Source organism: Magnolia sinica, chromosome 13, assembly GCF_029962835.1.
Source record: "Magnolia sinica isolate HGM2019 chromosome 13, MsV1, whole genome shotgun sequence".
In the NCBI taxonomy this organism is placed as follows: Eukaryota; Viridiplantae; Streptophyta; class Magnoliopsida; order Magnoliales; family Magnoliaceae; genus Magnolia; species Magnolia sinica.
The window spans coordinates 10,119,132-10,181,952 of record NC_080585.1 but is presented as its reverse complement, the minus strand read 5'-3'; the positions used below and the strand labels follow the sequence as shown (position 1 = coordinate 10,181,952).

Below are 62,821 nucleotides of genomic sequence, written 5' to 3'. Positions count from 1 at the left end.
GATGGTTAGTTTTCTATTGCTTTGATTCATGGTTGTTGAACTCTCTTTAAATTAAGTTTAATTATAAGGAATATTCATAGTTTTTAATGGTTTCTTGTAACTTAAATTACAATAGATCTGCGATAGCTTTGAGTATGTTCTTTTTATTATAGGGATTATGAACGTGGGAGCTCTGTTGTTCACCATCGTCTCATGGGCATGGTTGGATGATGGAATCCTTCCTAATATTCATAACTCTCTCAGATTGGTTGTGGATTGGTTAAATTCTGTTATTTGCTTTGTCTCATGGGCATGGTTTTGTGATAGAATTAATTCTAATTCTCATACCTCTCATCTCTTGAAAACTAGATCAAAGGAAGTTCAGATTTAATTTTTAAGGTTATATCAAGCATATATCTCCCTGATTTCTACAAGTGGATCCTTGGCACCCTAGTTTCCCACCTTTGAATTTTATAGTTTTAGTTTAATCATTCACCATTATTCTTTCATATTCAACTGATTTAGATTACATCTTTGCTTAGTTGTAGTTCAAGTTACTTTCATATTACGTACAAGGTTCAGTCCCTATGGATTTGACCTCGGTCTTACTGAGATTATTACTACATCGTGACCCTATACTTGGGGTGTGAACAACAATATCAAGTTGGAACAGATAGATGTGAAGACTACCTTCCTGCATGAAAAATTGAAAGAGCAGGTTTATATGAGACAATCAGAAGATTTCGAAATACAAGGGGCAGATAACAAGGTTTGCGGGTTGAAGATGTCGTTATACGGCTGTGATTATTTTATGTAGTAGAACTCTCACGGGAAAAAATCACGGCACAAAGCAACAAACAATCTACTATAAAATGATATTATATGAGATAATGCCCTTACCAAAACTCTATCTTTTCTTTATAACCTTTAGTAATATCTTAGCAATCTCTTCGAATACGCTAACCCCATATTGTATATTTTTTTATGATTTTGACCTTTGATTTTCATAGTTAGAATTCAAGCCATTGAAATTTTTCTTTCCATTTTTATAAATTCATCTGCAGCTAGTGATGGTCCAATCATTCTTGAGTTTCTTGAGATGGCACGTATATCATAGAATAGAATAAAGGGCATTAGCAGTGCTGCGCATTGAACCATGGGAGTGGATTAGGTGTTATCGGGTAACACCTTGGTGGGTGTTATCCTTAATGGGGGGCCTGCTTTGATGATGTGTTGTATATCCATGCCGTCCATCCGTTTCGCCATATAATTTTAGGATGGGTCCCAAAAATTATGTTGATCTAAATCTTAAGTGGACCATAACATAGGAAATAGGTGATTGAGTGCCTCGCCATTAAAAACTCCAAATAGCTCATTATAAGGTTTTAATAATGTTTATTTGCTATCGAACCTGATGATAATGTTAAGAAGATCTGGATGAAGGGAAAAGAAATATAAAGATCAGCTTGATCCAAAACTTTTGTGGTCCACAAAAAGTTTTTAATGGTCATTCATCACTGTTGCTAGTGGTATGGTCCACTTGAGATTTGGATCTTCCTAAGGTTTGAGATGGAGAAACAAATTAATGGACGGCGTGGATATACAACAAATACATCAAGGTAGGCCCACACCTTTAGGTTTACACCGACTAAGGTATTACTTGGGTGACAGCTAATCCGCTCCTATGAAACCATTCAGAACGTGGGAACCCGGCGGCAGAAATAAAAATCATAAGATAATAGATGATTTCATCTAGGATTTTTGTAGGTTTTCTTGGACCGAAATGTCCATGTCAAATCAAGGTCTTTTCTAGCAAGTTCTCCGTATTTACTGCCAAATTACGTGGGGATTTTTTTATAATTTGTCATTTATGTATATTTAATTATTTTAAAATAAGATTTATTTTTTTAAATCTTTCTTTATGGAATCTTTCTTTATGGAAGAACACAATACTGGGATAAGATTTTATTTTATTTTTTATGGAAGAACACAATACTGCGTGTAGCCTACACCAACTTTGGACATTTTGAGCATTGAGTTTTTGTCATAAAAGGGATGGTTTAGATTGAAACCATTTCTTTTATTTCTTTTAACGTGGGTGGCCTGCATCAACTTCTCCTTTTTTTGCGTGTAGCCCGGACGAAGAGGAGCTTGTGCAGCGTTTTAGGGCCCATCATGTTGTATATGTAAAAACCACATCCATCAAGTGAGAACACTTATTTGAATTGACAAAAGCTTGGTTAAGAACCCGTAGCCCACATTAATGGGACAATGTAAAATTTCTCTCAAAACTGTTGAGTTTACAAAGCATGACCCACCTGAATTTTTTCTCCATCTAATTTTTTTTCTTCTATGATGATCTAAGCTTTATTAACAAGTTGGATGAAAGATACACCCCATGGCAGCCACACACAAACCTATGGTTGGCATCCCATGCCCTCTGTTCCATGTGGCCTCCATTATTTAAATTGTGAACCTAGCAGACTCTTTACTTTGGACCCATCGTCAAGTAAAGACCCCAAGAAAGTGAATTTTATATTTAAAACATGGTGGGCCCTCACATACTAGGGTATTTTAGGATGAGCTGCAAGAGTGAGTCCAACATGTAGGGCGTTGGATGGTCAACCCGCATATGCATGTGTACAATCATAGGACCCACAGTAAATAAAAAATAAAAAAATAAACGCAGGATTGTCATTTCATGTAAGGAATCTTTACATTTTTCATCAGATCAAGCCTGTATGCTATCATTATGTTTTTCATCCGCGATGCGTTGCAAATGTCTCTCTCTCCCTCTTTCTTAATTCCTAGGCGTTGGTCATCTTTTTGTAGTGGCTCTATCTTCCTTGATCCACATGTGAAGCATGTGCCATACCTTAGTACATAGTACACGTACAGATCCATAATTTACTTTATGCGATTGTGTGCATATATGCAAGAGAAATGCTCTAATAGCAGGGCTTATTTGGATAAACTATTACGAACAATATTGTAACATAAAGACATTATTATATTTATCATTTTTTATGTTTTTTTTTTAATATGTAATTTAACACATAATTTGATAGTCAAATGCAAATGTAATAGGAAACCAATAAAAGAATTTATAATCATTACAAATTTACAATATATTACTATAGAAATCTTCTTTCCAAATGCAAGAATCAATGTATTTTTCTTATTGATTTAACATCCAATAACTAAAAGTATTATCATTTCATTTTTATCACACCTATCCAAATAACAAATTCTTAATCAAATTACTGGTTAATTAAGAGGCAAGATGTATGTTTTGTAATTTATAATCATTGTAGTTTTACAAATCATTACATTCATAATTTTCTATTCAACCACATCTTCCATGGTGGTTTCTCTACTTCAGGTGATCGAGACATCTGTGTTTGGCCCCTCAGCCCCTCAGGTACATTCTCTATCAAAACGGCTTGGAACCTTTGCAGGAGTGCCTCCCACCGCCAGCCATGGGCCAACCACATCTGGGGTGGGAAGATTCCTAGGAAAATCGAATTGTTTGCCTGGAAGCTTATTCAAGGTGCTGTTCCAGTCGACGTTAACGTACAGGCCAAAGGAATCCAGATGGCCTCAAAATGTTCTTGCTGCCCCGCCTCTCCGCTGTTCAGCCCGGCGCCTGAATCCTTAGACCATCTATTCCTCCATGGCTTTCTTGTGGAAAAAATCTGGGAGCATTTTAGTCGCCAAGCTGGTATTCCCCACTTGTATGCTAGATGCGCTCAATGGTGGTCAGCTCCAGCCCAAGTGCCTAGCAGCAAGGCTTTCCGTAGGATGGCCCCTCTGGTTATTGTTTGGAAAATCTGGAAAGTTAGAAATGCGTGCCGCTTCGAGGGTACCCAAATCTCTATCTCAGCCACCATCCGCCGCATATCCTGGTGGCTTTTAGTGTCCTCTCCTGCTCGGGAGCTTCGTTCGAACCTCAAAGTTCAGTTTCGGGTAGTGCGGTGGATCTCCCCTCCCGCGAGTTGGTACAAACTGAACACCGACGGGTCGGCACTGGGTAATCCTGGCCCTTCCGGGGGTGGGGGGATTTGTAGAAATGAGAGTGGGGAGTTGATCTTCGCTTTCTCCAGGGGCTATGGGGTTGGCCCAAACAATGCAACGGAGCTCAGGGCCGTTTCTGATGGCCTCTCCCTTTGCGCCTCTTCTGGGCTGAAAGCTGTGGAGGTGGAAACGGATTCAAGATTAGTAGTGGATATGATTAATGGAGTTTCCCTCTCATCTTGGAAGTGGAAGCCGTGGTTGAACCGGATTGCTAATTCGAGTCGGTCTTCCTCCTGTGTCTTTAGAGCCATTTTCAGAGAAGGAAATGCGTCGGCGGATAGCCTGGCTCGTCTGGGCAGCTCTAGCCAAGTCAACGTTTACTACTCGGCCACCAAAGACCTCCCTCGGATTACTCGAGGCCTAACCTTCTTGGATAAAGTGGGGCTGGGGTCCCTGAGAGAGTGTAGATAGTTCCTTTTTATACAGCTTTGTGGTTTTTTTTTTGTCCCTGGGCCCCTGCTGGGATTTTTCATCCAGTAGGCTGCCTTGGTGCTGTCCCTTGTTCTTGTTTTTTTTTTTTTATGGAATGAAAATTCTTTTTTGAATATATATATATATAAAATGCTCTTATAGTAGATATCTTCTATATCCAAATACAAAATTTAATGTATTTTTCTTGTTGATTTGACATTCAATAGTGTAAAAATATTATCATTGCACTTTTATCATATCTATCCAAATAAAAAATTCACAATCAAATTACATGTTGATAAAGAGGCAAGAGATAGGTATTGTGGATCTGGCTCCATGGCTCAGTGGTAAACAGACTTTGTTTCCACAATGAGACCAGGGATCGAGTACCCATGTGGTGTGGGTGGGTGGGTGAGTGTATTAATTGGGTGCACCTGCAGGAGAGAGAGAGAGAGAGAGAGAGAGAGAGAGAGAGAGAGAGAGAGAGAGAGAGAGAGAGAGATGTAATGGTCCTACTTGCATGGGATAATTTTCACTCATCAAGTGATCAATTTTTGCTGTCTATTAAGTGCATAACATATTTTATGAGCTACCATGCAAAACTTATGCCAAATCAAATGATCCAATCATTCCTTCAATCAGTAATCCTATATATCCATCCTTCAATCAGTCTTTTTTAGCTGCCATGGTTCTAAATAATTATAAGCAATCTATGATAGTCCCTAACAAAATAGATGGATCCAATTGTTGACTGGACCTAGTTTTTTGTAAATGATCTTGACTGTCAGTACCAAACAATATTGTTCAAACGGATATGATTGTTAATCAATGTGATATTTATAAGGTATATATTCTGCTAGCTATACGAACAGTAGATCATTTCTTTATATGTAATGTTGAGAAGGTCTGAAGTCCAACGAGTGAAACAAAATTTTACCAATCAGAAATTTACTTTCAACCTTTCATGTGTGTACTACATCTAACCTGTTGAATATTGAGTAGGGTCAGTCCAATCATTGAGATTACTATGTGTAAAAATCAGCCACAACCACTCAAGTAGTTTACCACACTTGTATTTTGTTATTTATCAATGAATAGAAAATGTTTTGTATGGTGTGGTCCACACAATGAGTGGATGTGACTGATGCGAAGGATTCAAACCTCTAGAACAAAGGTCACTTTCTTTTTCTTATTCTTTTTTAAAGGTAAAAAGGTCACTCACTATCTTTTCTTTTTTTTAATCTATATATGAATTAGATGTTAAAAGGCATAAAAGACAATCATCAGTGTGTTGCTTGGACATGACTTCTGTATTATTTCCTTACAAGAAGTCAGACCATGTTTCGACAGAAACGCATTGGATTTTTAGGACCTGGTTTGGCACGCCGAAGAGAAAAGGTCTCGCAAGCTTACTAGAAAAATCAATCAAACCAACCTTGATGTTGATCAAGAAAACGAGTCATGAAAGCTCACCCCTCGTTTTCCACTAATGTCAGCATAAAGCCAACAAGGACGTATTTGGATGTCCAGCTAAAATGAATTGGAAACCTGAAAATAGCAAATGGTGGAGAAAATGACCGTGGGGGTCCATCTTAATTCATGATGATCATAATTGAGATTCCACATTTATGACCCTGATTTGGATCGTGTGTGATTTTTGTATTTGCCACGATCAAACTGTCCCGAGGCCTAGACATATGAGGTATCACAATAGAATCCGCATCTTTGACCTGGAGTACTATGACCGTGATCATGTGAAAAGTGGGCCACCCTCATGGGTCTCTTATGAGAGCCCTGTAAATTGACCAACACCAACTCATAAGGTCACACAGGCCTGGATTGAACAACTAACATTAAAACCTTCTTTGGCTCCACTGTGAGATTTATTTGCCATCTAACCTCTTCATAAGGTTACACAGACCTAGATGAAGGGAAAACACAAACATCAGCTTCCATATGGTGTGGCCCACTTGAGCCTTAGATTTACCTTATTTTTGGTCTCATGCCATAAAATTTATTTAAAAAATGAATGGACAGTGTGGATCTAATACATACATTATGATGGGCCCATGGAAGTTCTTTTTGATTTTCTTCTCTCTCCATCGAGCAACGGAATTTCTTGATGTGTGAAACTAATATGGCCCCAATCATGTATTTCCTAGATCCACATCGTTCATCCATTTTTTAAAATCATTATAGGATATGAGCCTAAAAACAAGGCAGATTTTAAAGGTCAAGTGAACCACGGGAAACATGAGGAATTGATGTTACTATTGATAACTTAATAGGATCACAGAAGCCTCTAATCAAGTTGATATTTGTTTTTCTACTTTTATTGGGCAATATTATAAATAGGTAAGATAGTAAATAAACCTCACAGTTAACCTAAAAAGGTTTCAACAACAATTTGTTCAACCCCTTGCTTTTTATGGTACTTTCCACTTGAGCTTTGAATATACTTTATTTTAAAACTTGGTCTAAAATTATTTGGAAAAATTAATGGACACTGCAGAACTAATACAAAAGTCATGGTGGGGCATGGATAATTTTCACACGTTGAAAGTTGTGTTGTGTAGGTAGCTGTTCATTAGGCCACATCGGCCTGAAAAGTCAAAATTTTGAATAAGGCAGACAGCAGCTCAAAGCAGTTCAAAATCCAGACTAAGACCTACCCTGGCCCGTCCGGTGACAGCCCTATGTGCACTAAGTAATCTTTTGAGGAGAGAAATTTTGTGTATTTTGTGAGCAGGAGTGATCAGAAATGGCATGTACCAATGAGAAGTGCCGGCACTGGAATTCCTGTGCCTTCAAAACAGACAATACTTGCTTGATAAGAAGATATTTAGGAGGCGTTTGGCACAGGGTATTAGATGGGATTGGGTGGGATAGAATTGCATTTGGTCCATACAATTCCATCCAGCATTTGGAGAGGATGGGGAAAGGTTGGGATTAGGCGGGATCGAATTGCATTTAGTCCCATGGAATTGCATTTGGTCCCTTGCAAGATTTACGTGGATTTTGAAATCCACTACAAATGTGGTGGGCCTCACATTGATGCATGCGTTTATCCATGCCGTCCATCCATATACACTATTCACACGTGACATTCTGGTTATATATGTGTACAAGTGAACAACATCCATTGTGAATTTGGTCCGTTGATTTCAATTCCATGGCCCACCAAACATGATTTTGCTTAATCATGTTTTCCTTTCCGTAACAAAATTATGACCCCAAACATGGGACTACGGCATTTGCATACATGCAATCATTGTGCAATAATGATATTAATCATATCCAATGCAACTCAACACCATTCAATTCCACGGACCAAGCACTAGGGCTGAAAGTCGGGCAGGTTGGGTTGGGTTGGTGCTCAACCCTAATCCAACCCAAGGTTCCTATCCTATACTTCAACCCTAACCCAACCCAACCCAACCTCGGGTTGGGAATTCTCAACCCAAGCCCAACCCAAGCGGGCTCGGCTGGGTTGATTGGGTTGGTTAGGTATACGTGTTAATATTTTCATTATTACATTAGTTTATTATATTTCAATATATGATTTATTTTTTGTATCTGTGATTTTATTAATTATATATGTGATTATTTGTCATAAAGAACTTCATTTTTTTTCTTTTAAAAAAAAAGTTAAAATATAGGACAACTACTCCTTTAAAAGTCATGTAGCATAGCAAGCAATCTATTTGGGAGAGAGAAATCTGGCATATCTTGTTAGCTTGAGTCATTGGAAATGACGTGGACAAATGAGACCCGTCATCACTAGTGTGCCTTTTGACACAAACGATCCATGCTCAATTATAATTTATAAGTAACTTATATATTGATCGTGTTCGGGTTGAGTCGGGCAACTCGAAACCTCAACCCAAGCCCAACCCAAGTTTTATCAAGTTGATGTTTGTATATCCCAAGCTTGAGATCGGACCGATATATCTTGCCCGAGCCCAACCCAATGTCGGGTCGGTCACAGGTTGGCCGGGTTGAACCCGCCCAACTTTCAGCCCTACCAAACACGCCCTTAGAAAATTGGAAATAGCTTGAGAGGAGGACTGACCGTCTATTTGCGGCCCAAGTATTGGGTGATTAGGACCGTCCCACTGAGGAGAATCTTGAAAACCAGTCCATGTATGTTGGATAACATCACATCAACGGTCTGGATCACTGATCCATGGACCTCACTTGTAAAAACTAAAAGCGAAAGTATACTTTCCATTTCCGTATAAATTACTGCATGCAAACGGTTCTCGACGAAACGTGACTTTTGCTGATATACACTAATAATGGAAGACAACAAAATAGGCAAACCCGCCTCCAGCAATACATGCTTACATTTAGGGCGTTCAATGGGCCGGCCTGGGGTAGTCTCGGCCCGGACATGGAACTGTTTCTCGCCGGGCCATCGGGCCGGCTTTACTCAAAAATCTAATTTTCAGGCGCGAGCCCCGGCCTATTGACACTTAATAGAGAACAGAAAAAAAGAGTTCGTGCACGTCGGGCACCATTTATTTATTGTAGTAATCTTTTAAACCATTGATTGGAGAATGTGGGAACTGATCTGATCCGTCTACTCGTAGGATCGTTTCATGTTTAATACAAAATTTAAAAAGATAAGAGCAAAATGACCGTTCATCGGTCCAAATAAAACGTCTACCATTAAAAGTTTAAAAGCACCCCATTACTACAACTTTGAGCGTTGGCCCATAAATCAAATTCTTTATCAAACGATCAGTCCAGATGATGGACACGTCTTCCAATCTTACGAGTTGCATGGTTGCAACAATTTCCTAAATGGCTAGTCGACGTGCACCGGATCTAGCCTAGAAGTACAATGAAACGGCCAAAAAGGAAAACGTATAAGACGCCAATAAAAATCTTGAATATCCAGGCTTCTCTTTTCAAATTTGCGTCTTTGAATGCAATCATGCTTCACCTACAAACCTGTTTCTCAGTGGGGTCCACATGAAAATCCCCTTGATAAAGACGTTGTGGACTCGACGTCTGTCATCGTGCCACGTCAGCAACGGCCTGGTTCACGGCAGCCTTGAACGACTCTTCATTCCATGCGCTACTCTACGAAGTGCAAACAACCAAACACGTATTAACATCAGAAGCTGTGATCTGAATAGCTAACCGTTTGTTTTGAGGAATGCAATGTGCACTCCCTCAAGTGCACTTTGGCCTCATTCATGGAAATGGGGAACGTATGTGAGATATGGAGCCGTGCAGATGCTGTGGATCTAAAATCATGCTGATATGATCATCAGGTGGGCCACACGTGTAACTCTTTTATTTTTTAGCATTCAAATTGATGGCTACCAATTGGATGATGATGGTTACAATTGTTTGGTATGTGAGATTTTCTAACAGTGATACATCCATAACCAGACAACCATGCAGAGGGAGCAGGGGCGACTCTAAGGGTTAGGCAGGTGAGGCAATCGCATAAGGCCCCCTAATTATGAAGGCCCTATATTATAGCAAAATTAAAATTTCTTAATTATGAAAGTCTTATATTATAGTAAAATTAAAATTAAGAAAAAAAAACCTAAAATTTTAGAAATAAAATTTATTGAAAAGCCTACAAAATAGGAATATCTAAAAATTAGTTTACAAATTTAAAATTGAAAATTAAAAAAATAAAAAAAATTCCTATAAACTAGCACTATTAATAATAACAGTTTAACTCTATCGTCTCTTTTCAAAATAATAGGATCATTTCTAATAAATTCTTCTCCTAGAACCTAGGACTACAACTACCTACTTTATTGCTAATTAAGTTCTTAAAAAATTAAATTCTGACATCATTTTTGCAACTAAAAAAGGTAAGGAAGCAAATTTATAATTTAATTTTGAATTTATTAATTTTTTTATTTTTTAAACTAAAAAGCCTCATTTTTATGACTTGCCTAAGGCCCCCAAAAATGTTGAGCTGCCTTGAGAGGATAGAGAGAGAGAGAGAGAATGAAAGAGAGATGTAGACTAAATGCATATAACGACGGTTCGTTTGTGTATTATTTATGGAAATCACAAAACTGAATAACTAAATATTAAACATGTACCTGTTGGATTGTTTAGATGTAGATGGATGAACCTGGCTTTTTGTAGATATATGAACTTAGCTTTTTGTACTTTGCCTTCTGTGCCTCACACCCGTTCTGAAAGCCTTTTCAACGGTACTTCCATGTTTTGAGTAATAAGGCATACATTTATAGAAGAGAGCGCTAGACTACGTTAACACTTTTTTTTTTTTTTTCAACAAGAGCCTTTACACTAGATAAAGCCTACATGAAGTATTGTGGATACGTAACACAGTCCAAGCACACCACCCTATTATGCTCAATCTAAATAGCTAACATTTAGATTATCCAAACCATTGATAACATGGGGCCCACCTAATAGAAGTCCTAGGAGAGAGAGAGAGAGAGAGAGATGGAATCTATATGCATCAGGATCCCAATTCACCGATCTCTCAGTTCAGGAGATAGATGAATAGATATAGATAGAGAGAGGTAGATGCTCATAAGCAACTGGTTTGCAACACTAAGCTTATGCTAGCAATAAGTTCCAACCTGTCATTTGTGTGCAAGAGAGAGAGAAAGAGACCCAAGTGATAACAAAATCTTCCCAACAGAGAGAAAGATAATGACCACAAAATCTTCCAAACAGACATAGAGAATGACCACAAAATATTCGAACCTTATCCGTGAGAGAGTTTGCTCAGCCCACATGCACCTCAACAGCCAGCTACGCATACCATCCTGTTGTGTGTCTGGAACTTCCGAGTCATGAACCAGCTGGATCCCACCATGCATATGAGCAGGCCGAGTAATCAAACCAATCACAGGTGGGCCACATGCATGCACGAAACCAATGCATCACCATCATCATAGCTTTATCCTGGTTAATTATTTTAGACAGGTTCTCAGATGTACTTAGCAAAAAGCTCTTTGTTTAACCTAAAGGGTGTATATATCAGGATGGCCCAGCTCGTCTAAGGTGACAATTTCAGTTTCAGGTACTAGTCCGAAGAGCCATTCTTGACAAACTAATTTTTTTCCAGATGGACTTTTGGCTCCACCATTGTCACCACCGGATGAACTATTGATGTATCACGTCTTGGTATGCCAGTGACTGTACAAATGGGGCCCACACGTCATCGATCCAGATCATTGATCAGGCTCCATCTTCCATAGTGTGTGTGTGTGTGTGTGTGTGTGTGTGTGTGTGTATAACAGAATACGAGTGGATGAATGAATAAGGGTCTGTGCACAGAGTGAAAAGATCTGCCATTTCTTCAAATCCCTATCCTGATTCAAAATTGTGGGTTACCTGCACCAAACATTTGACGCATATCTAGTCTTTTTTTGTGACCATCCCACCAATCTCACGGTGGTGATGAGCATTGGTCCCATCACCTTCTCAAACACAGAACCTTCTTAGGAAGCCCTAGGCTTTCCTACAAGGTGTTGGGCCCTGCTGATAACCACTGGCTGATCATGGTGAATAACATAAAAGGGCCAATTTACAAAGAATGTAATATTTCAGTAGATCAGTCCTCCATGAGAAATGCCAGTAAGACGGTCTGAGTGCACACCTGTGGCTGTTGGAGTTGCAAACCCAAAACCCATTTTCCAAGTGACTGTTCATCTCCTAATGCAAAGCAACACTTCCCAAGGAGATGCATTCGGAAGATGAAATGCCGTGTGGTTTCTAGAAATGTTTAATGTTGGAAGCTCCTAATAAGGGCATTTTTGTCTTTTCACATTTCATTCAAAAGCCTATAAAAGAGCATCTTCTGTATCCATCCGGCTGTAGCAAGTGAATAGCAAGAAACACAGCAGCAAGTAAAAGCAATTTGTGCAGCAGCAGAAAATAAAAAAATCAGTTTGAAAAAAATTCTGGTTTCTTTTCTCTCTTTCTTCCTTGTACACAATCAGATTTTCTGATTTGTGCGAAAGCTTTGTAAAGCCAAGAAAAATCTGTTATCTTCAAGCAAAGAAAAACTCTGGCTTATTAAGCCAACAAACTGGTATCAAAGCCAAGTTCTTTTTTTTAGAAGAAGTTTCCAGCAGTTTGTTTTTTCAGCCAAGAAAAAATCTGTTCAAGAGAAAATCAGATTTCAGCAGTTTTTTATTTTTTCAGCCAAAAAAAAAAAAAAAAAACCAAATTTCTATTTCATTCCTCTCCCTTCATTATCAAAAAAATCAGCCCTTCTTTTTTTTAATTTTTTTTTTAAAAAAGAGAGAGATTGTCTGGGTCTTCTTGAAGCTTAGTAAAGCCAATTTTTCTAACCCATTAAGCTTGTTCATGTAAAGATGGTCAGCACAATCCTGCCGCAGGTTTCTAAGTTGTCAAAAGACAACTATGAAAATTGATGCATCCAAATGAAGGCGTTGTTCGGGTCACAAGAACTATGGGAGATCGTCACTGATGGGTATGTAGAACCCACTATAGAAGAAGAAGCTGCCTTCACCAATGAAGAAAAGACCGCTCACAAAAATCAAAGGAAGAGAGACAACAAGGTTTTATTCCTCCTGTATCAAGGGTTGGATGAATCAACATTTGAAAAGATTGTCGAAGCGACATCGAGCAAGTAAGCTTGGGATACCCTTAGCACAATCTTCAAAGGTGTTGATCGAGTGAAATGGGTTCGCCTTCAAACACTAAGAGCAGAGTTCAAAACGGCGCACATGAAGGAAGGTGAAAGTATCTCTGACTACTTATCACGTCTAATTATTATTATTAACAATTTAAAAAGAAATGGTGAAAAAGTTAAAGGCATACGTGTCATAGAAAAGGCATTGCGATCTCTCACAACCAAGTTTGAACACGTGGTTGTGGTGATCAAAGAATCTAAGGACTTAGAAAACTGTCCATTAAATAGTTGCCGAGATCGTTGCAAGTGCATGAGCAACGAATGCAAAAGAATGTAGGAACGATGCTTGAACATGTCTTAGAGTCTAAGTTGACTCTAAATGAAGAAAGAGGTGGCCATACACATCGTGGGAGCCGTGTCACTAACAATCGTGCAAGAGGAAGAGGGCGTAGATATAATCCAAGCAATCCACAAAATCAACAAAAATTTATCAATTTCTGTGGTAGAGGAAATGGTAGAGGCCGATTTGCACGTAGTCGTGGAAATATGAGAAGTATTTAATGCCGGAATTGCAACAAATTCATCCATTATGCCTTAAATTGTTGGAGCAAGCCGGTGGATCACGATGAACGATCTGACTATGCTGAAGCATCGAGTCATGCATGACCAGGAAGACTCCTCGGTGCTCCTTGCACAAGAGAAAGGCTGTGATCGACCAGATGTATAGTATCTCGACACAGGTGCAAGTTATCACATGTGTGGGAACAAAAGCCTATTTGAGGAACTCACAGGAGAAGTTCGTGGTGATGTGACATTCGGTGACTCGTTAAAGACGCTGGTGAAAGGTAAAGGCAGAATCAAAATCTTTTAGAAGAATGGTGTTTCAAACTACATCTCCAATGTGTACTACATGCCCAACATGAAAAGTAATATACTGAGTCTCGGACAACTCCTTGAAAAATGGTATGTCATGCACATGGAGAACTTTTCTCTTTCCATAAGAGATACATGGACGTTTGATTTCGAAAGTCCAGATGGCGAAGAATCATATGTTTCCTCTCCATATAAACACAATGCTTGAAAAATATTTTTATGGAAAAGCAAAGAATGATTCTTGGATGTGGCATCTTCGCTTTGGCCATCTAAATTTCAGTGGCCTGAAACTTATGTCCTCATCAAGCATGGTGCATAGCTTGTCTGCTATTGAAGCTCCAGAACATGTGTGTGAGGCGTGCACACTTGGAAAACAACAAAGGAATTCTTTTTCGAGTGGAGTATCCCGAAAAGCAAGAGAACCACTACAATTGGTTCACATTGACATCTGTGGACCACTAGAGCCAATCTCTCTTGGAGGTAATAAATATTTTATTACCTTCATTGAAGATTTCAGTAGAAAATTATGGGTGTATGTAATCAAAGAGAAGTCTGCTACTTTTACTATTTTTAAAAATTTTAAGGCCCTTATTGAAAAAGAAAGTGGTCTTAAAATCAAAACCCTTAGATCTGACAGAGGTGGAGAGTGCGCCTCAAATGTTTTTCGAGAATATTGTAGAGAACATGACATTAATTAAGTAACAGCACACTGCAACTTACATATTACAACAGAATGAAATTGTGGAACAGAAGAACCGCACCATCCTCGACATAACAAGGACCATGCTGAAGAAGAAACATCTGTCAAAGGATTTCTGAGCAGAGGCAGTTGCATGTACCGCCTATCTGCTCAATAGATGTCCGACTAAGAGTGTCAGTTTCATGACACCATAGGAAGCATAGAGTGGAGACAAGTCAAGCGTGGCGCACCTTAAGATCTTTGAGTGTGTCGCCTATGCTCAAGTTCCAGAAGCGAGAAGGAAAAAGCTTGATGATCGTGGCGAGAAGTGCATCTTCATCGGATACAGTGAATAATCGAAGGCGTATAAGCTTTATAACCCACTAACTAATAAGGTAGTGATAAGTAGAGATGTAGTGTTCTGTAAAAAAGAAGCATGGAAGTGGAACCAGGAAGATTCGGCCAAAGAAAATCAAGTCAAGGCTGAAGAATATGAAGAAGAGAGGCATGTGAATCAGGAGCAGACACTCACATCACCCCCTTTGGATCGCAGAAGTCCAGGAGTACGTTCCATCTCTCCTGGAAGTACTTCATCAAATCAGAATTTAGCTAGCACATCTTCATCCAATTCTCCTTCAACCTTGGCTCCCATCAAAATGAGAAACCTCAACGAGATATATGTAGAAACTGAGGAAGTGAATTTGCTTTGCCTGTATACGGACCATGAGCCTCTCACATTCGAGGATGCTGTAGATGAAAAATTTTAGAAAAAGACTATGGAAGAAGAGATTCATGCTATCGAGAAGAATCATACATGGGTCTAATCTCACTCCCTAAAGGTCAGAGGACCATTGGTCTCAAATGGGTGTATAAAATCAAGCAGAATGCCGATGGTAAGATCTAACGATATAAGGCAAGACTCATAGCAAAGGGCTACAAACAGAAATAAAGAGTAGACTATGAAGAAGTTTTCGCCCCAGTTGCTCGCCTTGATACTGTGAGGATAATTATCTCCCTTGCAGCTCATCACAGTTGGATGATCTACCAACTGGATATGAAATCCGCATTCTTAAATGGAGTACTCGAAGAAGAAGTTTATGTTAACCAACTTAAATGCTTTGTAATACAAGGGGAGGAACACAAGGGGTATTGGCTAAAGAAAGCCCTGTATGGGTTGAAGCAAGCTCCTCGTGCTTGGAATGCACAGATCGACGACTATCTTTAATAGAATGATTTCGTCAAATGTCCGTATGAGCATACCGTTTACATAAAGAAGAATGTTCATGGCAATATGCTTATACCTTGTTTATATGTTGATGATCTGTTGTTTATAGGAAACAGCCAGGCGATGTTTGAAGAATTCAAGTAGGCTATGTCCAATAAGTTCGAGATGACTGACGGTGGATTGATGTCCTTCTTCTTGAGCATCGAAGTGAAACAACAAGTTGGCGGCATCTATATATCACAGAAGAAGTATGCAAAAGAACTTCTTAAGAAGTTTCGGATGACCGACTGTAACACCATGAATACACCTGTTACAACAGGTCTGAAGCTCACAAAAGATGGCGAAGGAAGAAACGTTGACTCAACTTTATTTAAGAGCCTAATCAGAAGCCTGAGGTACCTCACAATCACTAAGCCAGATATATTCTATAGTGTGGGGTTTCTAAGCTAGTATATGGAAGCGCCAAAAGAGTCACACTAGCTAGCTGCGAAAAGAATTCTAAGTTATATCAAAGTGACTATGGAATTCGGTCTCTTTTATCTATACGATGATGAAGTAATTCTGTATGGATACTTTGATAGTGATTAGGATGGTGACCAAGATGAAAGAAAGAGTACCACAGGCTATGCTTTCTATTTTGGATCGACAACATCCACATGGAACTCAAAGAAGCAGAGTAGGGTAGCGTTGTCCACATGTGAAGCCGAGTATGTAACAGCTTCATCCACTGTATGTGACGCAATATGGCTAAGGAATATACTAAAGGAGCTAAAGCATCCGCAAGAAGAATGCATTGTCATATACGTGGACAACAAGTTGATAATTGAGCTTGTCAAAAATCTGGTGCAGCATGGGAGGAGCAAACACATTGATACAAGGTATCATTTCCTAAGAGATCAAGTGAAGCAGAAATCAGTGAAGCTAGTATTGTCATACCACTGAACAATTGACAGACATCTTCATCAAAGCATTACCGACCGACACATTCAAGAAACTTAGATTAATGCTTGGAATGAAACCTGTTTTGATTTTAAGGGGAGTGTTGGAGTTCCAAACCTAAGACCAATTTTCCAGGTGACTGTTCATCTTCCAATGCAAAACAACACTTCCCATGGAGAGGCTTTTGGAAGATGAAATGCTTTGTGTAATTTCTAAAAAATGTTTAATGTTGGAAGCTCCTAGTAGGGGCATTTTTTTCTTTTCATATTTTATTCAAAAGCCTATAAAAGGGCATCTTGTGTATCCCATTGTAGCAAGCAAGTGAATAGCAAGAAACACAGCAGCAAGTAAAAAGTAATTTGTGCAGTAGCAGAGAAAAAAAAAAATCAGTTTGAAAAAATTCTGGTTTCTTTTCTCTCTCTCTCCCTTCCTTGTACACAATCAGATTTTCTGAGTTGTGCTAAGGCTCTGTAAAGCCAAGAAAAATCTGTTATCTTGAAGCAAAGAAAAACTCTGGCTTATACAGCCAACAGTGGCCAGATCACCATCATGGCAGGTGTGAAACAATCAACGCCACTCATCAGGTGGGTCACACTGTCCATGTCAACCAAAAAGAAGAGGCCAATTGGTCAATTCTTCTAATTAACCATTTCATTCAAACATGTCTGGTCCATGGCCCCCCTTACGAGAGTGTACATTAATTTTTTGCCATAGAATCTTCATGGCAGGTCCACCTGATGAGCGGCTTGGTTCTCATACAAATGTTCCCCGTTGGCACCTGATTTGAGGTACAATGGCCCCATTGACAGTGCTCTTCCTCATTATAAGATTGTCATCTATAGATTACTAAACAGTGAAAAACAAATCCTTCTATACCAGCATTCTACAAATATATTTACCAAATAAAGCTCATTACTTAATTTCAATATATACCTTGATTTTCAATCGGAAGATAACACGATTCCACCGGTTCGTATGGTGCAACTGGATGTGTGCTTCCAATGATACTATACTTATATCCTTCATTTGTTTCAGACATTCAAGTATGCGGCGCACCAAAACCCCCATATCACAGTCTTCTTCCCTGACTCTCACTCGCAACTCGATTTGTCGCTCTTCAGCGGATAATGGTTCGGAGGATGCTCCAACAGCTTGTATTACTACTCGCTCTATCTGGGTGTCAGAGTCTTCACGGTCTTCTCTTGCCAGAGAAACTTGGGTCTCTAACATTCGGTTTTTGTCTTTCAGCTCCACAAGTTGAACTTTCAAAGCACTTAAATATTCCCTAGTATTGGAGAGCACAGATATCCTATCTTTCTATTAAAACCACAGATCAGAGTTAGTATTTGTAATTTCTGATTGAAACAGCAGTTTTCACTAAGAGGATATTTGGATGAATGATGGAAAGAAAGTTCTAGAGCTGCCGGATATCAATATGGGCAGAGAAGCATCCTACATGCCTCACTTTTCAGAAACACCCAAATGCAGCCATGGCATATCCAAATCTCCATACATAGTTCGAAGGAAGTGCATCATGCCATGGAAATGCATGCCTTTTTTTGTTTTTGTTTTTTCCCCTTATTCAATTCAAGAGCATACCTTCCATACACGAGGAAGCAGCAATATCAGCTCCTGAAAACCTTCATTAATCTTCTCTCTCCGCCTGCGTTCGGTTATAATATGGTGCAGCTGAGAGCGTTTTTGTTGGATTTCTTGCATCCATGGCTCCCGGCTTGTTGAATAGATGCTTCGTAAGATGGCGAACACAAGCTTGATTCTGTACTGGCCATGGGAATTAGGCCTAGTTCCAGCCATAAGGTCAAGTGCTGGATCGTAAGGCTTGAAAGCACCTGTTCCATCGCTTATCTGATGTTGGAAAGTTTGAGTTTGTTGTGACCCATAAGAGGATGAGAATAACGAATGAGAGGAGAGGACTGAAAGCATGGCCCTTATCATTGCCTCGTCATCGCTTGCTGGAGTTGGCAATCGAATACTGTGGGATTGGGCGTGAGATTGCATGGCTAGTTGATGAGGTGGAATCACAAGGGGTGTTGGTTCGGTTACTTGGTAGGACGATACCTCGTTGAAAGTATCCGGCATGTAAGGTTTGCTCAGCATGTCAAGAAAAGAAGACGGATAATCTGCATTGATAAGGGAGTGCGGCATCGATAGTGAAGGTTGGCTCTGATCTAGTGGGCCGGACTCACTAGATAGATACTGTTGAATGAAATCCCCAGTAAACAAATTTCTTATCTGATCCATTTGCATATTCGTCTGGACAAAGAAATCCCAATCCCAAATTAAATGAGCTTAAGATATCCTGAAAATTTATTTCATTTCTATTTCATAAAACATCCACTAAAAATTAGAGAGTTAGTTTCATATACATTATTCAGCACGGATGAGCCTAGCTCAATTTCTCCACTTTTGCACCCCATGAACATGGCAAACTGGCATAACAAAAAGAACAATTTTCCATTGCTATTCAAAACATCTCAAAGCTTGAATTCACAGACAGAGATTTGCATCAGCACCAACCTTAATCCTTGCTTCCTGTAATATTCAAACAATACCAAGATAATAATATTCTCTTCACCATATAACATAGTGCACTTGAATTCACCGTCTTTTCATCATTCACTGACCAACTCTTACCTGATAGAACCGCCGTTGATTTTCAGTTGAAGCCCATGTCAAAAGATCCGATTCGTGTAGCTGTAGACAAGGCATTCCTTGCTTGAAAGCAAATCCAGGGACACGGCTGCAATATTCAAAACCTAAATTAAGGCTGTGGTTGGATGCACACATGTCAAGAACATTCAGCATTCAGTTTAATCAATCATTGGTATTCATAATGATGAAGTGGCGCAGGCAGTTCATTTTGTTTTGCTAAAGCTAAACACTTGGCCTGTTTGTTTAGCTGATTTCCTCGGTAATGTAACAGAAATAATGTGTCATTTTTATGATTTTATTGTTGCCAAATCAAACGCATGAATGATCAGCCAAATGCAAATGTATTCTAGGGCAAGTATTTTGTAATCATTGCACTTTTTTATATAATTACTATTAAAATTTTAAATCCACATGGTGATATCAGAATATTTTGGTGATGATTTGAGATTAAAGTAATGTAAAAATGTTATCATTATAATTTTACTATAGATGAACCGAACGTGACAATAACAGTCAAATACAAATGTTGTCAGAAAACAAGTAGAATAATTTATAATCATTACTCATTTTCTTTAAATTACTCTGGTGGTTGATGAAGCAAACAAGTTCTAATTGCAATCCTGACTAAGTAATTACAATTTGATTATTTTACAATACAAGTTGTTGGTGCATCCAAACACACCTAAAAAAAACCCTAATGAACAACATTCATCTTACTCTTTATTTAAAGGATATGAATCAAGTTACCCATTTTGGATTTTGTAAAGATATTGCCGATAAGCGCTGAAGAGACTCTGTGGGAGGCTACCGGAAGAGGAGCTCGGCTGGTCGTTGTTGACACTATACCATCCATCTATGGATACCAAAACGCTGATTGAATTGGGAAAAAATGTGAAAAGAAAAAAACAAAGTACCAAACGAGATTTTAATATCATATGAAAAAAAAAGAAGCAGTTCTTACTTGTTTGCGGAAGGAATGTAGGACCATATGCAAATATAGGTGCAACCAAGGGCTTGACCAATGGTTCGGAGGAAGCTGGCTCGAGCTTCTCCTTGTAGTAGGAAGATAGAATCCATGATAAAGGTAGAGCTGTTGCATGAGAAGCTCAGAGGTGTTGTTCTGGTTTTTGTAGGTGTATTAGGGTTTTAGTTGCTGTCTAATCATGTGTATATATGTTTTTCGCCGCATGTGGAGAGAAAAAGAGAGAGATTTGAAAAGTAGGGACTCGCGCGGGGGCGGGCCAGCCCATTTGAAATGTAGTTTGTCAAAGTCGTCAGCGTCGAAGAATGTGAACGTTAGAAGTGCTTGTCCCCTTCGTTCCACCTGGTGAGAAAAATTTTGATACTCTGACAAAGCCTGATATTTGATACTCAGGCAAACATGAATTGTAAACCTATAAAGAAAATACCTCTATTTAAACTGACCAAGTTCTTTATTTTTCTTCAGATGGATGATAATAGTAAACTACACTACTTTAGCGTATTCATTAACCATTTAAAGGGCATCTAAAATACCCAACGGTCTAAATTTAGGAAACAAGTGCATAGGTTGTCAACATTAGGATAGTTAAACTAAGGTACGGTGTTCCCGATATTTTTGGGGGTTTAGTTTGCGTTAATATATGATACGTGTACAGTATCTAAATGCCTGCATGTCAACTACCATACTCTTCCAGAGCATCAATAACTCCCGCCCGCCTCTCGGGCGCGAATTAGGCGCGTTCGGGGTAATGGCTCGCGAATACGGATCCCCTGTTTGCGTCAGGCAGCAAAAGGACTGTGTGACTCTATAATTGCATCGGTGATTGAGATGTACTAATTACTATTCAGCAAACGACGAAATAAGCAGGAAAGTCGTGCTTTTGGGAAACAGAGGATCCGGACTCATAGCTAGCTGGATGAGGCCCCTGACAGTGGGACCCAACGTTATGCACTTATTGTGTATAACCGTCCATACGATATTTCCGCTCATTCTATATTACGAGCCAAAAAAAAAAAAAAAAAAGAATATACAAATATCAAGTGAACCACACCGCAGGAAGCAGCGGAAACAATGCCGCCCACGGGGGCGGCCCTAAGGGGTAGGCAGGTGAGGCAATCGCTTAAGCCCCCTAATTATGAAGGCCCTATATTATAGGATCAGGCTTTTAATACTCTGTCAGCGTTTGGTAATCTATACACATGCTATGAGAAAATGCAACCTTTGAATATTTTTAAATTAAATTAAACAGATATAAAAGTGGGTCCCAGTTTAGATGGTTCATGAAAAATAAAAACAAAAACACACAATGGCTGGATCTCCTAACTGGTTGATTCTTGTACACTAAATAAATTATTTGAATTCAACATACAAATTCCCACTAATTGGAAGATAGAATAATTAAATCAATGGATTTTTTGTAATTTAGCCTATCTAGAATGGATCGCCTAATTTGGACGGTTTGGATGGAGTCAAAATATGCTATATTAACAATCTAGGATTGACTGTTTATTAACTATAACACTGCTAGAGTACTATACAATTCGAAATTCATTATTCTCACAATAGATGCGGATTGCGTGCAGACCACTTTAGGGATTCCTGCAGCCCTGAGCTCTGTGGGGTCCACATTATTATTATTATATGTGTTATATCTATTCCGTTGATCCGTTTCTTCATCCCATTTTAGAATATTAGAAAAAACATGAAGCAGAACCAAAGCTTAAGTGGACCACAACACAGAAAAAAAGTGGATATTGAATGCTCACCAATTGAAAACTTTTCTGCAGGCAGCAGAAATTTTGGATAAGCTGATATTTATATTTTCCTTTCATCCATCTAGGATTCACCTTATGAACGGTTTAGCAATTTTATCTATCAAAACTGATTTATTGGGTAAACTTGAATACAAAAGTTTAATTAGTAATTTTGCATCTAAAAAGGCAAGAAGCAAATTTATAGTTTAATTTTGAATTTTATTTTATTTTTTTATTTTTTTAAACTAAAATGCCTCATTTTTATGACTTGCCTACCGTCCCCAAAAATGTTGAGCCACCCCTGGCCGCCCACCATTAAAAACTTCCTAGGGCTCACCATAATGTTTATTTGCCATCCAACTTGTTGATAAGATCACACAAACCTAGATACGGACCTAGATGAAGATAAAACACAAATATTAGCTTTGATCCAAAACTTTTGTGGCCCATAAAATGTTTTTAATGGTAGATGTGGTCCACTTGAAATTTGGATCTGCGTCAATTTTCAACTCATGCACTGAAATAATCTAGAATATAAGATGGACAGAGTAGATACAATACATACATTAATGTGGCCCACTATATGGGGCTTCATCCACAAAGCGGTTAAATGACATCACCTAACCAACGCCCCTGCCTCTCTCGGAGGAAGGAGTTTTTTATTTTTTTACGGTTGTCGCGACTCTAGAAACAACGAGTGTCTCCAGCCACTAGGACAGACATATTTCAATGATGTGAACTGCTCATATTATTTTTATTATTATAAATAAGCTATTATTCTATAATTACATATTTATGATGATCCTAATGCAAGCTAAAAATTTCTTTTCATTGTTCAATATTCATCTGCAGATAGTGATGGTCACAATCATCGTAAGTTTCTTGGATGGTGTGTAGGGGTGTACATGAACTGAGCTAGCTCGGTTAGCTCGTTCGACTCGACTCGACTCGGTTCGAAGCTGAGTTCAAGCGGAGTCAAGCTGATTTTTTGAGCTCGAAAATGAGTTCGAGCAGGCCCCAGCTCGACTCGACTCGGATTGAACCAGTTCGGTGACTCGGTTACTTTGTCATTGATATTGCTCACCAACTGTTTGATAAAATGACTCAACAAAATGTGGCCGGTGGCAAGGAAGGAAGGTTTAACTTACCTTGCGAAGCCAGTTCTATAGTTCCATACTTCTACCCATTGTATCTTCTTATTCTGCTGATATGGAGAGAGGGAAGAGATGAAGCTCGATGTGCACAGAAGTACAAAGAAGACTGAAAAGAATACTGCAAGATTGTTCCATGGAGGATATTGCCTTACATCTACTAGAAATGAACAGCGGGCGTCCGCCTGTTATAAAACCACTCATCATTTTCAAAAGGAATGTCTACATGAATCGTATAGATTAGATGTAAGCAACACAGACTTCCTTCCAAGAGATGTTTTGTAGCTGTAGGAAGAAACATGCAGTTCTTGTTTTATTCTAGCATGTACCTTTGATTGTTGATGCGATCTATATTCATCTCTTTTTTGATAATTTCATGAAGCATTCAAAAATCATTACCTCTGTTTCTAAAACAGTGGGGTTTTGATGTTGCAGTTCAGGTGTTTGTGGAAATGCCTCAATGGCGAACTCGGCTTGATCTTGGCTCGAACTCAGCCCGAGCTGGCCCGAGCTGCTGACCAAACTGAGCCGAGCTGGCCAATCAGGCTCGAGAACCGTGCATAGCCGAGTTCAAGCTAAGGTCAGCCACTGTTCGAGTTCGACTCAATGTACACCCCTAATGGTGTGTATATCAATCATAGGATTTAAAAAAAAAATATATGGAAATGGATTGGCTACTCCCCCTGCCAATAGCCCGCTGGCTGGTGATCGGTGCTCTATAGGCCCCGCTATGATGTATGTGTTTCATTCATGTTGTTCATCCATTTTTACGGATAATTTTATGTCTTGATCCCAAAAATGAGAGGGATATAAATCTCAAGTGGACCACACCACAGGAAAACAATAGTGATTGGATATCCACCATTAAAATCCTCCTAAGGCCTACTGTATTGTTTATTTGACATCCAATCTATTGATTAGGTCATAAAGACATAGATGAAGGGAAAAGACAAAGATAAGACTGATCCAAAACTTTTATGGCCCCCTAAAAGTTTTCAATGGTTGACATTCATTCAACACTGTTCTGTAATGTGGCCCAATTGAGATTGGGATATATCTTATTTTTGGTCTTGTACACTAAAATGATCTAGAAAAATAGATGGACAGCATGGATGAAACAGATACATCATGATGGAGCCCACAGAGCACTGATCTGATGGGCTGGTGGTGTGGGAGTAGCCAACCCGTTTCCAAAAAAATATAGGACTGATACCGCTTGTGGAACCACTCAGAATGGGAAGCGCATTGGCTGGTGTACCTCTCACCAGCTTTATAGCCAGTGTGTCAGCAAGTTCTATGGGTCTCATCATGTGGTATGTCTTACATCCAAGCTGTACATCCATTAGGTGAGCTCGTCTCAAGGACCGCACTGCAGAAAACAGTGGGAGATTGAACGTCCGCCATTGAAACCTTTTTTAGGGTCACAGACGTTTTGGATCAATATGAAATTGTTTTTCCTCTTCTTTCATGTCTTTGTGACCTTATGAAAACATTGGATGGAACGTAAACGTTATGGTGGGCCCTACGAATTTTTCAACGGCAAAAATCATTATCTGCACTGCTATTTGTGGTGTGGTCCAGATGATCTTTGGATATGATTCATTTTTTGAATAATGCTCTAAAATGATCTCTAAAAATAGATGAACGATGTAGATATAATAAATACATCACTGTAGGGCCACGTAACTTTGATCTCCTTTGAACCGTTCGTACAACTGCGGAGCGCCGGTGGTCGTCTTCGCACGACACTACAGCAGCTATATAGCTGGTGTGTGGTACACCAGCCAATCCGCTTCCGTGGGACCCTACAGGCATCGGATCTTGAGTCGTGAGGCAAAACGTACACTTTTTAGTTTTCGATGATTGGGTACTGAAAAAAAAAAAACTGTTTGATTGGGTCACCCTAACCATCTGACTAATGTATCTTTTCTAGCCAGGGACGTGGATTGGGCACAGGGATGGCTCTGAGGGGCTACCTTAATGCGTGGGCTTTATTCACACCGTCCATCCATTTTGAACAATTTGGATGGCAAATAAACATCACCGTGGGGTTAGAAAGGTTTCAACGGTGGGCATCATTATCACCACTGCTTCCTATGGTATGGTCCATTTGAGCATTAGATCTGTCGTATTGTTGGGATTGTGCCATAAAATGATGGGGCAAAATGGATGAACGGTTTAGATAAAAACCAATCATCTCAATAGGCCCCTCAGAGCCCTGCTTGTGCTGAGCTCCTGACAAGGAGGGAAGTACCCAATCTGCATCCTCCGTTAAGTGGACAAGGTTGAATGGTGGTAGAAATAACAACAATAAACTATAGACGGTTTGAGCTAAGAATTTATGTAAGTTCTTCCAGACTAATTAAATGTCCAAGTCAAATCAAGGTCTCTTCTAGCAAATTTCCGTCCATTCTTCCAAACCACAAAGATTTTTAATAATTTATCGTTTAAGTACAATTTTTAAAATAAGATTTATTTTTTATTTTTTTATTTTTCTTTAAAGAAGAACACAATACTTTTATACTCTGAATCACTAATCTAAAATTATTATAAATTAGTGCAGAAATAGTATAATTTGTATTAACCTCAAAGATGTTTCTTTCTTGAGCGAGCATTAATTTGACAAGAAGTGCTTTATTTTCTTCTCTCTCTTTTTTGTATTGGACATATTGCACTAGACTTCTGTTTGTGTCATGCATTCGGATGGACCTCGTTACCCATTGTGATGGAATCTATTTTTATTTGTTGTCACAACGTTTAAAGTTATCAGAAGAGAAATGATTGAACTGGTATAGCCACCAAAAATATATCTCCACCAGAAAAATAAATGGATGAAATCTTGGACACTAGAATTGTTGCTAGATTAATCTTCAAGCACCATTTGAAGTGCAAATGGTTTACATTTCAAAAGATTTTGAAAGTGTTACTAGTGTAAAGCTATATGTCATTTCACCACCATTTATCTTTCATTGCCACATGCTATAGTTGCAACTTTTTTTTTAATTTTATTTTTTTGCTTAAATAAATGTTCATCATATCTTTTAAACTCAAACTCCTTCTAAAGTATATTAAATTTGGGAAAATTCTTGTTAGATTGTTTTAGCCTAAATTAAGGTATTTAATTAGGGGGATGTCTAATCTCCTCTATATATTAAATTGATATTAGAGAAATAATACAAATGATGGATTTCCACAATATAGTCTTTATGATTTAATAATTTGTAATCTCAATATCTCCAATAGATATAAGGCCAATAGCTTTGGACATTTTGTCCATTATGTTTTTAGCACACAATGGAGGGTTGAGATTAAAGCTGCTTCAACGTGGATTTTGTTGTACCCTATTTTTTGCTATTCTTAAAATAACCAATGAAGAAAGGACATGTGTTGCTGCATGGGAAATATATAATGTGTAAAATATCTTTAGATATATTTGAAGTGTTTTTCCTGAAAGTACAGCTGATGTTGAGTTGGATGATACATGTCATTCGACGACAAGGCGCTGCCAAGAAGTCCAAGAGGTGGAAAGCGGTCTAGCGAAAAAGAACAGTTAAAGGGGCATGAAGAGACAAAATGATTTAAAAGACCAAATGTGGCAATGATTCAACTACCATAACTGTCAAAATAAAGAGGAGAAACGCTTAAAGAGAAGCTACAACAGAGATCTATAAATAACAATAAATTCGACAAAAGAAATCCTCGCATACCAATCCAATAAACAAATCAAATTATCTTTCATTATCATATTTTAGCTTTATTTTAAAAGTAGCATTAATCCTTATTCATAATCTAATAGTCATAATCCAATCTATGCTTTTGCGCTGGATTGTTCCCAATATCAATAAATATCACTTCATTGTTTAGAAAGGCATTTTAATATTGCTCCATTTAATTGACCGTAATTATTTCCTTTTTGTTTGATTGTTTATATATATAAGTCATTTCTTATGGAAGGTAAGGTGTAAACCATCTTCGGAGGAAAAATTCTATTATCCGACAATTACATAATCATCTTACAATCATATTGAAAGTATTTGAAGAGGCGACTGATCTTCTCAAGTCTTAGTCATATATGCTCACGTTTGACATATCTGTCTATCCTCGTGCTTGGGGTCAAGTTGCTCGGTTTAAATTGAACTGCATAATCAGTTCTGCCAACACCCACACAGGTCATACATAACCGAACCAAATCGGAAGCCAACAAATTTGAGTGTATTTGAGTGCATTCGAAATCCAAAAGTAGTTTAGCAACATAAATTCAAAATTAATTGAAATACATAATTTTTCTATGCTTTGAAATCTCTTATTTTCATCCTAATTCAAAATTAAAAGTAGGAGACTTTTAGTGTGACAGATGTGTTAATGTATTATACATGTGACATGCTAATGATAACCTCAAACAGACAAATTATTTGCTAGTTTGAATAGTCAAAACATGGTCATATAGATTTACAATTAAAAAATATTGGATGCGAGCCAAAATTTAATTTTTATTGGTGCAAATTCATCCACGGATAGGTTCATGCAAAAGCTTTTCGCATGAAATTCCAGTGCAAGGATGTTAGGTGGGCCCCATCGTGATGTTTGCGAGAAATCTACCACATCCATCCATTTGGAAGCTCCTTTTAAGACATTAGACTAAAAATTGGGTGGATCCAAAACTCAAGTGGATCAAACGAGAGGGAAAATTGGAGAAAGAAATTCCTACCATGGAAACCTTGCTGGGTTCCACCTTGATGTTTATATGTCATCCAAACCGTTTATAAGATCATTCCCACTAGGATGAAGTGAAAACACAAAAAATTAAGCCTGATACAAAACTTTTATTACAATAATAATTTTTCAACTGTGCTCACTAAATCAACAATGTCTCCTCTCGTGTGGCCAATTTTAGTTATGAATCCACCTCATTTTTGGACGAATATCCTAAAATCAGTTAACAAAACCGATGGACGTGGTGGATTTCTCACAAACATAGCATTGGGCCCCACTCAACATCCTTCAGCAGGAAATTCCTATGAAAGGCTTTCAACAGGAAATCTGACTAATATACCCTTTCTGATCAAGGGACGCGGATCGGGTACTACCCCCGCCTGTCCCAAGCTTGGCACCGGCAGGGTTGTAAGGGGCCCACCATGATATATGGGTTTTATCCACGCCATACATCTATTTTTTTTCATGTCATTTTAGATTATGATCCAAAAAATAGGGCACATGCAAGGATCAAGTGGGCCACACAGTAGGATTAAATGCTTAATGTTGAAAACTTTTAGGGCCACATAAGGTTTCGATCAAGCTGATATGTGTTTTCTCTTCATCCAGGTTCATGTGAACTTATGAACAAGTAGGATGGCAAATAAACATCACCATAAGCCCTAAAAAGGTTTGGACAGTGGGCATCATTATCACCACTGCTTCCTGTGGTGTGGTCTACTTGAGCCTTGGATCTGCCATATTTATGGGTTTATACCCTAAAATGATATGGTAAAATGGATGGACGGTGTGGATAAAAACAATACATCACAGTGGGCCCCTCATAGCCCCGCCTATGCTGAGCTTGGGACAGGCGGGGGTGGTACCTAACAGGCGTCCTTTATCAAGTACATATAGTGAAAGGTGGCAGAAATAAAAACAATAAACTATACATATGGTTTAATCTAAGAATTTATGTAGGTTTTTCTGGACTAACAGTCTCTTCTACCAAATTCCCGGGCTATACTGCCAAACCACAAAGATTTTTAATAATTTATCATTTAAGTATAATTTTTAAAATAAGATTTTTCTGTTTTTATTTTTTCTTGGGAGAAGAACACAGTATACTTTTATATTATAGATCACTAATCTAAAAATATTATTATAAAATACTTATGAAGTGGATTGATTGTGTTACCTTGGAAGATTATTTTCCCCGCCGCCAGCATTTTGGCTGGACATGTTTTATTTTCTTTTTGTTTTTTGTGTGGATGTGTTATGTAGGTGTATGGATAAGACTTTGTTATCTGTTGTTATTATAATGTTACTTATTTTTGTTTGCTATCAGAATATTTAGAGCCACTAAAAGAGTAATGGTTAAACTCCCAACCACCTAAGATGTGTATCCACTAGGAGATAAAATGAGTGAAATTTCAACCACAAGAATTGTTGCTAAATCAATCTTCAACCATTTAAAGTGCAATTAGTTCACATCTTAAAAGTTGTCAAAAGTGTCTATTAGTCTGAAGCTATTTGTTGTTTCATCGTCATTCGCCATTTTGTTGCCCCATGCTACCGTTGCAGCTTTCTTTTTCTTTAAATAAGTGTTCATCGAACATTTAGAACTCAAGCTCCTCTTTTTAAAGTACTTTGAATTTGAAGGGGATGTTGGAGTATTTTTACTTAAATTGAGGTATCTAATTAGACTAAGAAGTATTTCTATATCTGCTTAGATGTGTATCTATTAGGATCTCTTCAAATTTCTTATAGATCCTCTCTCTCTCTCTCTCTCTCTCTCTCTCTCTCTCTCTCTCTCTCTCTCTCTCTATATATATATATATATATATATATATATATATATATATAGATATTCAATTGTTATTAGAAAAATAATACAAGTTGCAAATTTTCATAATATAGTCTTTGTTGTTTAACAACTTGTAATGTAATTACTTTCAATAGATATAAGGCTAATGACTTTGGACGTATCGCCCATTAAGTTTTTATTGATGGTTTTAGATTGAACCCGTTTCCTTTGTGTCATTTGGTAGCATGGATTTGAGTGTACTAAAGTGGATTCAAAATCCAAAAGTTATTAGGTAACATAAATTCAGATATATGAAATACACAATTTTATTGTGTTTTGAAATCTCTCCCATTTGTTGTAATTCTAAAATAAAGGCAATAAAGTAGGATGTATGACAAATGCGTCAATGGGTTACTAATCCATTACACGTGGCACACTAATGATATCAAAAAACAAATAAATTATATCTACTGATCTAAATAGTCCAAACATTAGCCATATAAATCTACAATTAAAAAAAACGTTGTTAAGTCACTCATTTGTAATCATATGCCTGTGGCTTGCCGAGGTCGGAAATCTCTTAATTTTTTTCAAACTATACATTTGAATTGCCTTATTACAATCATTCTTTCAAATATCACATAGGTAAACTAATTAAAAATATTAAAATTGGTTTAGCAATTAACTTCAAATTCTTATAAATATAGTATAGAATTTCAATGCATTACTATTTTTGCATTCCAATGCACTCCGATTATAAGTTGCCGGACATAATTGAGAAATTGAAATCATCAATTTGTGTTTTGGAATCCAATGCATTCAAATACAAGCTCCCAAACTAGCCAACTTTTATGGTGGGTAACCCGCATGACTTCCCTTCCTTTGTGTGTAGCCCAAACAAAGAGAAGACCATGTGAAGTTGTAGAATTCACAATATTGTATATGTAAAATCCATCCCTCAAATGAGAACAATTATTGAAATTGTAAAAAATAAAAAATAATAAGCTTGATTAATAACCCACTTGAGCTACAGATGCGGACAATGTAAAATTTCTTCCAAAAGCATTGAGCTTTTTTTTGTCTTTTTTTTTGGATTATAATGTAGGACATTTCTTTGGGCGTTTTTTTTTTTTTTCAAAAGATCCTTTCCATTAAAGAAACTGACTATACAGAAAGGGAGGGGCGCTCAGGCTGACAAAAAATGTCCTGAGACCCAGGAAGCTAGCGCATACACAATTCGGGGGGGCCTAACCCAAGGGGGCCCGCCTATCGTATGAAAGGAGACCAAACAAAACAAGGAAAGGAGAACTAAGAGATCCGCACCGAACCGAGACCGGCCTTATCTAGGTCTAGCTCCCCACGGGTGAGGACGGGAAGATCAGAAGTGGAGGCAAATAATCTGGATTGTTGATTGGAGCTGGCCCAACGAGCCAGGCTGTCGGCTACTTTGTTAGCCTCTCTTGGGAGGTGATTGAAGAAAAGGACTCCTGAGGACAGAAACAAGGTGAATCTCTTCTTCCAATAGAAAGCGGCCCAAGGGGGGTCATCTGTACTGGTAAACAACTCGACAACAGCTCGCGAGTCACACTTCACCTCAATGGAGGTGAATCCTTTCTCCTTGTAAAACATGAGGCTAGCAATGACGACTTTAACTTCAGCGAGAAAGCTGGATCCATGGCCGTACGCTTTGGAGAAAGCGAACTTGAACTCCCCTCTAGCAACGCGACAGACTCCTCCCCCCCGGATGGGCTAGGATTGCCTCTAGAAGAGTCGTCCACATTCAGCTTCACACTCCCCTGCCGAGGTCTTGACCATTTGACAAACGACACCAAATGCGAAGTGGGGCTGAGCAAGAGGAGGTGGAGATCCTGCAGGATGTCCTTGTCAACCTGATTTTTACTGGGGGGAAGAGTAAAAGCCTTTAACAGGCGGATAACCCAAGAACGGACTTGGCGAATGGCTAACAGGGCGCTTGGCTTGACTTCTTGAAAGCGACCTGCATTTCTGGACATCCAGATTTCCCAGAGAATCAGAGCAGGGATCAAGCCTCTTAGGATGCCCAAGGGGGAAGAGTCGTTGGCCAAGGCCCACCATTGGGACACTCTAGCCCCGGTGGATTGGTTGGGGAGGAGAGCGACAGAGAGGACGGAGGAAAAGTGCTCCAAGCGGCTATAGCAGAATCACCATCCACAAAGAGATGGTCTTGGGATTCCTCATTGGGGCCAGACAGAGGGCAGCAGTCGTAAGAGAAGGCCATGTGAACTCCCTTCTTCTTCACATTTAAATCGAATGGGGAGGCTTTGTTTAGGATTTTCCAAACAAAAATCCCAATTTTTGGAGGAAGGAGGGGATGTCAAACCCATTTGGTCCAGGAGTGAGACTGACTCTAGCCGTGGACGAGCTCCACACTGATTTGATGCAGAACTTCCTTGACTTCTCCTTGGACCAAACAGCCCTGTCAACGTCCAGGTCGGTTGATAAGCCTTCCTCAATAATGTGGAGGCGGACCGAGTCAGGAAGATTAGTTGGCAAAGGAGCAAAAGGCCCTCTAGCCCAATAACTTCGTTGATCTTTAAGAAGCGGTCGCGATGAGGGATCCTTCCCGGAATCCACAACTTGAGGGGGCCAGCCCCGTCCAGTCATCCTCCCAAAAGTTGTTGTTTCCATCCCCCAGAATTAGGCGGGAGTTAGCCACAAGGAGGTCCAGGAGCTTGGCCACCTTTTTCCAAGTTGGGGAGTCAGACTGATGCTGATTGGAGGCTGTTCGGTCGGCGTTTACCTAGTACTTAGCTCACATGAATTTTCCCCAAAGACTAGTCTCGTGACCATAGAAAATGTTTCAAGCCTTCTTCATTATTTGGGCCGTCGAAACCTTCTTCAAGGCCCTTATACCCAGCCCACCCTCTGAGGTTGGGGAAGCTATTTTCCTCCAGCTCACCCAGTGGAGGTTTTTCTTTCCATCCAACCACCCCCAGAAGAAGTTAGCAAACGCTGACTCAAGGGCCGAAAGGGTTCTATTTGGGACATCAACCGCTGCAAGAGTGTGCATAGGGGTACTGGAGAGGACGTGCTTGATAAGGGTAACTCTGGCAGCCTGGTTGAGGAAACAGGCCTTCCAACCGGTGATGCGGGACTCAATTTTCTCCACCAGGGGCTGGAACGTAGCAGCCCTGACTTTCCCTTTGGATAACGGCACTCCGAGGTAGGAAAAGATTGATGGCACTCGAGCGATTCCTGTCAGCCTTTCTATTCTCCAAATTCTGCTCGTTGACATTCTAGAGGAAGCCACAAAACTACTTTTGGCAAGGTTGATCTTTAGGCCGGACATACTATTGAAATTTTAGAGGAAAGCCATCAAATTGCTGAGAGAGGCGCTGCTGCCATTTATGAAGACCGTTGTATCATCCGCAAACAAAAGACGAGAAATTGTCAGATTCCCTCTTCTAGTCTTGTAGGGCTGGCATAAGTTTTCTGTAAACAGATTATGTAAGCCCCGGCTTTTCTGTTCCAAAAGCATTGAGCTTATGATGGGTGACCCACGTCAGTTTTTTCTCCATCTAAAATTTTCTCCTTTGATGATTTAGGGTTTGATGAAAAATACCATGGTGGCCCACACACAAACCTATGGTTAGCGTCCCATTCCCTTCGTTCCATGTGCTCCGCCTTATTTGAATTTTCGATCTAGCTTTTTTTTTTTTTTAATTTCAGATCTTAAATAACTCAAGAGACCAAGTGGATTTTATATTTAAAACATGGTGGGCCACATACATACTTAGGTATTTTATGATGTGTTGCAACGACGCGGATTGCATCTAGCACCGCCATGATGTGTAGGACCCACGATGTTCATATCCTTCAATTGGTCTTACTTTTTGTAGCCATCCATTTACCGAGCCACTGGTGGAATGATTGTTGGTTCCCAACAAAAGTGGTTCTTCATAATTAAAAGCAATCTATGATAGTCCCCAGCAAATAGATGGATCTAAAAGTTGATTGGACCTGTTTTTGTGAAAACAATCTTGACCTTCGGTACTAAACACTGTTGATCAAACGGTTATGATTGTTAATAAGTGTGATATTTCTAAGGTAGCCCGTGAAATATGCGTTAGACCTAATGGACAGTCTAGATCAATGGAATGGATTGTATGAGCGTCCAATACAACTGGGATCGCTATAACTTATAATGCTCAAACACTACAGAATTTCTCTATATATAAATATTAGGAAGGTCTGAAATCTAGACCAAAATTTTCGTACCATGTAAAAAATAACTTCCATCTACACTACGCCAAAACAGCGAAAAAAGGACGGTTGAAAACCGTCTCAAAAGATAATAAAGGACGGTCTTGGACCGTCGCATGGGCCGTCCTATTTTGGGGTGTCATATTACTTAAAGGACGGTCATGAACCGTCATTTATTTGGACATTTAAAGGACGGTTATGGACCGTCTATAAAGAAGGACGGTCATGGACTGTCAATAGATATAGTCTCTAATGAACCTTAAAAGGATGATCATGGACCGTCTTTAAAAAAGACTTATAAGCAGTCCCTGATGAACCTTAAAAGGATGGTCCATGACTGTCCTTAAAAAGGACTGTTATGAGCAATCTCTAATGAACCTTAAAAGGATGGTTATGGACCGTCCTTAAAAAAGACTGTTATGAGCAGTCTCTGATGAACCTTAGAAGGACGGTTATGGACCGTCTCAGACGGCCTAAAGCCATCAGAAAATTTTTTACATTAAAAATAAATAAAAAAGAAAAAAATCAACAACAATTTTCTTTTTGTGTCTTTCATCTAATAAAAAAATATTCAACCAACAAAACATTATAATTCAGAATCATGAAGAATTGCAGAAACTTCATTCTTTTTTTTTTTTTCCAAAAAAGTGGGCACACTTTTTTAAAATAAAACTGATCATTAAAATAAAACTAATGCAAGAAAATAATAGAAAAAAGTATTTCAATTCAAGTTAATAGAAACAACAACAAAAATTAAAGCTTTGTTAAAAGGGGCATGTGTTAAAGGGATACATCCTTGATTCCCATGCATGAAAGTCCAATGATGATGAGAACAAGAATCGCAGCACAAGGGCCCATAAATACGGCAATGTTATCCTGCAAAGGAATAGGATAATATTAGATGTTAATGCGCTTGATCAGATTGCATATAAAGTTCCGATTAGAGTTACAGTTTAGTAAAGGTTTGCAGTGACATGCATGGATGATAAGTAAGCTTAAAAGAACTCAAAAACTAAGCCCTATAGCAGGAAGTTCTTTGAAAGGAAAGTCATGGCTTGGCATGACTGTAGATGCCTTTTGGAGTGATTCAAGTCAGGTAAAGAAGTTTGAAGAATCCACTATATATAGCAGGAAGTTCTAATGAAAAGCTCCCCTCCTATAAAAATCAAAATAAAAGGTACAACCATCACAATAACAGTCTCAGGACAAGTTAATCCGCATCCATACATGAATGTCACGATGGTGCGGATTGCGTTGTGTAACTTAGCCCCGACAGGGGTTCGATGGGGCCCACCATGATATACATGTAGGAAAACCCAAATCAGGATTTTTCCTACAGGTACTGAAATTCTAAGAAACACCCAACTTATTCAATGAGATTATAATATCCACAACTAGAAATAACATAAAAAAATTTTAAAAAATCAATATATATATATATATATATAGAGAGAGAGAGAGAGAGAGAGAGCTTTTCATTGGAACTTCCAGATACAGGGGCAAGGTGGGCCCCATCGTGATGTTTGTGGGAATCTATCCTGCTAATCCATTTATCCAGATCATGTTAGTACACGGACATAAAAATGATACAAATCCAAAACTCAAGTGGGCCACACAACAGGAAAAAGCTGGTAAGTAAATGCTTACACTTGAAACCTTCCTGAGTCCATTGATATTTATATGCCATCTATACTATTAATATGGTCATTCTTATTGCGATGAACTGAAAACATAAAAATTAGCTAGATCTAAAAGTTTTGTGACCCACTATAGGCGTTCGATCCTCTGTCGTACGGCCTGCTTGAGTTTTGGATTTGCATCATTTTTTGGATAGTATCCTAAAATGATTTGTAAAATTGGATGAACGTGGGGATTTATCTCAAACATCACAGTGGGCACCACCCTGCTTCCCTCGGCAAGAAGTTTTGCCCAGTTATGATGTCGGTTGATAAAAAACGTGCATTCAATGCCCAGTTCCTTACACATGGCAACCGTGGAAGTAAATCCACACCATCCATCAGGATAGTCATATCCATGGCTGAAAATACTCTAGCCGATAATGACATCCTTACCCGCGGCCTTTAATGGATCGTCACCGTAAAATGGATTGTGAGTCCTGAATTTCTGTTTTTATTTATTATCTTTTTGAGGAAATCTGATTCTTTTTCAAGATCAAATGAAAAGGAAAAAAGAAAAAAAAATGAATGAACGTTCTAGCATTTTGATGGAAATACATGTAGGAGATTTGGTAAGGATAGTAAGGAGAAGAAAAGGAAGAGATGCATTAGAGAAATCTATTGTAATACAATTCGAGGGAGGGATGAAATGGAAAAGTAAAGTACACCTCAGTGTAGGTAAAACAGAACATAGGGCCTTCCATTTGAAGGTGATGCTCGATGGAAGATGACGCTCAAACGGCCTTGGAAGGGTTTCTCGTCGGTGAAAGATGAGGAAAAGAGGGAAAATAGGAAAAGAGGAGCGGGCGTTTGATGGTTTTCGTCTTTTAAAGAAGATAAAATTTTCAAATCCATATATTGTGAGTTTACCATTATTTATAACACTAACTCTATTAACGGTCGTACATGCATGGGACCATTTTCTAGATGGTTAAGATCGTTTTATATAATAAAATTATAAATATTTACTATTTACAACTAGACCAATTATTTCGATGGTCTGGATAGCTCTATATCTTAGCCACTATTATTATGGATGAGTCAACACTATTTTACATAAAATACAAGACTCACAATGAAAAACCAGTAGATTGAAAACGTTAACTTGAACTTTGGACCTGGTATCGCTCTATGGGCCCCATGATGATCGATTTGTTTCATCCACGCCGTCCATACATTTCATAACATCATTTTGTGTACGATCCCAAAAAATGAGCCTGAAATAAATTGTGAGTGGTCCACACAATCAGAAAACACTATTGAGCGTCGACCATTAAAAACATTTTGAGGGCCATAGAAGTTTTAGATTAAGCTGATTTTTGTTTTTTTCCCTTAATCTAGGCCTGTATGACCTAATCAACAGATTGGATGTCAAATAAATAGTACAGTGCGCCTTAGGAGGATTTTAATGGTGGATATCCAATCACTATTGTTTTCATGTGGTGTGGTCCACCTGAGATTTCTATCCCTCTAATTTTTTGGATCAAGCCCTAAATTATCAATAAAAATTGATGAACAGAATGGATGAAATACATACATCATGGTGGGGCCCACAGATGGCTGGTGGTAGCGGGAGTAGCCAATCCGTTTCCGAGAGGGAGAGAGAGCACTGACTCTCCTCGAGCTCCAAGTTGCACAAACGGTTTAAAGGAGATCAAAGTTAAATGGGCCTCACAATGATGTATTTATCATATCTACACCGTTCATCACTTTGAAGAGATCATTTTAGATCGTGATCCCAAACATGAGTAATTTACAATTTTTAAATGGACCACACTAGCATTACTGTCCCACTGTTTTCTGTGTTGGGGTCCACTGGAACTTTGGATTTAACTCGTTCTTTGGACATTGCCCTAAAATGATCTCTCCAAATGGATGGAAGGTGTGGATACAAAACATACATCATGGTGGGGCCCAAAAATGAGAGGTATATAAATCTCAAGTGGACCACACCACATGAAAACAATAGTGATTGGATATCCATCATTAAAATCCTCCTAAGGCCCACTTTACTGTTTATTTGACATCCAATCTGTTTATTAGGTCATACAGGCCCCAACAGAGCTCTTTGTTGCCCAGCTCCTTTGGCCTGACCTCAACCAACCTAATGCCAGACTTGACTTTGGGCCTACTTTGATTTATATATTGTATATCCATTATGTGTGTCCCACTTGGATGAGGAGTCAGACCAAGTTTCATATGCATCAAAATTTCAAGTGGGCCCCACCAAGTGATTTTATATGTTTTAGGCATTTCTTCACATGATTTTAGATGGTATGGCCCACCTTGAGGGGCTTCATGGGGCCCATTGAAATATATGTGTTTGATCTAAACCGCCCATCAATTCTAATATATAATTTCAGTGGATGAGCCCAAAAATTATGTAGATTAAAGTTCCAAGTGGACCACACCATAAGAAATAATAAAAAATAAATTTCTATCGTTAATATGTTATGTAGTTTTCAACCAAGCTAATATATATGTTTTCCCTTATTCCATGTCTGTATTAACTTATAAACAGGTTGGGTCTCAAATAAACAACGCGGCGGGCCCTAAGAAGGTTTCAATAGTGGTTGTCACTATCCCACTCTTTTCTATAGTGGGTCCACATGAACTTTGGATCTGCCCTGTCAGTCAGATGCACCATTACATGGTGGGCCACGAGCTTAAAAATAAAGTCAATCCATGACTTGGGTGGGCCACACCACATACTATAGTTGAGAGGGTTACCCTTCCATTAAAACATTCATAATCATTATTGGGCCCACCTAGATGTGGTTCATAGATCCAGCTCATTCATTATGTGTGTCCCACTTGGATGAGGAGTCAGACCAAGTTTCATACACATCCAAAACTCATGTGGGCCCCACCAAATGTAACGTCTCGAAAAATCCGTACAAAGACCCGAATACCAACTCAAACAGAAATCACTAAGGACCAAATCCTTTAGAAATTAGACAAGAATTAACTAAGTGCTAAACTAGATTACCTGTGGAATTGACACTTATCACTTTAAATACGATCTGCAAGACCCAAAACTTGTAGAGTCATTTACACTATATTACCCTGAAATCTAGGATCAACCTCTAAACCCAGTTGCTCTCGGGAGCACATTGAAACTTCGTATCGGACCTGGACGGCGCGTCGAAAGTCCAAGACCACGAAACTATATGCTTATGACCGCATTACTGGGCTTGACAACTATCTTGAAAGTCAAATCCAGATAGTATCCAAAAATGCGCAACTTGAGCTCGGAGCGAAGTGTGTGAGAAACGCGAATATCTTTAGAATACGAACTGAAACTTAAGTTAATTAAGTCGTTCGCTTGCAGGCCAAATCTAAGGTTTCAGACCATCAGATTTCAACACAACTACACCTTCGGATCAGAAAAAATTTCTAACACATGTCAGTACACTTGTGGCCCTGATCGAGTACCGGTTGAACTGAAACTGGTCCGCCACGGTCGATCTATAAATCTGATCGGGCCAAAAATTTAACTTGACCTAGATCCAATGTCAGGAGACTTACTCCAGACCGTACGCAGAAAAGGGGCCTCCAGATGCGCTCCGTTAGACCGAAACAGCCACTATTTGTCTATAACCCAAGTATACCATGGCCCTGAGGCCATTGAGTTCAGTTTTGGGCCCATATAAGGGCCTTAAACCCTCTTTCTCTCTTCACATACGAATTTGCAAACCCTAGAGAGAAGAGAGAAGAAAGAGAAGGAAAGAGAGAGAAAGTGGGGGATTGTTCCTGGGATTCTTCTCTGCCACTCCACGTGCTTAACCACCGTTACCGTATCGCTATTCCGGCAATTCTGATTCCATTCTTGGGTAAGAAATCCTAACCCTAATCTATTTTAGGGATTCAAGTAGAGAAAAAGGCGAAACAGCTAACCTATTTCATACTATAGGTTGTTGTTGTGCCGTAAACGACGAGTTAGTGTTCGAACTGAGTTCGTTACGAGTCTACCGGCGTAAGGTACGGACTATAAACGTTTAGGTTATGGTTTTCAAGGCTTTCAATATCAGCAATGATTTATGTATGACTTGATCGCTATCACATATGCTTAGATACGATGTTTTCTGTATATTTCACGTATATGTATACTAAGTTGATTGTAAATGCATTCTATGTGTTTATTGAAATGTCTGAATGAATATGGAATCATGATTTGTGCTTGCCATGATTATTGAATGCAAATACATGATTGCTATATATGTGGCGACTCCTATGTGGAAGGATTTGCTATAATATGCGTTTTAACTAAACTATTACATGTATGTGATATGTGTAGTCTAAGTGTTTGATAAAATACCTGAATGAGAAATGCTTGTTTAAATGTATGTAATGAGGGTGTTGAGATAGGATTCTCAATTCCCTTATCTATGGTGACAGTTTCCTTCATGTAACTTATCTTACTACTATGTGATTTACGGATGAAATGCCTATGTATGTTAACATGTACTTTATGTGCTTGTTAAAATGCTTATATGAGATTTATATTTAAATTGGTTGCTACTTGTTGTTTGGACTAGCACATATGAATGCCTATTGTCTGGAGTGTGATTTAGGGCTACGATGTAGTCCAGGTAATTGGTAATGGTTTACGATTGTTGGCCGAACTGTTTTAGCCACGACAGATGTGTTCGACGAATCCGAGTCGTACGTTGTGTCGACAATGGTTTGGCCACATGGAGTGCTTATGCGCTTCATGTTGATTAACTCAATGTACGCTCGTACCAGTCGAGCTCGTCAAGTAACCCGATTTATCTAATGTATGTTCACTATGTATGAACGCTACTGCTTAAATCTAAGGTACCAACTTACCAGTGGAAAAGCCCGTTTAACCTTGGTACTTCGATCCACTAAAACTCATAAGCTGGGCATGGGGTATGAGACACCGTGGTCGAGTTGTCAGCCTATGCTGGGGCAACGAGCCTCCTCGTAGTGACCAATGAGCAACCCAAACTCATGAGCCGAATACGATGGTATGAGACATTGTATTCGAGTTGATGGCCTACGATCAGGTGACGAGCCCGTAGTGACCTCGAGTATACACTAGGACTACATTAAGGCGACGAGCCTTTTGTAGTAACCTTGAGTATAAACTAAGCCTGCGCTGATGGTGACGAGCCTCTCCGTAGCGACCTAGAACTGCTATCGTATGTGATTTAACTAGGATTGACAACCCTAGATGGATCATTGTTTGGGTAAATGATATAAAGGGAGGTGTCTTAACTTCCAAATCCTGTTGTATGAATATGCTTAATTAAGTATTGGCTAACACGATCATGCACCGCATTACATGTGCTTTGGTGAGGAAGCGCACGTTTCAGGAGGATGCCATGCATGAACGTGAGATGAAGTCACTGAGGGAGTGTAGGCGAGGGCATGCATCATTATCATATACCATACTTGCATTAACAAGAGTAATATAGGACATGATTGTTGTACTGCGTTATCATCACTGCTTGACTGAATTGATAATATGTTAACCTTTGCCTTATAGTTCCACTGAGTTGATCACTCACTCCCACGTTCTGGGATGGTGTTTTAAAACACCAAGCAGACCCTGTCTTAGTTGCAGATGACGGCACGGCTTATGAAGCGGAGCCTAATTTTGATGTCGATGAGGAGTTCTCGTATATGCAGTATTCAGGCGGGTTCATGTAGGCCACATTCTGATCGTCGGGGCTACAAGGATTTCATAATGTAGATGGACCTACACCTCTTGATATTTTGTAATTTGAAATGATACATGTAATTGTTTAACCTGGAACATGATTGTACTCCGGAGATGCACTACCACTTATATGCTTTATATATATCTATCACAGTCTTCCGCTTGCGAAATTTAACTGTCTCTGGAGTATGATATGTTGTTTTTGTATAATCTCACTCATGTCTAACGCACTAACATGGACAACATTAAATCATCACTTTCCATGTTGCATAAGTGATGCATTAGAACTCAGGAGTTGGGCTCCTGCTCGACCCCCGATTTTCAGGGCGTTACACCAAATGCTTTTATATGTTTTAGGGATGTCTTCACATAGTTTTAGATGCTACGGCCCACCTGAGTTTCATATATGACTGATTTTTAGACTTAAAGGGGACACATCAAATGCATGGTGTTGATGTTCTACACACATCTTGGTGGGGCACACACAGATTAACCTCATGGGAAGTTCTCATGAGGTGACCTTATAGTACCATTTCACTATTTAGGTAACTCCTTCATGGGTGTTACTCTAACCGTGTAGGGTCCACCTTGACATATTTTATGTATATCGACACCGTTCATATATTTTTCCATCATATTTTAGGATATGATTTCAAATCATAAGAACTCAATAATCTCAGGTGGGCCATACCAATCAAAACAAAGATGAATAACTATTAAAAACCTTTTGAAGGCCACAAAAGTTTTGGATCAATTTGATATTGTAGTTTACCTTCATCTAGATCTTCTTTACATTATCAACAAGTTGGATTGCAAATAAACATTACTAAAACCTTACAATGGGCTCTTTATAATTTTTAATGGCGAGGTACTATATTATCATTCTTTCCAGTGGTGTGGTCCACTTAAGATTTAAATCTACACAATTTTTTATCCCTGGCCCAAAAATGGGTTGGAGAAACATAGGGGCGACAAAGATATACAACACATCGTCAAAATCTCACTTTTGTTATCTAACTTTTCAATTTTTCTTGTTAAAATACAAATTTTAGTTTTCTTTTTTAAAATATATATTTTTTACAATTTGTCAATTTTTTCACAATTTTGTTTAATTTTTTAAAATTTCTTTCTCAAAATATCATTTTTTAAATCTCACTTTTGTTATATAACTTTTTAATTTTTCTTGTCAAAATACAAAATCTAGTTTTCTTTTTTTTAAAATATATTTTTTTACAATTTGTCGATTTTTTCACAAATTTGTTTAATTTTTTAAATTTTCTTTTTCAAACTATCATTTTTTTTATCGAAATCTTTTTTTTATCAAAATTATCAACATTATTCAAAGTTCTTAATTTTTTTTTCAAAATCTAGATTTTTATAAAATCACAGGTTTTTCTTTTTTCAAAATTTAAATTTTTCTTAAACATTGTTAATTATTTTTTTAAGCTTCTCAACTATTTTTTTTTTCAAAATTCATAATTTTTTTAAACTTTTTAAATTTTGACCTGAGCAACCGTCTCTAATGCAGGCAGTCTTCTATAAGACGGCAAGACCGTCTTTTATTCCAGACGGTCGATAGCTGTCTTTCTCCACAGTTAACGACGGATTCTAACCGTCTTAAATGATATGTGGACATTCAACATTTTAAGACAATATTAGGGACGGTCAAGAGCTGTCTAAAATTTTAGAGACGGTTTATGGCTGTCTCTAAATCGTCTTTAAAATCAAGAAATTTTAGACACGGTCCACAACCGTCTCAAAATCCGTCCTTTTTTTCCATTCTTCACGTAGTGCTAGCCCATCCAATAGGTTAGTCAAATATTGAGATTACCTTATGCAAAAATCAGCCACATCCACTTAAATAACTTACCACACTTATATTTTGTTATATATCAATGGATAAGAATAGTTTTCTATGGCATGGCCCACCCATTGAGTGAATGGGACTGATTTTTCGATAATGTGATTTCTTGATGGTGCCAACTAGTTAGAATGGTTTGATGTAACAGGAAAATGATAAATTGAAAGTTATTCGTTGGGTGGACAATAGATTATTGTCCACCCCGTTGGACTTGAACCTTCTCTGTAATATTTAAATATTATGCATGCCTAGATACCGGAGAGCATATATCTTCACATTTCTTTGTAAAATTTTCCGAGGGAGGCGTTATATCTGAGCAGGTGAACCGGACCATTTATATGTAGGCCCCCGATTACCCATTATTGATGTCTCATGCTGCACAGTATCTTGTCCATCAATTGAATTTAATTGTCTGATTGTATGTGATCCAGACCGTTTATCTAGTAAACCATACCCTAGATGGGATACACTGAAAAAATCAATTGACCGTGAACAGGCGTTGAGGAGAAAGTCAACCAATGTTTCATGAACCATCCAGCTTTTCCTAGGAAAAGTCTTCTGAAGGGTTTGGATTGTCTTTTCAAGAATATATATGGACCATTCATCACAGGTTGGCATGATGAATGGTTCTGTTCTTTTACGTGTGTTCCAGAATTCTTAATAGAGTTGATGATACCAATAATCAAGCCATACAAACGTGTGCGACGATCATAGAACTGCCCTTACTCTTTTACCATCACTACAACAAAAGCACGCTTAGTCGACGATGTGCGTGGTTAGTTTACCGGCGCTAATTGAAAAGGGGCGTCGGTCAGCGATTAGGTATAAATACGGACCAAAATCCCTAACCCTCTTTTCTCCCCTCCCGACGCTCTCTCTCTAACTCTCTCCATCCCGACTCTCTCTCTCTCTCTCTCTCTCTCTCTCTCTCTCTCTCTCTCTCTCTCTCTCTCTTAGGGGTTTTTAATCTCTATATCTCTTTTAACATGTCTAAGGATGAGATACGAGGATCTCTGCAATCCGATGTATGATACGGACATCAAGGAAGCCTTAGCCACTTGCATCTCAAGCATTCAATGGTTCTCTTCATAAAGCACGAACATCTCCCCGAATAGCTACAGGTCATCTCTCTGTATATATCTGTCATCCATCTGTTAGATCAATTTTTTTTTCCAGATTTTGTCTATGATTGTAGGTTATAAAACGAGGTGCAAATGATTGAATCTGTGAAGTTTTCATCAATCTTTTTTTAAAATTTGGTTATGTTATGCTTTGGCACCTTACATGCTCGATTAAATGCCAAACGACCCAAACTTGTTGTATTGTCAATTGAGTCCATATATGCGGCCCATGTGTTGAATTTTTTGTCTGATTTTTGTACCATGTGACCTAAACTATGGGCTACCTGTTGCATGGTACTGATTGTTTAGGTGAGGGTATTTTGAGTAGACAGAGGGTGTTGTGTGGCGGGTTAGTGTACAGCCAGCTGTAGGTATTTAGTTTCCTGGTCTTCATTCATGTGTAGGTATTTACCACTTGCTATCTTTTTTGCTCAAACAAATTTCCAGACTGCTTCAAGTCTAACATGAAACATTTTCAAGAGCTTCGCTGAGCCCACACACAAGGAATGCTACCTACATGCCACCACATGTGCCAGTGTGGCCGACATGTACAATATCCAAGTTGTCCATCACATGGATCTAATGTTATAAATAAATTGTACCGAGTGGTGGAATGACCTTATTCTTACAAGAGCATCAAAATGGTGGAAACCCTTTGATGAATGGATAGGATCGCTTACCAATGTACCATGCTGGCACATGGATGCAAACATGAGCTGCCTTATACAAGTTGTGGGCTGAACAAAGATCCATCTTCAATATTCATTTGGGCTGAATAGGTGGAAACTAGTGTCCACATAATGAGGTTCTGTTTTCCACACTACTCAAAATCCACAACAGAATGGATAATCACCTGCTTTTAATATCCATGCCACTTGCCATTCTAGGTACATATAAATGCATTTGTAGTGATTAAAAAGGACTACTTTAGATGCTGAAATTTACAAACTACTCTTGCAAATTATTTCCAAAAGGCAAGGAAGCATACCCAATCATGGCAAGCAACGAGAAAGTGATATGCGCCACCAGTTCTGTTCCAAAAAGGATATTTTGCAGCAATCTCATCCACATAGTCCTTCAAATATTCTATCGGGTTCTTCCGACTGTGCAATTCAGGTTTATGCAAGATAGTCCATAGAATACGCGAACTAAAAGGCAAATAAAACAGGTGGGCTTTCCAAGGTTGATTCACAACAAACTGCTTGTTTCCCTCCATCAGTTTCATAAACCATCCCTTGGATGCGTAAATTCCTCTAAGAAATAGTGTATGGAATATGGGTTTTTCTCCTTCGCCATATACATAAACCTTGAGTTTGCGTTCCATCAACTCATAGCTCCTGTAAGTGTGATAATTTGAATCCTCTATTTTGATGTACCGCGTGGCTTTTTTTCCCATTTTTGCAATCCACTTCTATATCCCTCTGTCATCTCTATATCTAGTTGTAGACACTTTATCAACATCTCATTAGTTTATTAAAAAAAAACAAAATTTCTTCGTCCTCAATTTCACCTAATCTTGTGGTATTTACATGTGCTCAAGTTTTTGCTGTGTTTGTTCATCTATATGTCAGAAAGATTATCTTAAAACTATGGTGTCCTATCTATGAAGCAACCCAAAAATTTCATGCATAGGTCTTTGGGGATGATCTATGGGTACTGTCACAAGGTAGTTAATCACACAATCTTAGAAATTGATAATTTCTTGATTGCTGAATTATAGTATCTTGATCTATTAGCTGTAATTTCATGGTCATTTGTGCTAATTTATTTCTACTTGTAAAAATCTTCATTTGTATGCCTATGCCTCTCTCTCTCTCTCTCTCTCTCTCTCTCTCTCTCTCTCTCTCTAATGTACACAGACTATCCTCTGTTCTTGACATTAAGACTTATCTATTTCAATTTTGATCATTCATTCAGACATTCAAATGGGAATAAGTCTATTGCATGGATTTGTAATTTGATTTAGACACTTCGTTTACATCTTTGGTTGTTTTTTTCTCATCTTAAAAATGACTACTGGGTTAAAGAATCATAACATATCATCCCATGCTTTATAATTTTTCAGAACTATGCCGTCATGTTTTTCTTTTTAGCTAATATGTTAATGTCAGCAGGCTAATGGTGCAAATTGAAGAAGTTTGAATATCAAATAAAACAGGTTAGTAGATTTTTTTCAAGATATTAGGCATTGCATTGAGATTTTTTATTCTGTTGGATGGTATTTTGTGACAGCTTTCGGGGAATAAGGTGGATGTGCCCCTCACTCAATAGGTGTATCCTTTTCTTTTTCATTTCTACATACTTCTCAGTGGTGCCATCCACCACTACCATTAAAAAAGAAAACAAAAGAAAAAAAAACTAACAAAGCAAGAAACAAATAGTTCATAACTTTGTAAAGAAGAAAATCATGTGGTAAGGGATTCCAAAAATTTTGTGAAACAGGATCCGCAGTTCCTGGTCAACAACAAACACAACCTTGATAAGAGTTACAAGCTTCAAACAAACATTCCACCAGGAAAAGAATTAAAAAGGAACAAAAAGTACTTCTAATTAGGTGCTATAGTTAAGGCAATCTGAACCATTTGTCCCGTGGGTCCTATTGCGAATGTCGTGTTCTTGAAAAACATAATGTCTTTTGTGACAAGTATGCATTGAGTGTGGATTGCTGATCACTTTTGGCCAACCATTCATTTTCTTCATTCTCATGTGGCACACATTGAACAGACCAAGCTGGTTTGAGTGCCATGACACAAACGAAGTAGCTCACAAAACGAACAACCAAGATTGTTGTGTATCCACTTGTATAGGCACTTTGGAGAGTGTGTCTTTAATGGCTTCAAAGAATCAGATGGTCATGATCTATCAATGCTAATAGATTCTTAACTTTCGAAATCTGTTCCTTTACTACTATTATTGTGATCATTATGTTAAAGATTCTTGCTTATTTGTCAGTTTATTTTATGACATCTACACTTCTTTCTAGGCTTACTGAGACAGCCTAAGTGGGGGCATTTAAAGGATCTACCTGTAGCTATAAAACTCTGTGAACCGGCTTTAGTTGTTGTTGACGATGCGCCAGAATATATAAAATTGGGACAAAAGAAAGGGGTGGGCAACTAGCTACTAATACTCATTGATGATTAGTTCATTAAACTGTTCATGCTAAATACAGAATATCTATTTAATTCAGTTGGCATTTTCTGGTATCATTTTCTTAGAACCATATGAGTAATTCAGATTTATTTCCCAAACTAAAATAATCATGAAAAGGCATTCTATTAAGCTTCTGAAAATTTGTTTCACTGGTAAGAATGATCTATCATCCTTCGATGTGCTCCATTGGATAAAAGTTTTAGTAAGAGAAGAGGTTAAGGTCCAATGACAATATTTTCATCTTTTGAGAAAAGTGGTTTTAGTACCCACCTGTACCTTCTTACCAAAAAGAGAGCCAAGCTTGATGTTCCTTTAGGAGCCAACTATAGGCTGATCGATATTCCTGTTAGCAAGAACATATCGAAGATCTATGTTCTAGCACAATTTAATTATGTTAGCATTCTACATCTAGTTCTATTTATTCCCATTCCTAGATAACTAATCATCTTCTATATTTTCTCATTGCATAGGTTCTATAGGTTTTTTTTTTCTTCAAAAGATTTGTATTGTAGCTACTATCTTGCCTAAGGAATGCTTTACTATTTGGTTGCTTAGGAATGGAGTATGGCTTTACTATCTAGATGACCAAAACAGGGCTGCATTTGTACGAAGGACCTGAGGATGGTATGCATATCCTTGGGTAAGCGGATCATATAATTTTTCTTCCTAATATGCTATTCTATGCAAGGATACCAAGTGGATGTACAAGTTGTGCATCAGGTGAGGCCAATGCATGGATGAACTAGGTTTTCAAGTCAAGTTATCAAGTTTTTGAATTATGCTTAGCTCAAGATAGGCCCAAGAAACATATTTGTATTTAGCCTAAGCCATCTTTATAGACAACCTCCATACTAGAAGGGCCTTATTGCCTTTTGAATTTGGCCTCCATACTGTCAATGTCTTTCATATAGTGGCAATTGTTAGGCAAACACCATGTCTTTTCAAAATTCTTAAAGATGGAAATTTGTGCAATTGTTATGGAAATTTATGATTGATTTTGGCAACACTCCTCTTCAAACTAGACTGATTGATCATGAACTTTCATGATATTTTGGACCAACCAAATGATCCCTTAATGTTGGTTTTATTTTAAATTTTCTCTGCATGGAAAATTTATGGCAGTTGTCTATCAATTTTGAGGGTTTTATGGACCGACTAAGTCTGAAGTGTTGGTTTGATATGTAGGTGATTTTGATTTGAAATATTCTTTTTTTTTTTTTTCTTTCTTTCTTTCACAATCGGAGGCGCTTTTCTTCCTTTGTTGACTATGTAAATAGGTTGAGCTGGGGAAGGACTGATGAGAGGAGGTTTTCCACAATTAGTTTTTATTGAAATAAAATAAGATTCTCTCCACAAATCTCTGCTTCACTTTCTCAACCCTTTTACCAATTCTCTGCATTTCTAACTGAATTTCCATCCAAACAGGAACTGTCTAGACTTCCCTTTCCTAGTCTCTTGCTATTTCAATGGATATAGCTTCCTATCACAAACCATATTGTAAACACATTTCTAATTGCTTGTAAATAGGAAGCTCAACCTCAGCAAGATCCCAACAAAAGAATGCGCTAATGAATCGATCCAACTCTGCACAACCATTAAACAATTGAAAATTCATGGGATGATGAAGGCTGCCCCAAGACCTTGTTTGAGCTTTGTACATTTGTTATTGTGGCCACACTTGCAATGTTGAGGAAGTCGGGGATCTGCTCCTAACTTAAATTTGGAAAGAAGAAATACATACGCATGTGTGTGTATGCATGTGTGTATGTAGATGAAAATCATGTCATCCTCCTATGCTTAGAATGTGCATGCATGTATGTGTGTGTCTGTGTGTCTTTGCATTTTCTTCTGCATATGGGTGGGTGTGCGTGCCTGCTTCTAACTTTAATTGTCTTTAATGAATGGCAGAACTGGGCGAGCTGCAATAGGACCTCTGAACCTCTATCGGGAGGGCAATAACTGACTCTAATTCAGGTGAGCAGGGTCATGGGTCCAATCTTCCTGTCAAATGCCTAAGCTACATGTCATTTTATTCAATTCCTTATACATTTTGAAAAATAGTATTTTATAGATAAGATTTTTTGAAAGCTTTAACTAGATATGCATATCCTTTTCTGTCTTAAGAACTCCTTTTCTGAGGGCTGAAACTTTCCTATTGAGTCCTCTTACTTTTCATCTGTAAGTGGTGAAAATTTGTTCTTTCTTAAACAGTAATGAGGGGTATTATTCATTTGATTTAGATACAAATGCTGCAACAAAAACACAAGTATGAAATCACTACTACTAGATTTATGGCTCTAACTTACAGCTGGATGGACATATTCCACACATGGAAGCAGACCCATTCTGAAAGAACCCCAAATACATGCAAGGTTCATGTTAGATCATATTGAGAATGTTGGAAGTTATCAACATGAATGATTTTACAGATTGAGAATGTTGGAAGCTATCAACATGAATGATTTTGCATGTAATCTGATTACTTTTTTTTTTTTTTAATCTGATTACTTACAAGCACACAGTAGAACTCATATGCATCTGTTTGTTTACACTTCCAAATAAGTTGGTTATAATCTTCTATTCCTTATCCATATGTGATGTAACGAATCTGTATTTTGGGTTGTTTGGAAACTAGGAATTTACAAGTTGCTAAAGAATTTATTTTCTGGAAACAAATTCTTTATGAGAAACTGATTGGGTGTACCTTACCATCTAAGTTCTCTTTGGCCATCTAGGAATTTATAAGTTCTCTTTTTGCCATAACCCAACCAAATCTAATTGGGTGTACCTTACCATCTAATCGTTGTCCATCTTTTTCTTAAACAATTGATATTTATATTCTATATTCTTTAACAGAGCTTATCAAATTAAAGTTTATATCTCACAACTACCTGCCACACTTGTAACAGGTAACAGGACACTTTAGCCTAATACAAGTCAGGCTCAAATCATGGGCATACATGTACTGATCCAAACTCAATGTAGGGCCAATAGATGTAATGGAATTCAAGTTGCAACATTTGTTGCCTTGATAGTTTTTGACTTTTTAAGGATAGGATCAAATGATTGATTATTTTCCATGCATCAATTTGTTGAATGCTACTTTTTGACTCTTTTTTTTTATTATTGTGTGTAGGATTTTAATCAATTGTGCCTGAATTCAGCCTTTTCACGCCACTTGTGCTACGAGTAGACCATATAGAGGATTTGTTTTTATTTATTTATTCAAGACCATTTTTAATTTATTGTAATAAATGTTATATTTTTTTTATAATGAACTAATATAAATTTTATTTAATATTCAGTTTTAATTGTATTGCATCATTTTTTATGTTTTAAATATATATTTAAAAAATGCAAGGTTTTCAATTGAATTACATATAATAAAAAAATATTATTGGCCTACCGGGGCATTTCAAATCTTCACTGGCGCTTGTGTAGACTTTTATCCGCACTTTTTTGTGAAAAAGTGTTCAGAAAAAGTTCTTTAAGCGGCGCTTCCATAGATATTTGCAGCACTTTTTACACTTATGCCGGCGCTTCTGTCAGAATACCAGCGACCACCAAAAGCTCGGTAAAGACAGATGAGCGCCGCAAAAGGGTGTGCATTTAGCGGCGCTCAGACAAGCGCCGCAAATGTAATTAGCGCCGGTAAATCATTTACCGAGACTCCAAGCGCCGCGAAATAAACACCGGCGCTTTAAGTTTTTAGCGGCGCTTAAAAGCGCCGGTAAAGATGCTTCTTCTTGTTCTCTGTACACATGGCATAGTTGTACTGAAAACCAAACTAACCAAATCACTGACCATTCATATGATAGCAATTACTTAGATGGTTAGGATTATTTGATCAGTTTGATGATGTCCTCTATAGAATCAGAATTTATAAGGTCTACACCGCTGTCAATGTCAAGGTGTGAGGAGGATGAGTCGCCACTGTTTTGAAAGCATTGATAAAGAAACATAGAGTCCAGCCCCTGGTATAGACTACTACCATGATTATAGTCCACCAATTTACAAGGTTGACAAACGCGGTTGCAATCCCACTGAAACTACCAAGTCATTCCCAAAGCAAGAAAATTGAAGCGGACACCCATTTCCCATTTTGTAAATTGAAAAGAGTACACTTTCAGATCATTTCAATTCCAGCTGTAATCTAGTTGTGTTACAAAGGGCTGTCTGTTTGGTTGGAAGAGAATCTGTGCATGAAAGATGTTAGGTATATTTCATTAGAAAGAATGAAAACAGGGACATGAAAAGGGCCGTGGAATCTCCTGCTAATGAAAATCTATAAAATCTAATAATAATTCTGTTGTTTGGCTCAAATTGTAGTTTTTCATAAAAATGTTAAAAGGTCGATGGTCAATAGTCAGACTTTTCTTATAAACTTGAAAATCAAATTTAACGGGTTTTTTCGAATCTCCTGCAAATGAAAATTTATGTTTTTTGGTTTGAAGTGTAACTTTTCATAGAAATATTGGAAGGTCCACTAGAAGGTCATAGTTGTCTCTCATAAACTTGGAAATTAACATTTAACATGTTTTTAGGGAGATGAAATACTATGAAATCTAACAATGATTCTGTTCTTTGGTTTAAAGTGTAGCTTCCGTAGGAATGTTAAAAGGCAAACAGTCAAAGGTTTGAGAGTTCTCTCATACACTTGGAAATTACTTTTTTTACACATATTCAGTTTCATAGGATTTGAGCTTGGGTTTCTAAGGTTCATGGAAACTTCCTTGCTGTAAATGATGCAAAGAATTTGAAGCTCTAGAACAAAGGTCACTATCTTTCTTTCTTTCTTCTTTTTTTTTTTATGTTTTTTGGAAAGGTGCAATGATCGCCATATCTAGATAGAAAGTTCTATACATGAAAGATGTTAAAGGCATAAATTACAATCATCAGACCAGGTGTCACCCAATACACCGAAACATTGGATTTTTAAGACCTCGTATGGAAAGCAGTAGAAAAAAAGTCTCCCAACTTCACTAGAAAATTGCATCAAACCAACCTTGATGGTCAAGAAAAGTAATCATGAAACCCCACAACTCATTTCCCAAAAATAACAACACAGAGCCAACAAGGATGTATTTTGATGTCCAGCTACAAGGAATTGCAAACTTGAAAAACAGCAAATGGTGGAGAAAATGGAGGTGGGTCCATCTTAATTCATAATGATCACTAACCCTCTAATTGAGATTCACACATTTATGACCCTAATTTGGATTGGGTGTGATGTAGGCCACCTCTAGGCCAGACCAATCTCACTGTTGATTTTCGCACGATCAAACCATCCCGAGCCCTAGATATTTGATGCATCACATGAGAGTCTGCATCTTTGACCTAGAGTACCTTGACCATAATCGCATGAACAGTGGGCCACTCTCATGGGTCCCACATGAGAGTCCTGTAAATCGACCAACACCCAACTCAACATAGTTCTAGAGGCTTATTTGTATGTTAGGACGGTTTCCTATCTCTGACCCAGCCGTACCGAAATATCAGCCGATACCAGTGGTATTTAGAGCACTGCAGAAATCATTTAAAACATCTTTTATACTTGCAACCCTTTCTTACATACTGCAAAATGCACAATACCCTCCCGCAAACAAACTTTGAAGATGCACACTAAAACAACAATAGTCATGGTAAACCTTTAAAGCTATTGAAACACTAAAAAGATCACAATGGCCAGACTATACCCACCTATTGAAAGAATAAAAGAGTTTTAGATGGAGGAAAATATGCTCAAAACATCCCATCCTAAACACCAAAGAACCAGAAAATAACCTTGATGACTGACGGCATTGAATAAATGATCCTTAAAATTGACCAAAATCCCCTTGACTGTGCATTAGTTCAAAATCACTGTCGTTAAACAACTTCTTGGAAGACATCGCATTGTTCCTAAGCATGTGTTTATTAGAGCATTTCCTTTCGCCCCCTCTAAGATACCCACAGGATGGCTGAGATCCAAACACCTCTCTAATAGAGGTGCAATTAAGGAGGCTAGGATAGGGTTAAGGGAAAACCTGATCCCAATCCGACCTCAAGAGGACCCAACCCACAACCCAACACAACCAGAATTCCAACCCGAGGTGCTCAACCCAAAGTACTTTATACTGGACCCAACCTGATCCGGCTGGACCAGCCTAACCCAAATACATGTGATTATTCCAGACCCGTCATAACCATGTCTAAATTTATTCAACCTGAAACCAACCCAAATTCAAATAAGGTTAGCCTTTTTTCAACCCGAACCCAACCCACGGACCTTGACAACCCAACCTAAACTCAGGTTGGGTCAAGTTGGGTCAGTCGGATTTGGGTGGAGCCAAACCTAAGTTGCGGTCCTACTTTAAAATGACATTTGAGTAACTGAATACAGATAGCATGAATTTCAATAACCTACTAATACTCTATAAACAGTTGTGAAGCAGTGGCAACAAGAACAACTCAAGAATGCCGTGATTTTATTTTATTTTTCTTACAAGCATCCACTGAATTAAATACAAAGATATTGGAAATATACAATAGGAGGATGATGTGCATCAGGAATGGCTTCAAATTCAAAGGCCTGGCGTAGAGTAGAATGGGATAAAGAGGGCTATCTGGAACTGGCTTCCGCAGGCTTGTCCACTGAATTAGAGAATCCAAGAAGGTTCAGATCTCCTGTGCCCAAAGGCAGACCAAGGCTACAACGAGAACTGTTATGCTTTTTGATAGCTTCCTTTATTTTCTGAAACTGCAGAATATTTTGAAAACATGGTCAATGAGATGGTCGTTGCAAGAGAACAAGACTGTATGAAATAGAAAAAAGAATGCAAGGTTTCATTTGCATTATGTAAGGCTGTGTTTCTATGCAAGTCCCCAGTTTTGAGTACTTTACAAGGTCAGCAGCATTCCAGCCTTTGCAAGTGTGAAGGTTTATAGGGCGGAATTATTTGATCGTGAAGCTGAGGATATGCAAAGAATGATCAGGTTTTCAGTTAGTGGGACATGACTTCAGTGGTCCAGACTTTTGGGCTGATGTGACCCACAGTGGACAGACCGTGCCTCTAAAATCTTGTCCATGATCCTTAATTTGGAAGGGAATGATATAATCAAGGTAGGGCCAAGAGACCAGGGTCCTCACTCATGCCTCAGTGGTAGACTCATAAGAGTCTCTCAACACCATGGTGTGCTGTAAAGGCCGTTACGTAAAGGTAACGGTGGCAACCGTTACACGTTACGGGGTTGTAACGGCCGTAACAGCCGTTATGGAAAAAATGACCTGTAATTGCCGTTAACTGCACGTTACATCTCCTATAAAGGCCATAATAGCCCTGTAATGGTCTATTATGAGACATACATGTTTTTCATACTTTTTAATCAACATTACGGGGTAGATACAGGTTTTTCGAAGGTTATTTCAATAAATAAATAAATAAAGAGAGACCGTAAAGGCCATTACGGGGTCATAACAACTATTATGCCCCTTATCATAAAGGTAACGGTGGTGGCCGTTATGACCACCGTTACCGTTACGGAACACCTTGCTCAACACAAGGTCATGGGTTTGAGTACCCATTGTGGTGAAAAACCACTGTGGTGTGAGTGTGTGGGTGTGTGTGGGGGGTGTGTGTGCATGTGTGTGTGTGTGTGTAAAGAAAAAAAGGCCAAAAGACTAATTGTCTGGATTAGTTATCCATGAGCCCCACTTGTACAAATGGTAAACCTGGTGCATGTCTTCAGTCAATCCTATGATTTATCTACTTTTCTCTTGGTCAGCCATTATTTCATCTTTTTTTTCTTTCTTTCTTATTTACCTATCTAAATATGGTCATTATTTTGTCTTTCTTTTTTTTTTGAAAGTAAAAAGATGCATGTGCAGAACATTTCAGAAACTAAATGATATTTTCTTCGTTAACAAAAACCTACTGCTTCTGTTGCAGTCTGTTCCAAAGAGTACATCTTTTCTATTATTCTGAATTTGAGGGTCCTATCTTGATGGGTTTTCCAACTGTAGTTTCAAGTTCAGCAAATCTTCAGAAGCCGAAAAAGTATATTTCCCATTTCTTTCTATTCATAAACTGAGTTCATTCATGGGGAATGCACACATTCCGGACCGCTTCACGTGTTTCAAAGATCAGCCTTAGAAGTTCATTATCCCTTTACATCGTACTGTAATTTTATCAATTCCAGGTACATTTAGCCATGTTGTCTTTTATTAAGAATAATATTGTAAATGAACAACTACCACCCTTTAATTGCATTCCCACACTGTCCATGTTGAGAAGAGTTGTTGTAGAAATATTTCAAATCTCAAAATGGAAAATGAGCTAATTAGGAAAGATAGGTGTAAATATCAATTCCCTTATGATAATTACTTTGAGTTAGGTACCTTAATTCCTTATCAAATTCATATGCCTTAACTTGGGGCACCACTTTTCCTGCTTCAGTCCAAGTTAGCAGAACAAAACATACTAACCTAGAGCATTAACAAAGCTGGTCCAGGGATCATGAATTTTACTTGAACTGCATACTCAAACTTGAGAAAGATCACACACTTCCAAAGCTAGGAACTGCATGATACGAGTATCATCCCGCTGCTTATGAGCATATTTATGATCCTCTTTACATTTGAAAGAAAGGGGTTGATACGTATTCAACTCATCCCACATATCCCGAAGCTTCGAATAGTAATTTTTTAAGGATCTAGAGTTTTGTTGTTTTTAGTGACGAAACTTTTTTTCATCGCTAAAAGTCATTTTTAGCGGTGAAAAAATATTTCGTCACTAAAAGTTTACTTTTAGCGATGAAATTGTAAATTTGTATCTAAAAATTACTTTTACTGACGAAAATTTTTGTTGTTAAAGGCTGTAAATAATTTTTATAAAAAATCGAAAGGTTTACTTTTAGCTACGAAAATTTTCGTAGCTAAAAAACGTAGAATCAACTTTTAGCTACGACATTTTTCGTTGCTCTTTCGACTTTTAGCTACGAAACTTTTCGTCGCTAAAGGCAGTTACAACTTCCACCTTTTAGCTATGAATGAAAATTTTCGCAGCAAAAATACTTGGAAGAGACTTTTAGCAATGAAAAGTTTCGTCGTTAAAGGCTGTAAACAATTTTTGAAAAAAATTGAATGGTAGCCATGAAAAAAGTTTCGTAGCAAAAAAACATTAATGAGACTTTTTCGTAGGTAAAATCTCCTTTTTTTTAACACTATTCCATCTCAAATTTCCCGATATACACCTGTTAGAATATAATTCATCCTTCCTGATATACACCTGTTATATAATATATTTCATCATATTCACATTCACATCCATCTAAACCCAAATTACGTAAATCCATGTGACGTAAATCGATCCAGACATAAACTACATTCATCCAAACATAAACTGCATTCATCTAAACACAAACAATCCTATGGAAAAAACCAAATGAAACGAAAGAGAACATATGAGAGGTGATCCAAACAAATGAAAAGAAAAACAACCTTAACCTAAACCTAAACCTAAACCTATAACCTACACTTATAGGTCTAGGTTTAGGTTTTAGGTTTAGATTAAGGTTAGGTTATGGGTTATAAGTTTAGGTTATAGGTTATGTGTTATAGGTTATAAGTTAAGGTTTAAGTTAAGGTTTAGGTTTATGTTTAAGTTATAGGTTATGAGAGATGATGACCAGCCCATCTGCAATAATAACTAGCACAAGGTATCAAGTATTGAAAACCTCCTTGATAGGACAATCCTAACATATAAGGCATTTGATGGCATGAACCATATGTACATTTCTAAATGAAAGCAATACGAGGTTAAAGAAAAACAACAAGAAAGAAGTTTAAGGCATTTGAATTTATAGATATGAACTAGACACATGATTTATAGAAAGAAATGAGGATGCACTCCAAAGTCCAAATCCAAAGAAATGAACAGGTTTATGAGGTATTCCACAGAAAATCGCATTAGAATAAGGAAAGGATTGATCCAGTGGACTAACACCAATCGCTACTTCATTCTTTCCCCATTGACCCACAAGAGAGATTCCATAAGGAGCCCCTATATGTTTCGAACAAGATCCATCAACATATAACGTGAAAGATGCATTGCTAGTAGAAAACAGTGCAAGTTCCAAGGCCAACATGAAAAAACCAGAATACAGTTTAAAACAACACCCATGACAGTTAAAACTGAATTAAATTACCATTTACACACCATGGCAACTCCATATTCTTCCAACTCATTGATAACAAAGTAAGAAATCAAAATAGGTAAAACAAAGTAATGTGAGACAGGTAAACAATCCAGTTAGATCAAGATAACAATGTCAATAAGGAACCAAACAAATGCAAGCCGACATGCAGTCCTAATTGGCTGATCACTTCCAAAACCAAAAATAAATAAATATGGGGGAACTCACTGTGGATTTGGGAAGCTTTTGATCATTTACTTTGTATATATTGGAAGTTTGCTATAAGATGGAGTTTCTGCTACCTTTGAAATGTTTAATTCTGATTGGCTGACATATTGTATGCAATCCTAAGCATCTCAACCTGTGCCAAATCCAAGCTTGTTTTGTTATTACACATTCACACGTTGGATTAGTGGTGCCGAGTTGCATCCTGTGGCATTACTGTGCCTTTCAGAAGTTACAATGCCCAGTATTGTAATTCTGGAAGTGATGCTCTGTAAATTTTTGGAAATTACATGCCAGTTAGGAGCTCAGTTTCTGGATGTTGCTGGATGCTAAGAAGCAGAAAGTCAATGTATGCTATAATTTTCAATGAGGGGAATTTATGGGTATCTGAATGTGTCCTTCATGTTCTCAAGTATTTGGAATAGAAGAATTTATTAAATGTGAAAACTCCATGATTTAGATTAAAGGAGTGGGACCTTTGGAAAATAGAATTTACATTTCTAGAAGAGCTAATGAAGATTCGTAAGGCAAGGATGTAGTTAATCTATAATAAGTGGTTACTTCTATGGGGAGAGACTTTTTATTTCATTTAGTGAGAAAAGTGTTAGCATTTTTTGTCGCAAAGTTTCCTTTTCTTTTCGCTCTCAGGAATACCTTTGCCAATTGTGGTGGTTGCATCAATTTATTGGCAGTTCAAACCATATAATGATTGGCAGGTATTAATTGCTAAGTCACCTAATAAGTTTTGGTGGTGCACTAGTGCTTGTGATTCCCAGGTAGAAGTTGGTTCTTTGGGAGGTCTATGCAGGGATGTGATGCTGATCCCATGTTGATTAAGGCAAAAAGATCATAATCAGCATGTGGCAATGGGTTGTTTATTTTCTCATGTATTATCAAGCAACTTGACTTCTCATGTTCAATCTTTGGAAAATAAGTATATGAAGATGAGATATCAATAAACCACATCTTTTTTCAGGTGAGATATTGGTGAAAATTCATTGTATTGCAATGTCTTGTTTGAGGATTCTCCCTAGTTAAATACATGGTTACTGGTCTTTAGGAAGGATTAAGGGATGATGGTGACCTCTAAAAGAATATTAGGGGATGATAATTGGGGTTTGTTAAGGAATTTTAGGTAACTCCTTCAAGGTGTGGCTTATAGGAATGATCCAGTTTTAGCTGATTATTAGAGGGGATCAAGGTTGAGAATGATAATGGATGTCCTGTGTGGAGAATTGATGACAATCAATCCTATTGACAGGGTTTTAGACAAAATGAGCATTCTGAACTTCTGGACACACTTGTGGCTCATATTCACTGATCCTAAACATTGATATGGGGGAACTCACTGTGGATGGCCCATGCACCAAAAATCTCCCAGATTGGAAGACCCTAGCTATAAGTATTTGTTCCTTTGGTGTTTGAATCAGAACCATTATATAGTTCGTTCCATCAAGGTGTTTTTGTTTTCAAAAAAAAAATATGTTTTTTATTCTAGCCACCTGTTTAAATGTTTAGGATTTTTTCCATCTGGAAGATTTTTGTGCATGGACCACCATACTTGTTCGTGTAATATTTACAGTTTTGTATCACTGAAGAATGTGCCCCACTTGAGCAGACAGAAAACGTGAACAGTATTGTACGAACTTTCAGCTAGAGAATCGTAAAATTCTCTGCTATTGCCCTAATTGAGTTGAAGTAGCTAGTTAGCTCATGTGCATTGTACCATTTATTGCCAAAATAGGTCTGGAAAAAAAGGTGCATGTACCAAAAAATGGTGGATGTGAATATCAATTCCCATTTCTTAGAAACAATACAGAGCAAAAACCAACCAGCACCCTCTTTCCTTCCATTAAACTAAATTCCTCACATTTCCTTCACATCAAGCATTCGAATCAACAGAAAATAAAAATAAAACCAAAAGAAAGGAAGAAAAAAATCCAAAAATTGCACCTTTAGATGGATCTCGCCGAAAGGTTTCCACCGCTTGGTGGACGCACGCATAGCATGCTTCCTCATGTCAGGCCCATGGATCACCCGGACGCCCTTCTCGCTCGCGCCCCCCACCGAGATCTTGTCAGGCCCATGGATCTTGTAGTACGAGAGCACCCCATCCTGCAGCACGAACCACCGCGACCGCCACCCCTTCCCGTAATTCACCCACTTGTAAAGAATCCCGGCAATGACGCCATTATTGCTGCAACACCCCTTCGAATCCCTCCCCTCTGTCGCTGCCACTGCGACGCCGCCTCTTCCGTCTTGTGATTCGCCGCAGGCTCCGTGTCAACAGCCGACTGGACTTGACGGAAACCGTTACTCCTAACGGAACCGTCGAACATCAACGGCGGGGGGTTGCCACGGTCTCCGCGATCGAGCGAGACGGGCGCAATGCAACAGAGAGGGTTTTCGGAGGGAGAGAAATGTCTAAATGGGAGAGGTTGAGAGGGACCGTCTGCGCCGTGAATGCGGGAAATTGAGAGGTTGGGCAGCAAAAACAGCGAGAGTGAGAGAGACAGAAAGAGAGAGAACGAGGGTTAGGGCGTTTTTGGTTTTTTTTTAAAAAAAAAAAACAAAGAAAGAAAATACTTTCAAATCCGAATATTGTGCGTTTACTATCATTTATAGCATGCACCATATTAACAGCCGTTCATGTAAAGGACCATTTACTAGATGGTTAAGATAGTTTTATATAAGAAAATATATACATATTATCCATCTACAATGTGAACCATTATTTGGTTGATCTGGATAACCCTATATCATTACCACTATTTCTATAAAGGAGTCACTACAAATTTAGAGCAAATGCAAAACTCACACACATTTACCATAAAATAAAAAAAGCTACTTGACCCTTGGATCTGGTAGGGCTCTGTGGCCCCACTGTGATGCGTGTCAACCATCTATGGCCCCACTGTGATGCGTGTCAACCATCGACACCGTGCATTTGATGGGCCCCCTTTAAATTATGAGATATCCCAAAAATCAGCCATATACAGAACTTAAGTGGGCCATACCATCTAAAATCATGTGAAGAAATGCCTAAAACATATAAAATCACTTGGTGGGGCCCACCTGAAATTTCGATGCATATGAAACTTGGTCTGACTCCTCATCCAAGTGGGACACACATAATGGATGGGCTGGATTTGTGAACCACATCTCGGTGGTCCCAACAAATGTTTATAAATATTTTAATGGAGGGTAACCCCTCTCAACTTTTGTACGTGGTGTGGCCCAAAAGAGTCATGGATTGACTTGTGATTTTTAAGCCCTAGGCCCACCATGGAATGGTGCATCTGACTGATTGGGTAGATGTTCGACACCCATCACGGTGGGGCCCACACAGCTCGACTGTATGAGAAGTTCCCATGAGCTTGACCGTACGAAACCTTTTCCATATATATATATAATATAAATTATAAAATTATTATATATCCATCATTAAAATCCTCTTAAGTCCCGCTATATTGTTTATTTGGCATCCAATATGTTGATTAGGTCATACAGGGCAAGCTGAAAGGGGAAAAACAAAAATTAGTTTGATTTAAACTTTTATGGGCCCAAAATGTTTTTTAATGGTTGACGCTCATTTAACACTGTTTCGTGAAATGTGGTTCACTTAAGATTTGGATATATCTCATTTTTGGTCTCATATCGTGATTTTTAAAAACAGATAGACAACATGGATTAAATACATACATCATGGTAGGGCTCACAGAGTACCAACCACCAGCCATTGGATGGTGTCCGGAGGAGCAGCCAATTCGTGGCCCTTATTATGGTGTGGTCCATTCAATCTTTGGATATGATTCATTCTTTGGATAATTCTCTAAAATTATCTCGAAAATGGATGAACGGTATGGGTTGATCCCAAAATTTCGGTAAATTCAAAACTCAAGTGTACCATGCCATGCGAAATAGTGTGGAATAATGATTTCCACCATTGATACCTTCACTGGGCCCACAATAATGTTTATTTGACATCCAACATGTTCATAATATCAAAATGATATAAATGAAGAGAAAACACAAACATCAACTTGATCCAAAAATGGATGAACGGTGTGGGCCCCACCAAGTGCTTTTATATTTTTTAGGATGTCTTCACATAGTTTTAGATGGCATGGCCCACTTGAGTTTCGTGTACCGATGATTTTTGAGATATCTCATAACCTAAAGGGGACACATCAAATCAACGATGTTGATGTTCGACACACATCATGATGGAGCCCACAAAACTTACTAACATCAATTCTTAGGTTCTCACGAGGTCAATAAGTTAGGTCACAATTTTGACAAGAATATTTGTCTAATTTTACATGTCTGGTCCATTCACTCTATTTTACTAATCATTATCCTTAATTTGACTAGTTACTCCCCCCGATCATACTACATGTGATATTAACCACTAAAATGATTCGAAGTACCAGATGGACAGTGTGGATAAGACACACACATTCAAAGAGGGCTCAATAGGGTTTAATCAGTACGATAATCTAACTGGATTACTCAGTACGCAATCCTTGACTGGGGCGTACCTGATGTTTGCCGAAAATCAATTGGCGGTTTGACTAGTGCACCCAAGGCTAGCCAGCTAGCTAGTATCAAAGCTATGTGAGCCCTACCACGATGTGTGTCTTATTTACCCTGTTCATCCATTTTGCCAACTTATTTACGCCAATGAGGCCAAAAATAGGGCGGATCCAAATCTCTGGAAAATTATGGAAACTTTTTGGGGCCACAAAAATTATGGATCATGCTGATATATGTGTTTTCCTTTCATCCATGCATGCGATGTTATCAACAGGTTGGATGAGAAATAAACATT

General features: G+C 38.2%; 2 protein-coding genes across 2 annotated transcripts; both read right to left on the bottom strand.

The window, feature by feature from the left end:
* Nucleotides 1–17,051: 17,051 nt before the first annotated feature.
* On the bottom strand, nucleotides 17,052–19,118 carry LOC131222752 (putative transcription factor bHLH041). Its single transcript, XM_058217930.1, has 2 exons — nucleotides 18,394–19,118; nucleotides 17,052–18,111 (listed from the first exon to the last, which is right to left on the bottom strand). Exons 1-2 carry the CDS (start codon nucleotides 19,060–19,062, stop codon nucleotides 17,707–17,709), a joined length of 1,074 nt encoding a protein of 357 aa, XP_058073913.1. The 5' UTR covers nucleotides 19,063–19,118; the 3' UTR covers nucleotides 17,052–17,706.
* Nucleotides 19,119–19,172: 54 nt separating this feature from the next.
* LOC131222754 (putative transcription factor bHLH041) lies at nucleotides 19,173–22,862 on the bottom strand. The gene is made up of 4 exons (XM_058217931.1): nucleotides 20,429–22,862; nucleotides 20,215–20,337; nucleotides 19,450–19,555; nucleotides 19,173–19,347 (listed from the first exon to the last, which is right to left on the bottom strand). Exons 1-4 carry the CDS (start codon nucleotides 20,542–20,544, stop codon nucleotides 19,303–19,305), a joined length of 390 nt encoding a protein of 129 aa, XP_058073914.1. The 5' UTR covers nucleotides 20,545–22,862; the 3' UTR covers nucleotides 19,173–19,302.
* Between the last annotated feature and the right edge of the window lie 39,959 nt (nucleotides 22,863–62,821).

What these genes read in the sequence shown, in the direction of transcription:
- LOC131222752 (XM_058217930.1), bottom strand. Translation starts at nt 19,062, where the DNA reads ATGCAAATGGATCAGATAAGAAATTTGTTTACTGGGGATTTCATTCAA. An exon ending in TGCTTCCTCGTGTATGGAAG is followed by an intron (nt 18,112 to 18,393) that starts GTATGCTCTTGA and finishes TGGTTTTAATAG; the next exon opens with AAAGATAGGATATCTGTGCT.
- LOC131222754 (XM_058217931.1), bottom strand. Translation starts at nt 20,544, where the DNA reads ATGGATTCTATCTTCCTACTACAAGGAGAAGCTCGAGCCAGCTTCCTC. An exon ending in CTTTACAAAATCCAAAATGG is followed by an intron (nt 19,556 to 20,214) that starts GTAACTTGATTC and finishes TGAATATTGCAG; the next exon opens with CCGTGTCCCTGGATTTGCTT. An exon ending in ATCAACGGCGGTTCTATCAG is followed by an intron (nt 19,348 to 19,449) that starts GTAAGAGTTGGT and finishes TGAATATTACAG; the next exon opens with GAAGCAAGGATTAAGGTTGG.